Raw genomic sequence first — 72,089 nt, 5'->3', positions numbered from 1 at the left:
TAATTGATATTTTAGAGGTGTGTTATTGATGTAAGTTAGAATGAAATCCTTTTTGTTCTTAAAAACAAAGGAATGCTTCAAAGAACCGTGGTCACTTCAGGACACTTAATTTTCCACATGCTTTTGTAGGTTGTTCTTGAGAGAATTGATGGCAGGCAGCATCCTTGAGGGTGCATGGGAGTTTCCCGAACCCATTGATATGCCCTTTCGATCCCCGTATGAGCGTTATCAAAGTTTGGTCCATATTGCTGGCAGTAAGTCGGACTCATTTCCGAAGAGGGTTGGACTCCGCCAAGGCTCTCTTTTGTCTCCGACTCGGTTCATAACTTTTATGGATAGAATTTCAGGGTACAGTCGAGGTGTAGAGTGTGTATGTTTTGGTGGCCTCAGCATTGCATCTCTGCTCTTTGCAGATGTTGTGGTCCTGGTGGTTTCATCAAGCTGTGATCTGCAACTCTCACTGGAGCAGTTCACAGCCGAGTGTGTTATGGCTGGGATGAGAATTAGCATCTCCAAATCTGAAACCATGGTCCTGAGTCGGAAAAAGGTGGCATGGCCACTCCAGGTCGGGGATGAGATCCTGCCCCAAGTGGAGGAGTTCAAGCATGTTGGGGTTTTGTTCACGAGTGGGGGAAGAATGGAGCAGGAGATCGACAGACGGATCGGTGCAGCATCTGCAGTGATCCGGACTTTGTATCGGTCCGTTGTGGTAAAGAGGGAGCTAAGTCGAAAGGCGAACCTCTCAATTTACCAGTCGATCTACATTCCTACCCTCACCTATGGGCACGAGCTGTGGGTCGTGACCGAAAGAACAAGATCCCGGATACAAGGGGCTGAAATGAATTTCCTCTGCAAGGTGTTCGGGCTCTCCCTTAGAGATAGGCTGAGAAGCTCGGTCATCCGGGAGGAGCTCAGAGTAATGCTGTTGCTCCTCCACATTGAGAGGAGCCAGATGAGCTGGCTGGGCGATCTTATTTGGATGCCTCCCGGACAGTTCACAGGTGAGGTGTTCCAGGTACTTCTCACCGGGAGAAGACCCAGGACGTGCTGGAGAGAGAACATTTGTTGGCTGACAATGGAATGCCTCGGGATACCCTCGGAACAGCTGAATGTAGCGGCTGGGGAAGGGGAAGTCGGGGCATCCCTGCTAAATCTACTGGCCCGAAGCACTAGAAAAATTGATGGCTGAATGCATGTAGACAGTGAATAAAAATACTTTTGATCTAAACTGGATGATTACTTAGACAACAATTATTCAGAATTTCACACTTTCACAGTCCATCTATCATTTATCTGACCCACTTAACCTCACAAGGGTCGCAGGAGTGCAAGAGCCTATCCCAGCTATCTTGAAGGTCATCATTTCTACAGTGTTCAATTTGTGTCCTGAGAGCCACAATTCAATCACAGATGACTTATTCATAAAAAAGGTAAAACATCATTATTACTTTCTGCTGAACTATTACTTTTTGGTGCTTTGAATATTAAAACCCAATTCCAATAAATTTGGGATGTTGTGTTAAATAAATAAAAATGGAATACAATGATTTGTAAATCGTGTTCAACATATTAAATTGAATGTACTAAATAGACGAGATATTTAATTTTCAAACAGATAAAATTTGCTTTTAGCAAATAATCACTAACTTGGAATTTTATTGCTGCAACATGTTCCCAAAAATCTGGGACAGGTGGAAAAAAAGACTGAGAAAGTTGGATTAGGGTTAGCCCTAACCCAACTTAAAACTCTACTATGCAAAGCAAAAGCCATTTATCAACAACACCCAGGAACACTGGTGGCTTCTCTAGGCCTAAACTAATCTAAGATGGACTAATGCAAAGTTGACAAAGGTGCTGTTGTCCAATAAGGCCACATTTCAAATTGTTTTTGGAAATTGTGGTCATTGTGTGCTCCGGGCCAAAGAGAAAAAGAACCATCTGGACTGTTAGGAACACAAAGTTCAAAACCCAGCATCTATGATGGTATGGGGTTGTGTTAGTGCCAATTGCATGGGTAGCTTGCACTCATGTGAATGCATCATTAATGTGGAAAAATTCATACAGGTTTTGGAGAAATGTATGCTATCATCCAAGCAACACGTTTTTCATGAACGCCCCTGATTATTTCAGCAAGACAAAGATAAACCACATTCTGTCCATGTTACAACAGCATGGCTTCGTAGTTAGCAAGAGAATGCGGGTACTAGACTGCCCTGACTGGAGTCCAGACCGGTCTCCTATTAAAAATGTGTGACAATTATGAAGCAAAAAAATATAACAAAGGAGACCCCGGACTGTTGAACAAGTGAAGCTGTACATCAAGCAAGAATTCTACCTAAAAAGCTTCAAGAATTAGTGTCCTGAGTTCCGAAACAGTTATTAAATGTTATTAAAAGTTGTTAAAAACATGGCCCAGTCGCACCTTTTTTGGAACATGTTGCAGCCATAACATTTTAAGTTAATGTTTATTTGCTAAAAACAATAATGTTTATCAGTTTGAACATTAAATATATCGTCTTTGTCATGTATTCAATTAAATATAGGTTGAACATGATTTTCAAATCATTATATTGTTTTTATTTGTAATGCACAACAGCCCAACTTCATTGGTATTAGGTTTCTATAATCACTGTATAACAATCACCCATGCTTAATTTCTCAACCCATCATCCCAACAGACAGTAACCAACAATTTATATAGTGTTACTTCACCGTCTCACTGATATGAAACCATCGTGACTTTGCATAATATCTCGAAAAAGGTGTTACACAACCGATGGGATAATTACTGCCATCTGCCAGGTTTTTCAAACACTTGCTTTGTTGATAACCACTGAGGTCGAAGTCTTTTGCCATCCGCTGTCCCACTATGATCCAGCCTTATTTTCGAACTCATTTGTCCGAGATAATCCGACTGCAACGATGGCCCGCAAGCATGCGTAATTGTGTAGATTTTTTTCCAAAGCACAGAAGAATTGTCAGCCGCTTTGTAATGTCTGATGCGAACACAAGCTTACTGATTGTTGCTCAGTAGCCTTGCTTGCCTCTGGCTCATTGTCCACTTTCAGACACCTGTACTTCTTCCGACGGCCTGTCCCTCACAGATAAATATACAACTCAACCCATTATGGATCAGCAATGGTCTGTTATCTAACATCCTCAGATAAAGATGGAATAAAATCGCTCCCGACTAGCTATCTAGGACGAGACAGCATGCATCCATCCACCTTTAAAAAAAAGAGAAATGGACTCCTCTGGCTGTAGGACATCATTCAAATAGAGAACATTATTTGCTGTGGGATCAAATGGGGTGACTGGAGAGCAGTGCCGCGCAATAAACAAGGAACAGGAAGCATCTGCCAAGGCAGGTTTATGACTTGGTTTGAGTGAATATAGATAGATAGATAAAGTCTCCCTAATCCCATAATATTGCTTACTTGTCCAGGGAATCCTGGAGTTGTTGTCTTACACGGGACCAACGACAGGAAACTAATAAGATTTTGGTTTTCAGAGATGGGCAATAAAAAGGGTGAACAGACCACCAAATATCTGCAGAGATCAATGATTATCATTCACCATCATCTTCCAGAGAATAGCCAAGTGACTAGATGACAAGAGTAATCAAAAGTGTCTCGGAACAAGAGTGCTACTATTTAAGGTTTTGCATGTTTGGAAAAGATCGTAACATTGCACTGCCCACCAAGACATAAATAAACCTGCAAAAAATACTTTTACTGTTATTACTATACACCTATAATTATTAACAAACAAATCAAGACATTTAGTACACTTTAGGCCCCCAACACTGAAGATGAGAATCAAGGAAATCTCGATAGAACGACATTATGTAAATGATCAAATCACTCGACTATAAAACTGATACTCAAGGCTGAAAAATGATTAAAAACCAATTAGAAAAATGCACCAACTGCTCTATCTAATTATTGTATGTTAATCATAATTAGAAATACTTCTATATTGACTGCGCTGCGGATAGTCCTTTGTTTTGGTGTCTGACTCGAAGCATGAAGTGGTGTGGAATATACATGATATAAAGACGGATGCCTAGAAAGAATACCACAGGTGCATTATTCGCCTTGATGATGCTCGTGGAAAAGTACAGAGAAGGTCAGAAGGAGCTACATTGTGTCTTTCTAGACCTAGAGAAAGCCTATGACAGAGCTCCAAGAGAGGCACTGTGGTACTGCATGCACAAGTCTGGTGTGGCGGAGAAATATGTTATAATAGTACAGGACAAGTATGAGGGCAGCAGAACAGCGGTGAGGTGTGCCGTAGGTGTGTCAGAAGAATTTAAGGTGGATGTGGGACTGCATCAGGGATCCGCGCTGTGCCCCTTCCTGTTAGCGGTAGTAATGGATGGTCTGACAGATGAGGTTAGACTGGAATCTCCTTGGACTATGATGTTCACAGATGATATTGTCATCTGCAGTGAAAGCAGGGAGCAGGCGGAGGAACAATTACAAAGATGGAGGCATGCACTGGAAAGGAAAGGAATGAAGATTATCCGAAGTAAAACAGAATATATGTGCATGAATATGAGGGGCGGAGGAGGAAGAGTGAAGATCCAGGGAGAAGAGAGAGCGAAGGTGGACGACTTCAAATACTTGGTTTCAACAATACGGAGCAAAGGAGAGTGTGGTAAGGAAGTGAAGAAACGGGTCCAAGCGGGGTGGAACAGTTGGCAGAAGATGTCTGGTGTTCTATGTGACAGAAGAGTATCGGCTAGGATGAAGGCCAAAGTTTATGAAACAGTGGTGAGGCTGCCCATGATGTACGGATTAGAGGCAGTGGCTCTGAAGAAACAACAGGAGGCAGAACTTGAGGTAGCAGAAATGAAGATGCTGAGGTTCTCGCTCGGAGTGACCAGGTTGGATAGGATTAGAAATGAGCTCGTTAGAGGGACAGCCAAAGTTGGATGTATTGGAGACAAGGTTAGAGAGAGCAGACTTCGATGGTTTGGACATGTTCAGAGGCGAGAGAGTGAGTATATTGGTGGAAGGGTGCTGAGGATGGAGCTGTTAGGCAAAAGAGTGAGAGGAAGACAAAAGCAAAGGTTGACGGATGTAGTGAGGGAGGACATGAGGACAGTGGGTGTTAAGAGAGGAGGATGCACGAGATAGGCTTAAATGGAAAAAGATGACACGCTGTGGCGACCCCTAATGGGACAAGCCGAAAGGAAAAGAAGAAGAAGATAAGGAGGGATTATTATAAAATATATGTATAAAAATAAATGCACATGAGGGTACACCCAAAGTACCATACATGAATGGCATTTTACATGTGATGGATTTCTCAGGCTCAACTTCAATTACAATGGCGGGAAAAGTCAAACATCGGGTTAGTACAGTATTTGTTGTGATTGACCGGCGACCAGCCTGGGGGGGTGGGGGTGGGGGGGTTCAAGGATAGAGACTAGGTACTGTAACTGCTCAAACAGCTTTCCACAGCGGCATGGACAGTTGCTTGTATGCGCTTTTAGTTTATTAACTGATACAACAGTAACACAATAACATAGTACTTCCTGGCATTTTAATGTGATTTGTGATCACTTTGTGACTCCTGGCTTTGAGTTACTGAGGTGATCTTAAATAAAAGGAAGCAACAAGTATTTTGATCCATTTTTGACATTCATGTCCACATGCGGCTTGCTTTATTGGCTAATCAAACATGGGCTTCTTGTCACGTTGCGCTCGCTCTTACAGGTCAGAGCGTCCTTTTTTCGTTTTATCACCAGCTGGTGTATAAGGGAAGAGAGTCTACTATCTGTGCTTTTGTCATCAGTCAAAGACTTTATGGGATCGGCTAGTGTAGCGCTGCCTCTTTAAAGCAGTGACCTGGCAGCCTGCAATGTCTCCGGATCAACCTCATAATCTATATCGCTCAGTAGCTTCACTGGGACATTTTATGGCAAAATCCCATTTTCCCAGGGGCCCATAATCCCATGAAATTAACTGGGCTTGCATGAGAGAAGGAGTACAGAAGCGTTCGGAAGCTCAAACAAATTGTAGCAAACTGCGCGGATCCTCTAACATGTTGTTAAGCACCAATATGAACATTTATTTGAACTCAGGCGGTTGATTTATGTGGAGTATATTCCATTGAGGGATCACGGTGAAGAGTGGTTAACACGTGCCTCATAGCTCTGACAATCTGGGTTCAAGTCCGGGTTCACTTGTGTGGGGTTTCTCGTGCTTTAGGATGACTGGCTCACAGGACTGAGGATTCTGTTTGAATATCATCACCGTGGAGTTCATTTTCCCTCCTGGCTCCGGCTTTCTCCCACAAACCAAAAACATGCAAGTTACTTCCATTGAAGACTAAAAATTTCCATGAGGTATTAATGTGTGTCTGAATACTTATCAATCAGTGCCATGCAATTGGCTGGTGACCAGACCAGGGTGCACCCCGCCTCTCGCCGAATCCTGCTGGACAGTAGCAGTCCAAACAAACAAGCACAAAACACAAAAGTACTCGCCTGAAAATGTTTTATGCTTGAACGTCTATTTATGAAAAGACCGTGTCAGTGTTACGAGGATGAACGGCTCAATAAAAGCCAGCATACAATATGATGGACGGTGTAATGAACGAGCTAATGAGGGAGATCAAGACGGCTGCAGAGACGATAAATCAACACAACTGTGCTTACAAGGTACAAGCGCAATCAGTGGTCAGTGACTGGGGGGGAGGGGGTTCCGTGGGGTGGGGTGGGGGAGGCACTGAAAAGGGGCAGATGTGGCATTGGTTGACATTGTAATGCAGTCAATGTCAGTGAGCGCGCAGGAGATGTTTTACAGCTTCTGAAAGAGCATCGTAACATTTTATATGCGGGAAATGAAACCAAGAAAGAAGTTAGAGCATGTGCGGCGTTTTAATTAATAGGAAAATGGTCATCATTCCAAGTCGTAGCTCAGGGGGGGTGAAGCTCCCTGAGGTCTTTGCACACTTGTTTAACAATCGAGGATAGTCAGCGAGCACGTGTCAAAGTTCACTCTTCGCGGTGTTCGATCATAATATTCGCCATCCATTCATTTTGTAAAGCGCTTATCCTCATTGGGGTTATGGGTGAGCTGGAGCTTATCCCAGCTGATTTTAAGCAAGAAGCACTATACACACTTGACTGGTTGCCAGCCAATCACAGACCACGCATAATGGACAACCATTCAGCCCAACAAGAACAATTTAGTCTTCAATGAACCGAACTTGCTTGTTTTTAGAATGTGTAAGGAAGCAAGCCGGAGTTCCCTGCTAAAACCCAGACAAACCTAAAATTCAAACCTTGCACCTCAAAACTGTAATGCAGAAGTGCTAGTTTGGTTTCATCCACATTGTTGAAAGTATTGGTGACTGCACGTTTTTGGGTGAGGCCAAACGTCCTGATCCTCACGAGGGGAACACCTATTCCTACAATAATAATAAAACTGAAATAAATAGACAGATGTCTTGGAAAAATCCTCACAAATAATTGTGTCTGCATTGATTTGCAAAGCTTCTCTGTCATGATCAATGTTCTCAAAGACAATTTATGGATAAAACAACATGTCAAGTGCAACACAGCATCATCAGCATGAAGCGGGTTGTATAATATTGACAAGAACGTTGGTAGATTGCAGGCGGGCAGGAAGACGATGTGCAGACACAGCACTCCAACGACTTGACTGGACCAACCCGGCATGAATACTAATGTGAGCCGCTAATGGAGGAGACCTCCTGGAGCCTCGTTGAAAGGCCAAAGCTCTGGGGAGGGATTGACGGGAGGAGAGCATGAGCACATGCCCGCTGGGGCCTCGCCTCCTCCACAGAACCTCAGCAAAGACGTGCCCTTGCCCACACATATAAGGTTGCAAAATTCGGCGAATATTTAAAATGGTGGAACTAATGGGAATAAACCAGAAATTTACGAAATGAAAAGTTGGTACTCAATGGAAAACAACATTATAGTGAGGGAAAATATACTTTAGAATATTCATGATTATTCCAAATACCTTGGTTTAAGAATGCCCCAAGTTATTTTTAAGAACTGTCAATTATTATTATTAGTAGTAGTATTATCATTTGTGAGCTAAAATATGTGGTACAAGAAAGATTCGGTTATGCTGCCGCTCAAGTGAAGTGAAAAAGAAGTGAAGCAAGCGACCTTTCCTGAATGAAATGACAATATGTTGTAAAAACAAAAAAATGGTTACATATTGTTTTAGTAAGACAAATCACACTCTATTGTGTTGTAAATTATGAAAAGATACTGTAAAAACATATCTACTATCATGTAAAGAATCAAACATTTTGTGCATCAAGATAATTCACTGGGCATTGTGTTGTTCCTTTTAGGAGTGTCTGGGCAGGATAATACATAGTAAATACACAAAAACACAGTTGTTCAGTAATATCCAGTAATATTGGTCATTTTTCACAGAGGATAAAGAATATATGCCTGTATTGTTCTCTCTCAACATGTGTTCCTGCACCATTTATCTTCAAATATCTTTTGCGTAAAGGGTAGTCACTACAGCATAGTTGATCCCAGTGGTGTTAGCCCGCGACTGCCGTTGTGTGTTACCATTAAGATAGCAAGCGTGACGTTTGCTGCTACCATTTAGCGCCATGACTACACTTTTTGCTGGTAACTCAAGACAGAAAGAGACAGAGGGGGGAAAAAAATGAAAAAGCGACAACCCCATCTAAAAAAAACTTAACTTTCATGCAGGTACCACAGTACCGTAATGCCCTAACGTTCACAATGCCTGCTTATGACAAAATAAAATGTTGATATTCATGCTCCAAAGGTCCTTGATTCCCAGTTATTCCTCTCTGAAATTTGCAATTACTTCCAAAGTCCGGCATATTGAACTTTACAGACATTGTCTACCCCTTTGCAACCAGAGCCCCATCCAGATCAAGATGGATGCTCTCTCCTGGCAATATGTTGTAATCATCCTTCATCTCCGCTTCACGAATGAATAAATAACTGGCCACATTATGTGTGAACGAAATCTTCTCATCCGCAACATTTGCATCATAATAGAGGCCATCTTGAATGGGTGCTGCAGGCATCTTGTTCCTGTTTGGTTTAGGACACAAGCAGTATATTTACATAATCTGAATTAAATGTAAATCAAGCTGTTTCATCTCTGTCTCCTCGGATTTAAGGGGTTAAAGCCCATTCTTATATATATTTAAAAAAAAAAACCTGCACTCAGCAGCTCTTCATTGTTAGCCTGCGGCATCTTTTATTCAGCAGTCTGTGCGCTTTTTAAAATTTACCTCTGGTGCCCCCCTACACAAAAAAAAAAGCCTACAGTGTCGCTCAGTTTGTATTTATGACACAATTCGCCTGTCAATTGGGCTGTTTGGCCTTTATCCCCATTTAATTAAAAGTGCCGCTCCGCACAGACGTAGCGCTAAGGGTCAAACGCTTGCCGCATTATGGAATCAATCAGCCCGTCAGTACATCATCTGGCTGGTTTTGCATTGAAATATTTTTCTTTATCACAGATGCGTGTAGATCAGGCACGTGCAAACGTAGCCACCAATCCTTCTTCTGGTTAAACTAAGCCATGTTGCGTTGGTAATTACGAAAGACCAGAAAGAGCTAAAAACAGACTTTCCCAGTAGAGGAGAGTCTAGTCTTAGTTTTAGTGGGTAAGATCTGTCAAAATATTTTAAAACGGCTGGCAATATGGGAAACTCTGCTTTGAAAATGGCTACTACTAAATAAGTTAAAGGTTTACTCTAAAATATTTTTGTGATGTCAATAGAATTGGCCACAGGCTTGATGATATTATTCCAAGAAAAGACTTAGTTACCAAATATTAAGTCATATCTTCTTGAGTACATTTTTTCCATTTATTTTTGCTCATCTGAAAATGTGGGTTTCGCTTCAAATCCATTCTGCACGAGCTGTAAATATGCGTAATTAAAAGCTGATTATCTTGTCTCCAGCTTTTGATGTCATAACCCAGATGTTTTCAGTCTACAGGAAAACTAAAGGAATTGTCCCCACTGTTACAATGCGATGCTTTGTACTCGTCATCCCTTAAAGATGCACGTCGCTGCACAGAGGCACCATCGGCCCGTGCCTTTATATAGAAAAAGCCCCCGGCCTGCCCGAGCAAACATATTATTTGTGAACGCCATGACCTACATAGTAATGTTTACAACTCTCCCGTGTGATCAGCAGCTAATCAAGCATGGCCTACTTACGCACTGTCAAGAAGCGCCATGTTGCTAGGGAGACTTCACTCAAATTTGGAAATGAACATCATAACACATTACTTCGTTTTCATGATGTTGATTTCGAACAAACCGGGTACAATGGTTGTAGTTTGAAATGGGAAACAATGGCACTCAGTCACTGAGAACCGTTATTTTGTTTATTTAAAGTACGGGGGTGATAGCCCATGTGACTCTAATGAAGTGTATTTACACGTCATTCCACTCAAACGTTTCCTGCTGTGAATGCACGTTAACTGCTATAAACATATTGAATCATTCCATCCTTCAATCCACCTTACTTTGTTGCCAAAAACAGTACACTGAGAAGCATTCCACTGAAATATGTTTGAATGCAGCGCCACCGCTTGGACATTTTAAGATAGTACAAAAAAAAAAAACCTGACGGGTTGCCACTTAACCATTTGGATCATACAGAGGAGTCATGGGAGAAAGTTTTGTGGTCATAATTCCACTAACCATATTTGGAGGAAGACGAATGATGAGTTCCATCCCAAGAACACCATCCCTACTGTGAAGCATGGGGTTGGTAGGATCATGCTTTGGGGATGTTTTTCTGCATATGGGTCAAGATGACCACTGTATTAAGGAGAGGATTACCGTGGCCATGTATTGTGAGATTTTGGGGAACAACCTCTTTCCCTCAGTCAGAGCATTGAAGATGGGTCGTGGCTGGGTCTTTCATCATGAGAATGACTCGAAGCACACAGCCAGGAAAATCAAGGAGTGGCTCCGTAAGAAGCATATCAAGGTTCTGGCGTGGTCTAGCCAGTCTCCAGACCTAAATCCAACAAAAAATCTTTGGAGGGAGCTGAAACTCCGTGTTTCTCAGCAACAGCCCAGAAACCTGACTGATCTAGAGAAGGTCTTTGTGGAGGCGTGGGACAAAATCCCTCCTGCAGTGTGTGCAAACCTGGTGAACAACTACAGGAAACGTTTGACCTCTGTAATTGCAAACAAAGGCTACTCTACCAAATATTAACATTGTTTTTCTCAGGTGTTCAAATACTTATTTGCAGCTGTATCACACAAATAAATCGTTAAAAAAAATCATACATTTTGATTTCTGGATTTTTCTTTTTCGATTAATTCTCTCACAGTGAACATGCACCTCCGATGAAAATTTCAGACCCCTCCATGATTTCTAAGTGGGAAAACCTGCAATATAGCAGGGTGTTCAAATACTTATTTTCTTCAGTGTAGTTTCCTACAGTTGAAATCTGATATTTACATACAGTATATTTGTGATATATTGAAAGGCAAATAAATGGCCGTCCGTCAGGGAATATGACAGGAACAAGGTGAAACGGCACTAGTGATCATGATATCGTAGTATGCCATTCAGTGTTCACTTCGATAAGAATGCTCCAAAGGTTACTGCGATGATTAGTTGGTAAAATATTATAGTGGATGTAGAAAGTGAAAGCCTGTTAAAATAGCATTTATCAATCAGTTTTCAATAGTGCTTGATACATACACCTTGCAAAACACAATCACACATGATGTACAGACAAGCATTTGGAAATATGTCGACGATTTTTTCTTTAATGAACCTGACATTTTGACTGGAATGTTGGCAGACGCCATATTACTTAGAATAAAATGCAATACAAACACGTAAAGGTTGGGGCCGAGATTCAAACAAACAATCTCTCAAATGTAAGCCTCACAGACTAATTGCTAGTTCACCATGATGCCCTTATTATTATTTTTTTTTCTGAATTCTATACTACTGAAATTGAATTCTACTGTTCATGAAAAACAATTGGGAATAATTCCATCCAGATAATGTGGAATTCAATCTATCCAGTCAAAAATCTGGAAAAATTGGACAGCAATAACATCGAACAGTTAAACTATATTGAGAGGTATATATTTCTAATGATGGACCACCAGGTGGCAGTATACACCACAACAAAATAATTCATGGCTTGAAAGTGTCTGATCCTCAACATGTGATTGTGATGTGGGGGGAAAAATACAAAGAAAGCAACGTGTTTTGCTCTAATGCTAAAAAATATTTAACAAAAAATGAAGTGATATTACTATGAACAATGGAAAAAGCAGCAGAGACGAGAGCGAAATATTAAAAGATTTATTACAAGTTATCAATTGGAATTTCTTTGAGAACGTTCACAAGTCACGAATACACATGGGACACAGTACCACACCCTGGTTGAGCACTTCAACGAAAACAAAGCTCCTTATTGACTTTTATTTGACTGAAACATTGCTTAATTCTCGCAGAGAATCATTACGTCATGCAGAGCACAAAATGTACAAAATAAATATTAATAAGAACCAAATAATCATCTTGGATGACTACACAGTAGTAAGCCAGTAGAGTTTTCATATTAACATCATGGTGGGACTTTATTTTGTTTTTGGGTATCTGAATGAAGCTCAGATAATGAATGGATGGATGGATGAAAATTCCCAAAAGATATTTTAATGTTCAAAACAGCTCAGCAAGAACTCCCATTAAAGATGTTCAATACCTATAACATACAAATGTATCAGTGACGTTGCTCACATGATTTTAACCCTAACAAAATGAGCAACCTGAAGAGCATCAAGTTTGCTGCATGAAGCTATTTACACATTTAAAGAGCAAAAGCTAATGAACAGCTAATAATTATTGATACAAAAAGATGAATGGTATCAAACAAAAAGCCTGCCACCATGACAAAGCAATTTCCTTCATGCCTACAATCACCGATTCTGTAACAATCAACTACGGGCAGAAGGTTGTAGAAACATTGGACGTTTTGAACTGGGGCATCCACCATCTTACACATTTTGTTTTTCATTTCGGCAGGCAGAAGAAATCTGAACATTCAAACTGCACGATGCGACTACAGCGGATCCGATCCCACCACCACAAAGAATAAAAAGCAGTCCAATGGGAGCATCGGGTTCAGCCAATTACAATTGTGTCATGTGACAAAATATGCCACTGCTTAAAAAGCTAAACCCTTCGTTTCTCTAAATGTGCAAAATACAGGGAGCAACTCGTGTAAATAAAAATACGGATGACCGTTTAAATAGTGCCATTTTATGTCAATAAAACAAATGCGATAAATGAATGTGCCAACACACTTCCAACCTACTCAGAAAGGATGGGCATTAGACTCCATTTTCTACAATGTAGGAAATGAATCAATGACATTATTTGGAATGTTCTGAACTCCTTTTTCCACGCTGGTGTCAGATTGAACAAAATGGTGGACTTGTGCCATTGCTCGGGTGTAGCTCCAGTAGGTCATGTACAGCCCGCTCTGCCCTTTTATGCAGCCCACGGAGCATATAATTCATTTTCCCGTTTTTGTTTTTGCTCTACATTTTGTGAAGCAAATGTATCGCTTTCTCTTTATTATATATTTACACAATGAATAGCAAATAGTTCATTTTTGTAACTTTTTCTGCCTAATCTACAAATGGTCTCACCCTACCATTATTCTATTTTTTTTTTTCCGTCTCATAGATGCAGACTCACTGTACACTGAATTATTTGCTTTAAAAATCATTGTGCCAAGGAACTACATTGGAATGAGTTGAGGAGCTTCATTTCGATAAGTAAAACACTGCTTTGCTGCCATCTTGCGGGCTCTACCGGCATTTATAAATATTTGTAGGGGTTTGTTAATTGCTAGCAAATTTTTGCTCTTCACAGCATGGTTTGGTCATAATCCTTTTTGAATAACAGAGGTTCACAATAGTGTACTTGTTTCGTCCAAAAATCACCCGCACCTCTGCTGTATGGGTACTCCAACTTACCTGAGTTGACATAATTGATCAATGATCAGTTGCACACAATTGACAGGATACTCCATAAATTATTGGTATATGCCCATCGCTACTTCTGGAAGTGACTGTTAAATGAAAAAAAAAAAAAAACCTCTTAAGATAAATAAATAAATTATCATTATGTTACACCTAAAGTGCCTTCTCCTTTAGTCTCATAACAGTATTGCCTAAAGAAGATCAAATTGACCCAACATAAATAGAACAAATAACGAATATGTTCCAAAGTGAGGCAAGAGGACAATCTCTTCACTGGTATGAGAGAGAGAGAGAGAGAGAGAGAGAGAGAGAGAGAGAGAGAGAGAGAGAGAGAGAGAGAGAGAGAGAGAGAGTGAGAGAGAGAGAGAGAGAGAGAGAGAGAGAGAGAGAGAGAGAGAGAGAGAAAGAAAGACAAGACACAGACATTGAACAGCGCTCCTGTGACCAAATCCAGCTCAGGATGAGATGATCAGCTCTCTGAAGGCAGAGAGTGGGTGGCGCTGCTCAGCGTTTGGCTCTCGTCTGTGCTCTGGTTGGATGTGGCGGGCGCAGAGGACGAGGTGACCCCATTGGAGGTGCTGATGGAGCTGTGCTGGATGGCCTCGCTCTGAGGGCTCCCGGGGACGGACATCTCCTCGCAGCTCTCATCTTTGTCGGTGACTGCAGTGAGGGGGGAGAAGAGTCTTGGAGGAGCTTCAAAAAGCGCGAAGCGGGATGCCAAAGGGCGATTTGCGGGCGCCGTGTGCTAAAGCCTTTCCGTTAATCCCTGTTAGGCTGCGTCTCCACACACCTTCCTTTAATTAAAGCTCCCAATTTCAATTTAAATGTACATCATGAGCCCCCCACCTCCTTCCCATTTGTTTTTCGTTACCTTGCCAACGACTGCAGCGACAGATGATTACAGCACCTGATTTTAATGATGCTCACACTAGAGAGTATGCAAGACTTGGAGTCAAAATGCCACCAGCTGTTAAGCACTTGCCTTGAATTAATTGGATCCTGATAGGGAGGAGGGAAAATGAACACTCTGCTCTCCAATTTGCGCCAGTATAACACAGGCTACACGCAACTATTTTGAACATCTTAACCAATGTTTAAAGAAAGGTTCTACAGATGTGTGTGGGGGGTGGGGCGGGCGTGCCATTTGTCTGATTACTGCGCTTTTACTGTGTGATGCACGTACTAAAGATGTGTAACACAGCACACTGCACATAACCATATCTTGTGATAATACCAAGACTGACCTGTGAGAGTGCCACTGGGCAGCCAGATTGCAGGAAAATACAAATAAAGAAGAAAATAGTACTTGAAAAGAAATACAAGGAGCTAGGCTGACATCTTAGGCCCGGTACACAGTAAAGTCAAGCGAGCTGTTGTCCCAATTTGGCCCATTGCCAAACAAGGACGTCAAATGCCAGAAGATTATACTAATCCTAAAGTCTGTTAAGAGTGGCTTCGTCCCATATGTAGGACTTGAAACAGGTCAGGGCCGTTAAATAGAGTCCCAAACATTTGGATGTAAAATTTACTCAAACTTCACACCAAAGGATAATCACGCCTGATAATCTTTTATCAACCTCCCAGAATCCAGGCTTTCCTGACTTGGATCACAGGAGGGGGAAGCAAATTGATTGGGTTAAGCCAAATTGCCAGGACAGTACGCATGTACCCGATTTAATGCATTGGTGCATGTCCACTGTGAGAGAGAATCTATCAAAAAAAAAAAAAAAAAAAGCATCTGTAAATCACAATCTATGATTTTTTTTTTAATTCTGTACTTTATTTGTATGGTACTGCTGCAAATAAGTATTTGGACATTTGCCAATTAGCAAAAACTCTGGCCCTGAAAGACCTGTTGGTCCGCCTCTGAAAAGTCAACCTACACTCCACTTATTCTAAATTAGAAGCACCTGCTTCCGATTGTTGGCTACATAAAAACACCTGTCCACCCCATGAAGGTGGAAAGGGCTCCATGGCATTTGCCAAGGTGCTTGGGGAAAAAAGATCAACTGTTGGAGCAATTATTAGAAAATGGAATACACAAAGAGGTTCTGGTTTAAAATCAGGCATGGCAAGGAAGGTTTCCCTGATTAAATCAGCACACTTCTAGGCCTGTCTTAAGTATGGCCATGAGCATTTGGATGATCCAGAGGAGTCATGAGAGAAAGTTATGTGGTAAACTGAGACCAAAATAGAAGTTTTTGGTCTTAATTCCACTCGCCGAGTTTGGAGGAGGAAGAATGAGTAATACCATACCAAACACCAAAAACACCATCCCTTGTGTGAAGCATGGGGTGGAAGCATAATGCTTTGGGGGTGTTTTTCTGTACATGGGACAGAACAACTGCACTGTATTTAGGAAAGTACAACCGGGGACATGTATCGTGAGATTTTGGGGAACAATCTCCTTCCCTCAGTTAGAGGATTGAAGATGGGTTGTGGCCGGGTCTTCCAACATGACAATGGCCGACAATAACTGAGGAGTGGCTCCATAAGAGGGATATTAAGGTTCTGGAGTAGGCGAGCCAGTCTCCACACCTGAACCCAATGAAAAATCTTTGAAGGGAGCTGAAACTCCGTGTTCCTCTGTGACAGCCCAGATACCCGTCTGATCTGGAGAAGATCTATGTGGAGGAATGGGGCAAAATCCCTGCTGCAGTGTGTGCAAACCCGGTGAAAAACTACATGAAATGTCAGTAATTCCAAACAAAGACTACGGTACCAAATAACATTGATTTTGATACGTATTCAAATACTTGTTTGCAGCAGTAACATACTTATAAATTAAAAAAAAAAAAAATCTTAAATTGTGATTTCTGGATTATCTTTTGTCTCACACAGTGAACATGCACCTAAGATTAAAAATTCAGACCCCGTCATGATTGCAAATTGGAAAAACTTGCAAAATCACAGGGTGTTCAAATACTAATTTTTCTCACTACGTTCTGACTTGAACTCATTCATTTAGATGTTTCACTATACAGAACGTCACGTTAAACCCAAGTTCAGGTAACCATAATCTGTCAAAAAGTCATGGTGTCACTCAAATAAGATTCTCCCTGCTTTCTTGTTCATTTGAAAGGGCGACTTTGCAGCAAGCAGATGGCCGGCTCAACGTGCCAAAGTCAAGTTGGCTAACTTGGGGGGGAAGACACTTTTGAGTAATTTCCTTCAATATTCCACAGGTACACCCAGGCAACACTGTGAAGGAGGAGCCTTGTTTGGGTCAGGAGGGCAGATAAAGTTTGTGGGTTAGGCTAAGACAGCCGTGGATCCAGTCACGGATCAGGCAGACTGAAATGATGCACTTTGTCTGGACTCCAACTGAGATTTCAAACCTGGAGATCACGCCCCGTCAATTTCACTAAGCTGTATAATAAAAAGCGATTGGGCCTCTTCTAATAACAATTTGGATGAATAAAGCCATAAAATCTCAAACTCTTTTGAAACCTTTATTGGACATTTGGAATTTAAGTAGGTGATGAGCCTAATGTCACCATGAAATTATATTTGAATAATTTTGATAAATATGCTGGTAACAAGGCCGAATAATTCACCTCTTTTCATATTGACACATACAAAAGGAGTATGAGGTAAGAAAATATTAAAACGTTGTGAGATATTCATATTTCAAGAATAAAAATATATTACAACAATAAAGTGAAGATAATTAAGTCATATTTCTCTTAAAAAAAAAAGTCAGTCGTGATGAAGTAGTAAGTTACTTCAACATCTGTTCGTGAAACTTGTACTTGTCTAACTGAATCCTCTTTTTAACAGTTACACATTCATACATTAATTTGCGTTCAAGAATATAAAACTGTTGTTCTTCCTGTACCCTGAGATGGATTCAGCTGTTGTAGCAAGGATTTGTCTTACAGTAGACCTGTCTATTAGTGTGTCAACTTTTGCAAACTTTAGAGAAACTAAGGACGGTGTCCTCATGTATCAATGGCTTTTCCTGATGCTGGTTATGGTTACACAGTGCTCATTTGAGGAGTTGGTGGCGAGGGAACTGGAATGGAGAATAATAGTGCATTACTCACGGTGATAGCCAGACTTCTTCTGCATGGCAGTTACAGGACAATCTTTATGAGCCAGGAGGAGCTGTTTCAGCTGGGCCACTTCGCTTCTCAGCAGGGTGACTTCACTCTGATTTGGGAGACAGGAGAAACATTGTGACACTGGCAATGGCACCAGAGTTTGAACAATGACAATAGTCTCATGTCAACATTGCCTTAAAAAAAAACAAACAAACAAAAAAAAAAAAAACAGCAGCGGTACCCTGACTTGTATGTGTCCTGATTTACGACTTTCTCAAGTTATGAGTCCCTGGTTGGTTTTACTATGGCAGAAATATTTAACTTGAGTGACCTTTTTGTTTTCCTAACCATGATGTCTACTCTGGCCTCCATGAACGTGGCCCTGTGCAGTTTTGCAAACAACAATCAATTCTTTAAAAAAAAAAAAATCTTCCCTCAAACTCCTTTTTGCGGCTCCCAGTTGGAATTTACATATAAAACAATCAGATCAAAGGTTGTGCCATTAACCAAACCACAAAATTTGTCCCATGAAAGTCAGACAGCTTAAAGCACATAATATGAAACACTGTGGATGGAAAATTGATTTGAGAAAAGAGTCATTTGAGCTATGAGTATACTCAAATTTGAACTAAACTCTTACGATACCACTCTATTTCCATTATTGTTAGTTTATTATGTTAGTTGGTGTTGTCTTCAATCATTAGGTGTACAACAAGTTTATCGTCCAATCATCCAAGTCTGCAATTTCCACATCCAACACATTTCCACAAATGGAGTAAAACCCCAGTTGTGGACTCAAAGGTGACTCGTGTAAGTGTCGGCACAACTTTGTCGATGGTGCAGAGATTTACATTTGCGCGTCGTTACAGTTCCCAGAGGAGCTTCAGCCAAGGAACTCTGCATGTTGTAAAAATAAAAAATAAAAAATAAAATAGACCCACATTAGGCTGAAGGTGACTTTAACTGGATTTAGAGCGACCGGGGCAAATGGAAATACTGGTGGCAGATTTAAACTCCTCCTTTTCCCCTTTAAGAGCCGGAAAGTGGCTCAATCTATTAGTCTAAAAGGAACCAATATATTTGATTCCATCGGTTTAGCTGAGCTGGGGTTGGCAGGATTAAAGTATTATAAAACATATTTAAACAAGTGGAGGGACCATATCTATTACATTTTGACTGCTTCGGTAGCCCATTAGGCACATACCATAGACAATGCAACGAGACTCAATACATTAACTGTATTGAAAACCGCTTGGTTTACCAGTTTTTTTTTTCTTTTTTTTTTAAGTTAACCAAAATATTAGAAACCGCTCTCTGTATGATGCAATGAAATTCTCCATCAGTGCAAAAGGTTGGGCCTCGACGAGTGAGTGACATGGGTGTCAGCTGTGTGTTGCACCAAGTGTATGAATGTGCTTATGCTTTTATTTTGTGACTGTTTGTTTAATAAAGCTTTTGCCAGGACACTAGTGGCTATGTCTAATTTAAATTATAGCTAACATCAATACCCTGTGATGGTGATCATAGACGTGGTGTTGTGGTATGTAACGATTGTTATGCTTTTCAGTAGACACAATGCAGTTTGTCTACTTTAAGTGTGAAATGATGGTCGCCACCATCATGCCAACTTTTATCTACATGGAAAGGTACATGAGTCTGTAGTAACATTTGTCCATGTAGAAAAATGATCAGGGCAAAGCTTCGTGTCAGAGATTTTGGTTTAACATTTTTTTGTTATCAAATTATCCGATTAATGTGTCCATGCCCTAGTAAAAACCTCCAAATAGTTTCCAACAATAAAGGAAGACAGGGATGTTGATGCCAGGCAAGTGTTTGAAACATACTCCTCTTTGGTTACTTAAAGAAGGAAAGAGCTCATTTCACCAAATGACAAAAACCTTTACTAGCTTCTACTTTAATGCAAAACTGCATCACACTACAGAGAGTAAAACCCCGCATAAACTCAGATTCTGAGTTAAGAGAATTCGGGCAAATGGTTTTTGCATGATGCTGGGAGTTCTGACAGCCGATGGGTCTGACACCTCGTTAAAAAGCTAGTTAAGTATGATGTTAAAATAATTGTGCCCCATTAGAGGCAGTTTTGGTGATCAAATGGGCCGTGTCTGTATCCAAGTGCGCTGCTGATTGTCTTTGTGCAAAATGTTCTTTTGTTCTCTTTCCATGTGTCATTTCTTTCTTTTTACTCGGGGCATAACCCTATTCATGCATTTTAAACATGCCTCCTCTTATCTTCTTCATTTCAAACCATATTTCTACTGTTGATTCACCAAAACATCTATAACCTCGACCTTGATGTCCTTCCCTTCATCCAGCCTCTACATAAAAAAAAATAAATTAAAAAAAACAAGATCATTCAACAGAAACATCACCTCTTATTCAATTGTCTGGAACACTGATGTGCTGCACCCTTGACCCAATCGCATCAAAGATACATGAACTGCTTCAAACTTGTCAGCATAGCATTCTTAATTGCTTCCAGCAAAATGAAGGTTCAAGCAGACACCTTTCCCTCTGAGAGTTTTGAGGCCATTCGCTAAACTGCTTAGACAGAAGAGACGACATGCTTGCGTGCACCTGACATATGGAGGAAACCTCTTTATTGACAGCAATGTATCGATGTAAAGGCCTCACGCATAAACGAACTGCTTCTGTCACGCGGAATCTCTTTGTAATGGGCTTTAATGACTTCATCACGACAGAAGGGACAATTCTGCACATGTTGACAGAAGTGCGCATACACATGATTATCATTTGCTGAATACCTGAAGTTGTCCATTCATGGAGTTGAGGTCGTCAGCCTTCTTCTCCAAGGACTGCACCCATACTTTCCTCTTCTGTCTGCAACGGGAGGCTGCCGCTCTGTTACGCTCCAGGAACTTGCGTCGCTTCTCATCCGGGTCTTCACTTGTTGTTCTGCGCCGCCGACCTCCCGTGCTTGGAGGGTTTGGTGTGGGGGTCACTGGGGAAGCCTGCAAGAAATTCATAAAAAAACGTGGACCACTACTGTTTCTAAATGAACCTTAATAAAGACACACTCAGTCCATCCATCAATTTTCAATATGGCTTATGGTGTTTGGGGGCATGTGTAGTTGTAGTTGGAGCCAATTGTAGCTAACTTTGGACCAGTTAATCAGAGGGCACATATAGAGACAGTGGGAATTGAACACACTCTGCCTGCACCAAAGTCAGATGAGTAAAACACTACAGCAGTGACTTATAACACATGCAGTCATTTCAGAAAGAAAATTAAAAAAAAGTTTTAGATTTAGATCTTCTCTAACAGACTACAACTCAGTTTGACAATTTGTGTGTTGAATGAAGCTTAGACTGGGAGTTCTTGGTTTAAGACGGTGTCGACCTAAGACGTTTAACTTTACAGCACCAGGGTCTTGTCCAACATTATGGCCCCAGCAACATAGTGTTTCTGCTTAGCTCACGGATCTGGATTATCTGTGTTTGTGCGCTGGGAGTTTATTTGGCCTTTTCGCCCACATTTTAACGCGTAATTCTGTATTCTGTCAGAATAAAAGATCGTCTCCAAAAAGGTCTTCAAACTGACAGTGGAGAAGATCACCAGTCAAAAAAAGACAAAATCGCGAAAGTGTGGGGGCATTTCAGACTGAGCAGCATGTTTCTCAAGGATATACTGTATCAAGCATATCGCAACATTTCCACTGAAGACACACAGAATACAGCGGCTGGCATAACAGACAAGGTGTAATTTAGGTTGCGCTCGGGAGAGGGGTGAGTCTTCTGTTAATTATGAAGCCCGTCAAATTTGTGGCCAGTATATTTCAACTGAGACAATTAATGTACTGTATGCCGTGACTGTAACCTGACTTTATTCAGGACGCTTGTCATATTAGTTAAAGGACAATTTTCTTTAGTCAAGACCAATAGTTAAGCACAGTGAGATGTATGGGCGGTGTACTATAATCTCATCTGTAAGTGGCTACATTTTGAACTCATGTACTGTATTTGTCAAATGTAGAACAAATGTTCACCTAGTAACACACTCGCGCACCTTGACCACTAACACTGCATGGACTTATTCACTCACATCGATGGGCTCATGAAAGCAAGTGAAACAATTGTTGAGGTGCAAGTAGTCACAGCCTTGCATGTGAGAATACTTACAGGTGTCTCTGTGGTGGAGGTGGCCGGCTGCTGAAGGGAATGTGCAGAAGGTTCTTCACTTGGGGGTGGCACATTAGCATCCACAGCGAGCGATGTGGATGGGGAAGGAGTGGCGATTAGGGCGGGAGAAGCAGGAGCAGCAGTGTGCGTTATGGCACTGCTCTGGACTTCATAGCCATCACCATTGGTTAGAGGAAGAAGCTCCTGGATTCTGGCTGGTTTCTGAAAAAGAAAGACACCACAAGTCAGCCAAGTTCTTATCTTTATTGCACAAAAACATATTGTAAAGTTCTCAACTTTCAAATGTTTGTGAATGATTAAAGGCTGGCCGTTTACAAGATACATAAAGGCACAAGAGCCCCTGACCTGAACTTTATCAAATAACTGGGTTGAAAGAACAGATATTGTGAGCTTAAGCCCTTTCTTGGGTTCTGGTTACTTTAGATGAACATACATAAATTCCAACATAACAGTTTCAGGAAGTTTTCACAGAAGAATGAAAGCTCTTATAGTTTCAACCCTTTGGTCACATGTCCAAATACATTTGTGTACATAGCCTGCATTTGGAATAATCAACTAAAACCACTGTTACAACGGTTATTCAAATAACTTGATTACAAAAAAGGTCAAAGCAAAATCTCTCCCTCTCAGCTTTGCAGGGATAAGAGTCTGTAAGACAAAAAATCTTAAACTTGGGATCCTTTCACACTAAACAAGGAAGAAGTCCAATTTGTAGGACAACCCTATGTCTCCAGTCACACAGACGGGCTTACAGGTTATCCAGTTATCAGTGAGCCAACTCTCATTTGCTGATGGACACATCACTCACCAGACCAGACCCTGCCCTTCAAAGCTATACTCACATTAAGTCACAGATACTACAGTAGACCGTGATGATAGCTACTTCATCTGCCCGAAATAAAGACAGGGCCTTCATGACACGCAGCACATCTTCAACTACACAGCGGCTCCCACTATGCTGACCGTAATTGACCTGTGGAAACGCCCGAAGGAAGTAGCTGCCTTCCTGGAACTAGAAGTTGACTGAACAATGCGATTGCCTGGCTACAACAACAACGATGGTGAGTTCAACTGGATGAAAAATCATACCATCACCTCACATGCAAATGTCAGTGTTTAATAATGCCTAACCACATTTTATCTGGTTACTCAATCAATCAACGTAACATGTAGAATACTTGATTCTAAAAGTATTCATTAGTTGCAGGATTGACTTAATCCAATCATGAATCGACTTTCTGAAGCACGACAAGTGTACAATACAACAGTCAGCATGAGCACAATCCCTAGCAAAGATAACTCAACATACTAGTGTCGAGCATCCTCAAGCAAAGGCATTAAGCAACAGCCAACAAGGTGAAAGAGAATGAGCCCTTCGAAAACACTAACAAAGTGAGATGCGATACATTTACATGAGAAAACAGAGTAACACATTATTCTAACAAGTACCTTTGCCAGACCAATCTATCTACCAAATGAGTTTATGGTGCAATACCCTTCCAGAAGCTCTTCTGGCAGAAACAAGATATTATTCTCTTGGAATGGCCCCGAGAAAGAGGGGGAAGGCAGTCAGATTCATATTTCATTTCTGCCATGGAAAACCCATCAGTGTAATAACCCTCTCTCTCATGGGTGTTATTCAACCATCTGCTACTATATTACTTATCTTTATTTTGCAACTAATTAACAGTATAATCTTCTAAATTCAGCAAGTTAATTATCATTATTGTGGTCTTTGCAGCATCATCAGTCCTTGTAAAGCGCCGTCTCTGCGCAGCCCTCCCGCTCGTCCCCCCCTTCAGGTTGAGCAGGGGTCTGTTTCCTTGACGTGGGCTCATTAGGTGTTTGCTGATGAGCTGAGTGCAGTGGGAGGCACCAAGAGAGAGGCGAGGTGGGGGATGCAGGTCAGGCAGGATTCTGCTGAACAAAAAGGTTCCATGCAGGGTGAGGCCAACTTAATGTGTCTTGCTGAGCGTGTGCCAGGATGCCCCCAGCTGGCTTCCGCTAGTTGCTCCCCCTCCCTGGTGAAGTGGTGTACGCCATTTCCATGTTTGTCATCTCCACACCCCACAGTATTCCCAACAACAGCCCCTTCTCATTACCCCCTTCTCATCCTTTTAAAACCCAGTCAGGATCAATGTCTCTGTGCCCAAAAAAACACCTCCTTTCCACCGTTTATCTGTTAATATTGAGCAGCAACACATGCTGAGAACGCTTACAGGTCGTGTGATATGTGCGTCATCACATTAGCACACATCTCACTCACGACGGTATGATTTTTCTGTTCTTTTTTTTTATATACTGCGGGAATTTCCAGTAAAATATTTGTAGTATTTGTATTTGAGATTATCAAAATTCACATTTTTGTCATTAAAATAGTATATCCAAGGTAAAACCACAAAGAATAAAAACATAAAGAAAACATAGACAACCAACATTGTTTCATAATCAATAAGGTCTGAGGATCTTACAAGGACACACAAAATCAACTAAAATTCCAACCAGTGTTGAACACAGTAGATGACTCAAATTACAGTCTGGATCTGATCCAAACCTTGCATACAGTTTAATAGTAATCAGACCGCTGCCAAACAAAGAGCATTTTCATTTTTCTCTTATGTGGAGAAATTACACAAGAAAATTGTATTAGCGTGACTAAAAAGTAAAAATATTCTTTTTATTGTACCATTGAGGGTAATTAATTTTTGCGCCATTCAAAAAGATACTAGTAATTGCTCAAGTAACTAGTGTTTAAAATTCTACCCCTGGCAACTAAAATGATCTTTAAAATTAACTATACCGTAACACAATGCCTCATGGTCTTTTGAAAATTTCTCGTCTTTTCCATTTCCAAAATATACTCTCAACTCAACGTTTGGTCCGATTATAAATAATTTGTGGATTAACTGCACATCCATATATTTGGGGGTGAAAAAAAACTGACAGGAGAATTAAGAATTTTAATTATTTTTTTATACTAGTCTGTGGATAGTTCAAATTTAATATGATTGGAAGAATATCTATAAAAAGAATTTAACAGGAGCTTTCACGATACAATCAAAGCACTACCTTCTTTGAGAAAAGTAATACGATCTCTTAACCTCACTAAGACAATACCGTTTTATATGGAATGCTATTATTTGAGTAAGTAGCACAAATATTTGATGTAAAAACAGGAAGATGATAAATACCAGTTTTGCCTCTGACTGGGCAGGCTGTGGCGAGGGGGGTCCGGGGATGCCGGGGACATTAGGCACTACTGTGACAGGTCTGACAAGCTGACAGCAGAGAGAGAGAGAGAGAGAGAGAGAGAGAGAGAGCAGCACAAAATTAGTCTTGCACAGTAAAAGGCGGTCTCATGCTCCCTCACAAAACACCCAGAAACACACAGACACAGCAGAGTTCCGTCATATCTCAGCCTCATTATGTCAGATAGCCAGTTATTTTTTGGAGGCGGTGCCACATGGAGATGGTGTGTGTGTGCTCACTAATGAACCTCTGCCTGGCTGTGTAAGAGCAAATGGGCAAGGAAGCTGAAGAGGGGAGGAGAACCAAGTTTGAGGTCCAAAAGCAGGACGTCTCTTAAAACCCCTAATGAGATGTTGGTAGGTCAAGTGGAGGAGAGGGGGATGAATTGTGTAAAAAGTTGTTCCGTCTTATTGTTTTATATTTCATCTTCCAAAGGTGTACTGACGTCATGTTGCCCTTAAAACAGTCTGGGACTCTTGTTTTGGTCAATTTTTAAGCTTTGTGATCTTTTTCTTTTGGCTTGTCTCGTTAGGGGTCGCCACAGCGTGTCATCTTTTTCCATCTAAGCCTATCTCGTGCATCCTCCTCTCTAACACTCACTGTCCTCATGTCCTCCCTCACAACATCCATCAACGCTTTCTTGGGTTGTACTACAGTGTGTGACTTTGGCTTATTTACATTTTATAAAACAAGAATATATATAATTTTTTACATTATCTTATTATATTGTTTTTATATAATACAATATGGTACTGTTTTTCTTATTCAAAATGTAAGTTTTTCAGGTTGTGGGGGCCAGAAAGCATTAATGGAATGTCAATATATTTTAATGGGGAAAACTGATTTGATAAGGAAATAGAGTTGCGAGCTTGGTTTCGAGCATATTAGACTTGTAAGTCAAAATAGCACGGTCTTCTCGCACAAGATTCATAAACACATTAGTGCTAATCCAAGTGCTCTGCCAGAAATCAAGAACGGTGATTTGACTTGAACAAGGACAAATGACAAAGTGTGTTGGATGAGTTCCTGCTGTGCTTCAGCCAATTCCTGCGTATTTGTCGCAGCCATACAAAGTCCATTACTTTCCTCGCTCGCTCTGCAGATCCAAATTGACTGCCAAATCTGCTGTGCCAAAGTCGTAAATAGTCCTCGCTGCCCAAGAGAACGGGAGACAAGCAAGGACAAAATGTGGCATTAATCAATCACTAAGTGCTATCTGAACATCAATTGAGGAGCACTTGTGTTCCTTTGGCATGTGGAATTTACCTCACTGACCAATCACAACTAAGAGGAAGGTCTAATGTTTTTATTTTGAAGGTATAAGGAGCATGCAAGCAAGGCCTGTCGGGAGGCCAGGTGAACGTATTTTGTCACCATCAGCAAGCTAATCAGAGAAACACTGCTACTGCGATAGGCCGAATAATGTAATTTCTGGCCTACAAGCCGCAACTTTTTTCCACATGCTTTCAACCCTGCAGTTTATGCAGTGATGCGGCTAATTTGTGCATTTCTTCTAATGGCCGCAATGGTGCACTCGAGCGGAAAAGGTAAGAATGAGACCGGTGGAATATATGTGCCGAGGAACTTACTTTTATATATATATATATTTTTTTCATGTGCTGGCGTTAGCGCTGTACTAGCGTGTTCCTGCCGTGTCTCAGTGATATTTACCGGTAAGTTTTATTTAATTTTTATTTATATTATTATTTTTTTTGGCCCTGTTAGCGTTAGTGCTATATTTAACGCGGCGCTAGTGTTCTGGTCACAAGCTATGCTTTTTCATCCTCAAGAACAATATGGATTAAGTATTGTTTAGCATTGTTGTTGGACAACATTTGAGGCTTTATGTATTATTTATATGGCCTGAACTGATGCAACGGAGTGGCACGGCTTGCAAACCCGGAAATGTATTTTCACTGCAGGGCTAGCTTCTATGCATTTTGACAACATAAACTGTAACGTGAAGACGCCGTGTAATGAGATTCTCATTTTGAATCGTGTCAAAACCAGTGGCCAACCAATCAGCTTCTCAAGAAAACCACCCGACTGAATTATGGCACATCATGCATGGTAAGGCAACTGTTTTCCTTCCCGATCAACCACACATGCATGCAAGGTAGAGCCCTCCCTCGGTATGTTTACAAATGCATGAATTGTAATTAATTTAATCTTTTTGTAAAAGTACTGCTTCTTTTGTTTTTGTTTCATGAAATGTTAAGTGTTTCACCTTTTGTTTTTGTGTTTTCTGAAATGTGAAAGTGTTTTGTTTTTGTGTTCGCTGAAATGTTAAAGTGTTTCACAATTTGCTATATAGTTTTTCACTTCAAGTCACTGTAGTGAACCCCCTTTTAGCCCTCCCACATGCATTAAACACATTTACAGTTATTAAATTGAATTTAATAATTTACTTTTTAAACAGATTTTAATGTATTTGAAAATTTAAAAAAATATATAAAATGCATATAAAATACTGGGCGGCATGGTGGAGTGATTGTTTGGATTGCCTCACAATTCTGTGAACCGGGGTTCAAATCCCAGCCAAGTCTATGAAGTTTGCATGTTCTCCCCCTGCCTGCATGGGTTTTCTCCAAGCCCTCTGATTTCCTCCCACATCCCAAAAACATGCATTCATTGGAGACTATGAATTGGCCTTAGGTGTGATTGTGAGTGCAATTGTTGTTTGTCTACGTGTGCTCTGTGACTGGCTGGCAACCAGTTCAGGGTGTAACCCGTCGCCTGGCCGTTGACAGCTGGGATAGACTCCAGCACTCCTGTGACCCTTGTGAGGATAAGCAGCTCGGATAATGGATGGATGGATATAAAATACTACCTTTCAATATAATGTCTGTGTACATGCGTGTGCCTTTAAGGGGTGGGGCCTGGTGAGTTATTGTGTGTTTCTGGGCATGAGCTATGTCCTACAGCAACTTCTGCGACTGCTCGTTGTCTTTTCTTTTACTGTTCTCCAGGCTTAAGTGGCCGAACATGCACCAATGACTGTGGTCTCCTTTCCCACAGGGGAGGGCGTTACAATAAATGTGTATGTAAAAAGCCGTATTAAAAAAAAAAATGGAACAGGAGAGGAACATGAACACTTAATACGGAAAGACCGACCATTTTGAACTTGTCATGAAGAAAATAGTACAGTAGAATGTGCGTTTTTATCAGCAACATTAGTCATACTTATTATATTCATATTTTGGTGAGGGAATTCAGAAATGAATTAGCTTTCAGAAATATGAGTATCATTTCCAGTTCCTTAACACTGAGTCATGACTTGGGAAATCTAATTAGCGCAGCACTCACTGGGATTGTGGTGGGAATATGTACACTAGAACTTGTAAGGGATGCTGGAATGGAGACTGGCATGGTCTGGCCATTAGGCAGTTGTAAGAGCACAGGGAAGGTGCCAGACACTGGCCTAGAGCAGGAAACAAAAAAAAAAATATCAAAGTTAGGGGAAAAAAAGTGCAAACGTTAAATTATAGAAAACACACATACGTGACAGTGATGGCAAGATAAAATCATTCTCTCACATTCAAATAAAAACTAATGAGAGAATGAAGAAACACCCATCAACCTCAAACAATATGATTTCATGTTTCTACAGTGATATTGAATGACATCAAGTCTTGATCATGTTAAGCAACTAAAACTTCACATTTTGCTTACTATCTGACAAACAAATCACATGTACAAACAGCACATCACAAACAGCTGTTTATTTCCCTACACAGACTATTTCATTTTGTGTGTGTGTGATGATCAGTTACGGATATATACCATACAAAAATACAGTGGTGCCTTGAGATACGAGTTTAATTCAGCCTGTGACCATGGTTGTAATTCAAAACACATCTCAAATCACCTTTTCCCATTGAAAGGAATGGGAATGCCATTCATCTGTTCGAGCACCACACCTTTCAGATGTGCCTCCATTGTATAGGCAGGACTATATAACGCAGTTCTCCAGACACAAATGAAAAATAATAGACTTCTACTACTACTAATAGTACTGTAAGTTACTCAGTGACTTGCTGTAGTAAAAGTCCTTTTTCATAGAGGATAAAACATTGTGCCTGTGAGTATTGCTATATTATGTGTCTACTCTACGTGTGTTGTTCCTCTATCTGTGTTAAAATATGTTGTTTAAAGGGTTGTAAAACAATAATTAGCAATGCTTACAGTTAGCCTGGCAATAGGTTTTCCATTATATTCCAGCAATAATCTCACCAGGGGTGTTCCAACAGCAATATTGTTTGTTTTAAACCTCGTAATTCTTTTTCTATTTTGCTTGACAGTAAAATGAGTACAGTATCGTTAAATAGCTAGAAGCTTCTTTTTTTTATTAATTCAAATTCACTATACGCCGAATTGCTTTTTGTCAAGTGAGTTCAATTGCGTTTACTGCCACCTTGCAGTGCATGTATCTCGAGTTTGGGCTCGCATGCCAAAACAAAAAATGAGTCCAAATGATGCCTCGTATCTCAAAAATCTCCTAAGTTGAGGTCACTTGTATCTCAAGACACCACTACACGCATTTGCTCCACACGAGTATTGCTTAAATTATTTAAGTAAATAATAGCGCACTTTTCATCTTGAAAGGAACGACAACAATTACTATACCCAAAAAGAAGAATCTGAAAACTGCACTTAAATTAAAAACAGAACAAGCACATGCCCCACTAAGACAAAACTTAAAATGAAATGATTTCAAAATTGGATCTATGATTTTTTTTTCTTTTCTAAAATGGACATTCCGAGTTACTTACACTATAGGCCTACTAGTGGATGGGACCTGGGTAATAACAGAGCTAGATGTTGGCGATGGGAGTGCTTGCTGTATAACAAGATTAGCCTCAGAGGTTGCTAGGAGTACATTGGGAACTTGGAGGGATGCAGGATGGACTATAGTGGATGTTGGCAGTGAGGCTGGCTGCAAAGATAAGTCCTGGAAACATCACACAACATCTCAGCTGCATCAACAGCAGATGTGTCTTTTTTTGTCTCAATGTTTACAAAGAAAGAGATGAAGAGAAGACAAAATATTAGTTTTCTCAAAATTCTAATAACAATTTCCCATTTGTATCAGAATAGGATGAACATTATCTTTAACCTCATGTTGTGACGACAGTATAGTGGAAACTCCAAAGTTAAACAGCGTTTTGTAATTAATTTGTTGTGGCCGCAAAGCATATAATCATCATAAATCCTTTATTAAATGAATAGGCCATGTTTTAAAAAAAACATCTAAACACTCTGAGCTGTCATAGAAGTGTAAAAAAAGCTAACCATGGTATAATGTATAAGTGATGGTCCTTTAAAGGCTCCTGAGGGACATCTAAAGAAGAGAGAACAGGACGGTATTTATTTACAGTGATATTGTCACCTAGTGGCGTTTTATAGGTGTTGTTGGAAAGAATAAAGCGTCTGGTGCAGGCAGGTTGATAACACATATTGTGGTTTGTGCTTGATTCATGGAATGTATTATTTACTTCATCTCAGTGTTCCCTCACTTGCAGTTCATCATTTGCACCCCCACTACAGCCAAGATTTTTAATACTACTCATTAACATTCAACTTATGAACATTTAGGACATACAAATATGTTCTGTATTAATAGTTTACTTTTTTTAAAATACCCGAACTACCATTGTACGGCCACGAGCTGGGAAGAACTGCATTCTACTGGGTGACATGTAGCGTAACTAAGGACAAAAAGAAGAGGCTACGAAGGGCCCCAATAAGCTACAATAAAAGTTGTTGGTTCTGGATTGCAAAGAGAATATATGCCTGTGACTATTGTTGTACTCTCTGTCTGTATTTGTCACTGCTAAGTTTGTGTGAAAGTTAAGGATTATAAATTCTACATTATTTATCCTTACAGTATATCCTATGGCATTTCCCATTATATGTTAGCATTAAGATAGCAGACTTTCATGGGAAGACTACAGTTTAGAAAAAAAGCATGTTGGTATTTAAATAATCAATGTTTAATCATTTTTATTGTGTTAGTGTTACTGTAAACTGGGGGTGACCAATAATCAGCTTGAAGCATACCGTCTGTCTCTTGTTTGAAGAATTTTGTGATCCAAAGAAGGGACAATGGAAGTTTAGAATACTTTAAAAAAGGGTGTTTTAATGTTTAAGCATGTTTTCATGAGTTTATAAGGGTTAAATCTGTATTTTGGTCTTAAAATGCATATACAGGTAACTATACCCCACCAAAAACAGGATCTCACATTATTGCAAATTTTTGCCTAAGCGCAATACATGTGGGTTCACTATATATTCAAACGTACGGAAAATTGGCCATTTGTTTACAAGCACCTCTGGTAATCCTTGATAGTTTCCTTTTTCTGCTTAGTGATATGCTTAAATATGATGATCTGAGATAAGAGGGAAGGGAACTTCTGCCGGTCAGGCTTCACTTCACGCAGACTACATCCCAGTCGGGATGATGGACTGCCGGTCTTTGTCTTACTTTGTGGGACAGAAGCCGGCGCGAGGCGCGTCTCAATTACGATCGATTGCGAAGGGATGGTCAAACAGGCGAAGTGACAATCAATGTGTCATGCAATTCACATTAGTAATCACCACTATCAATTTGTTTAAAAATGAAAAAAATCATAATACCTCTTTGACATTCCACAACCTGGCCCTTAACTGCTACCCTCAGCGCCACAGAGCAACACAAACCAAAACTAGCAAGCACTGCAACAGCTTCTTCCCCCTCGCAATCAATCCTAACCCTTCTTAAACACCTAACTTAAAATTCAAATGCAACATGCTGCCAGTTCTTTGCTCTTGAGTTTGTCACATTCTGCCAGAGCAATTATTCATATTACATAGCATATATTACTTGTTCACTAACTATAATAGTCTCAGCGCGCTGCACCACCTGCACATCTGCTGTTCATCAAAACTAGCCTGTCGCACCTGTGTAGCATCCGCGCCAATTTCACAATTAACTGAGGAATATCTGCAATATTTGCACAATCAACGTTGTCCCAGATAACTGTACGACTACACAATCTCTGTTGTCGTCATGTATGTCGTACTAGAGCGGCTCCAACTACCGCATATAAATTCCTTGTATGTTTTTTTACATACTTGGTGAATAAAGTGGATTCGGATCAACCTACCCCAGTTAGAAAACAAACATCTTGTTGAGATTACCTTCGCATTGAACGTAGCATTTCGGTCACATGGGCCAGTCAGGATTAATCAGTCTATTTCTTTTGACGTCACTACATGGTTTACGTGGCCAATGTGTGTCCTGTGATTGGCTGGTGATCAAGCAATGCAGGAATTGGATGGATCGCTGAACATTTATTTGTATTTTGTACAGCAAAAAAAGGACGAGCTTTTCATAGAACGGTATGTTTCATATCGTAGTTGCAATTTTCAGTGTATAAATGAACACCATCGTCTTCAGAGCAGTTTGAATCTTTAAGATGTAGTGCAGTTCTACACCACTGCACTAAACAGACACCATAATACACATACTGTGTATTACCGAAAACGGGTGGTTGAATCGGACAACTTTTGGGAAATTTGACTTTGGAGGTTCCACCGTAACCTTATGAATTATATGGATATTAGTAGGAGAGGATTCAAATAGATCAGAAACACATTTATCCTGTGACTTAGATTAGCAAAAAACAAAATCCGTGTTTTACCTTGTCGTCGCTCGTCGTAGATTCCGGGTGAGGCAGAGGGCTACCTCGATGGGCCTCTAGGGCGGTGGGTTCTTCACTTTTGTTGCGTATGATAGGGGTGGCCAGCGGTGACAAATCCAGTGGTAACTATAAACAAGTTAAGTAAAGGAATTTGTTAGGATGAACAAATAAAAGAAAGACATCATCAGAGAAGTTGTGGGGTTTACAACCTTTTTAATATCATCGTCAGTCCCTTTTTTGAAGTCGTGATCGAAGGGGCTTGTGAGTTCATTAAAGAGTCCGACTTCTTCACAGTTTTTTAGAAAGCGTGTAGGTGTGGGTGTTTGATCTGTAATGAAAGTAAAGATTTAACAACAATGGGTGAACAAGCACATGCATTTTTGTACTTTGTTAGGTTTTTACCAGCAATAATGACACTGTCAGTCCTGGCTGGACCAAATTTGAGGGTCATCTCATGTTTGTGCTTGTGAACAGCCAAGTGGTCTTCATTTGTAAATCTCTGGGAGGAAAAAAATAAGCAGGACATGAGATTCTGACTTTTCGAACTACTGTATTAGATAATGTTTTAGGTAAGGCATTGAGACAAATATATGTTCTTTTCATTGATGTTTCTAAAACTGAACCATGCTGGGACGTAAGGGATATTTCTTTCATAGAGACGTTTTTCTTTGTGATCCCTATTACAGCGAACCCCTATTTATCACAGAGTATACATTACGGAACCATCCTAAAGAGGAAAATCTGATATGGAGACTGCATGAAAACATTTCACATTAATCTGAATCAAATTTTAAACATGAAAGTATTTGAAAATAAATTTCAAGCAGAATATTTATGCAAAATGTTGCACATATTGGAGTGTTCCGTGTTTAAGCATATTCCTTAAGAGGCAGAGGCTCGAGGGATGGGATGGGATGTGAAATCAGTGAGTGTCTGAGTTTCAGTTGTGACTAAACAGCAGCGCTGCATGAGTGTTTGTTTTATTGTTCTAGCTTTCAATAAACAGATGAAAAGTGTATTGGAAATATAGCGAGAGGATTACAGAGAGTATAAACAGCAGGGTGTGAACTATGAATAGCCAATATAGCAGGGGAACATTGTACATGATATTTTATGCTGACAAGTATAACATTCAGAAAATATTCAGGTAAATGAGTCCTTCTGGGTTCACAATTTCTTTATCTTTACAGAGAATTATTCAAAAAGATGACCAGTGTTCACAGATGACAGCGTAGTACTTCAGTTCAGCTTTTTTGTTATTGTTGCTGGTTCTTTAAAATTTGTTTTGTCTTGAGTATTTTGTGACACTTTGAAATGCTCAACAAAGGTTGTTAAAGACAAAAAACAGCAAATGGACTGGAAGCTAATCATAACTTTAAGGATTGATAAATACACATTAATTGTAATCAAAACTGAGCTTTATTTTTGTGGAGGCAGCTGTTTGAGAGCTTGTCAGACACTGAAACCATACTTTCTTGTAACACTATTTTAAATAAACTTGTCTCATTAAAGGACGTTACCTGTCCACAGCCAGGAGCAGTGCATAGGAAAGGTTTGTCATCACTCATATTAAGGTTTTCCTGTTCAGTCTGTCTGAAATGGGACAGAAAATCAAGGGCTTTACATAGTCATGTTGTGGTTTTATCAAGTCGGCTATTTTTCTTTTTTTAATCAGCTGCTTGAGTTTAAATTGTAGACAATAGCAAAGGACGCTGGGGAAACCAAACAGATCAGATGTGGACAATGAAAGTCAGAGATGGGCGGTTACTAGTTGTTGACAGCTATGGCTCATCATAACATTAGCTTCTCCGTCTTACTATCGTCTACAGAACGACAAAATAAAAACACCGGTCACCTTTCGCTCCACTTTAGGTTTTAAATTAAAACCAAAAAATAAGGTACCACAGCAATCGAATTGCCTTGCAGATTAGTCGAGCATATATCACATTCGGTTCCATGTAATAGCCTTAGCCCTCCGTGAACATACATTCGTCACCATATTTAGATTTAAATTCCGTTTTAACAAAGAGGCGTATTTTATTTCAGCACAAAAAACATATGCTTCAGCCAATAACCGAGGCACAATGTCAGACGATAGCATTACAAATATTCTTCCAGTTTAAATTGCCTACTTACCTCAACCAGCCACTACCCTCCTTGATTTTTCCAAAATCCCACGTCTGAACACAAGTATCGCGAGAGGTGCTCAGATGCTTCCGTAAAGGTCACAGAATGACATCATACTACAATTACTTCACATTGTCATATTTTTTAAACTGTTATTTTTACATTATCAACAACCGTTTTTGTCCAAGACAAGCACGGACTACTTTAAAAGTGGCTTGAGAAAAGTTACCTCTTTATGTAGCTTCCTTATTTAAAATATTTTTTTTAATCCACCATGTGACAACCATTTTCTAAAAACAGTAATTTAGCATACGCAGAGTTCAGATAAAAGGCATTTAGACAAAATGTTTCCTTTGTATCTGTTGAAAAGAAATTGAAATAGTACAACTACTCACCATTCACTAAGAGATTGGTTTAAAATGTTCTAATTTATTCAATGCCATTTACAAAAGCCACTCACCTGCTGCCCAACAGCAGAACTAATAAAACTTCAGCTCAATGACTTATGGAGGTGGACCCAAAAAGCTTCCATGAGATCTCTCAGAAAGCAAAGCTTTTAGCAGCTAATCACAGAAGAGATGACATTTAGGGGAAAAAAAAAAAAGCTGCTTTGGTTTCAAAACTATTCCAGACATTACATTGTCAAATACATGTATTTTAATCGTGTAATTTCTTACATTAGTACAATACATGTTTTTTTTCTTCAAATTTTGACAGTGTCAGAACGACTTGAAAATGTACATTTCATTGACACCAACAGTGAACAAATTTGAGAAGCCACAAAGTGTAGTCACATTTGTAATGAAAGTTGGACAGCAGAGTTTTACATAGCAAACAGGATCAGGAAAGCAACCATCAAACAGAACAGTCCCATGGCTTCAGAGAGGGCAAATCCCAGGATGGCATAGGAGAACAGTTGCTGCTTCAAGGATGGGTTCCTGCAAAAGAGGAAAAAGTGTTAGGGATCTATAGTTAAAAAAAAAAAATTAAATAAATGGCACACCTAGCGTAGCCAATAATCAGACTCCCAAACACGGTCCCGATTCCAGCACCGGATCCAGCTACACCGACTGTGGCGGCTCCGGCGCCGATAAACTTGGCTGCAGTATCGATGTCCCGGCTCACCGCGCTTGTCTGGAAGCCCCTCAATGTGACCTGAGTGAGGGGGCTCTGTGGCATCCCAGCAACAGTGCTCTGGAACAAAAACATCTTCAAAAAATCAGTATAATCCAAAATACGTCATTTGAAAAATGTCCCCCCATTTTCTTTTGTACTATAGCAAGTATAAAGGCTACTGCAATTATTCATGCAGTCCCCATCATCCCTTATACTTTAAAAATCAGTTACTGTTAGTTGGCAGAAGTTATTTCAGCATCCAATAAAGCCCCTTTAATAGCAGTTGAGCATTTATGAATTCACCCATTTACAGATTTTTGGGCAAACATTCTGTTACTGGCTAAAAACCTCACAGATTCATTGTTTTGGTACTCATGGAAACATGTCGAATAAAACTATTGCTTTGCTGCAATTTTGTGGCACCTTGGGACCAAAGAACCCATTGAAATGAGAGGCACTTTATTGAACCACACCATATTCTAATCGAAATAAATGCTTTGACACCATCTGATGATTTCAACAAGCTATTACCGTAATTTCTGGCCTATAAGTCACGTCTTTTTTCCCACACGCCTTCAAGCCTGCGGCTTATGTGGTGATGCGGCTAATTTGTGCATTTTTCTTCACAGCCGCAAGGGGGCACTCGAGCGGAAAAGGTAGTGAGATCAGTGGAATATATGGGCCGAGGAAGTGACTATTACCAGTATGTCCTTTTTTAAAACCGGAACCAGTCCTGTTAGCGCCGCGCTAGTGTTAGCGCCATGCAAGCATGCTTCTGTCACACCTCAGTGATTTAGTTTATTTTATTTTTTTAACTGGCTCTGTTAGTGCTGTGCTACAGTGTTGTTACTGTGTAGCTGCCGTGGCTTTAAAAAAAAGAAAAAAAAAACTAGCCCTGTTCGTGCTACCGTGTTGTTGCTATGCTAAGCTAAGGTATTAAAACTGAAAACTCTGTGTACCATCTTCATAAATTTCTCAGTTTCTCAACGTGGGCACTTGCGGCTTTTGCATGTATCGGATGGGATTTCTTTTACAAATGTCCTGGGTGAGGTTTATAATCTGATGCGCTCTGTAGGCCAGAAATTAAAGTACGCGTTTTTAAGTGGGTCTCGAATACTGATGACAGGGCTCAGTGGTGTACTGTATACTTGATGAATTTGCCTCGTTTGAATTTTGTTTTTCCCCATACACATGCCTGGAGTCAAAAGGAAAGAAACATTGCTTGTTACAAGTGATGACATTTTAAATGAGAAGTAGTGAAAAGTTGTTTTTGTTTTTTAAAACATGCACACAGCAACAAAGCTATGTCATTTAAAAAAAAATAAATACTAATTCCTGATTAAGAGCAACAAGCGCATATACTGTACATCCTTACCTCTGATTTAACATCAGGCCTGGACAGCACAGAGGCAGACAGGGGTCTGTAAAGAACCCGGGAACCAGCACGGACCTGCAACGGGACAGACAGACAGGCCATATATTTACTACATTTATGTATTACCACATAAACAACAGAGGGAGTATCAGGTAGATTGTACTTACAATGATAATCAGTGAAGCATAATTATGCTAATGACCAATATGTACAAATTGAAAAAAAAAAAAACAAAACTGAAATGAGCCGCCAACAGGTCTCATTTAACCAAGTTATCAGTCAACGGTGTTTAATAAAGTGAGCAAGAACCAATGTAAAAAGTTATTTGGTAGGAGGCTAAAGTTCTTTGGTCACATTGGCTAAATGACCTTAGCTGGTAGCCCCCGATGCTCATGGTAGCTGCAGAAAGACAAATTCTGGATTGGAATGCATCTAAAAGTGTACAGTCAACAAAAAATGAGCACAAAATGAAGTAACTGTATAGAAACGAATGTCAAAGTCCGTGTTAGCATTAGCAATGTAGCAAGGCTGCGTATACCCTTGCCATTCAAGCTGCAGTCAAGTTCATTCATAGGCCCGCCGTGGTTTAACGGTGATATTCAAGACGCTAGATTTCAACTTAAATCATTAAAATAGAAAGACGGCGATACACTCACCAGAGCCGGCGAGGAAATGAACTTTGCACAGGCGTACATTTTCTACTAAAGGTAGTTTTGCTAGCGATTCGGTCGCGTTTGGTTGAAGCCCGGGTCTCTCTGAAGGAAGAGCGGACAGAACTAAGGTCAAACGGGTATGAAAAGGCCCCACACAGAAAATAAAGCAATTCAAATGCACAATGCGATGTAGTCCATAAGCTACTGTAATTTGCATGCAGTTATTGCACGTCTGACAAGAGGATGAGAAGAGATATCAGATGCGTTCCGAGTACGGACAGCCATTTCACACTTACCGACTGCAGAGGTCGAACCACAGTGACTAAGTGCGCATGCGTAGCGGGATATATGGCGAGACCCGGATGATGACAGCGGAAGCACCTTTGAATCAACTTTACTTGGAAGAACAAATCACAATGTAATTCATTTCCTAAACCTCATACGATGTTTTGTCTACAGTAATTCGTTAATGTAACCATGAGGAGAAATAAAGCCTAGAAATTTAATATATAAGTTATAGATTGTCTAAAAAGTCAATTTTGTTTTTATTTATTTTTATTTACAAAATCGGGACCTGTTCAATATTTTTGCTGTCCATGTTTATACATCCGAATTACAAAAAAAATAACTGTAGTATTTTAAGACCCAGAATGTAGTCTGAGGGGAAAAATACGTAATAAATATATGTAAAAATATTTCATATAAATATAGCAGCATGCTGACTAAGATGGTAAAGCGTTGGCCTCACAGTTCTGAGGACCCTGGTTCGATACCGCCCCCCGTGTGGAGTTTGCATGTTCTCCCTGTGCCTGCGTGGGTGTGGGTTTCCTCCCACATCCCAAAAACATGCAACATTAATTGGACACTCTAAATTGCCCCTAGGTGTGATTGTGAGTGTGACTGTTTGTCTCTATGTGCCTGGCGATTGGGTGACAACCAGTTCAGGGTGTACCCTGTTTCCTGCCCCTTGACAGGGATAGGCTCCAGCACTCTCCGCGACTCAAAGAATCTACAGAAACAACAAAAATGGACACATGTGCTTTTGCGTCTGAACTTTTCATAGATAGATACTGTAGATAGATTATCTTAGCTGCTTAGCCTCACAAGGGTTTGGGAGCGCTGGAGCCTATCCCAGCTGTCAACGGGCAGGAAGCAGGGTACACCCTAAATTGGTTGCCAGTCAATTGCAGGGCACATGGAGACAGTCAACAGTTGCACTCACAATCACACCTTGGGGCACCTTGGGGCGTGTCCATATTCATTACGATTTTTATCAGGATATAAAAAAATCTGAATTTGCGTGGATCATCTTGAAAGGTCACATTCAGTATACCTGTACATCTTTCATCCTCTCTATTTGAGTTCTGTTGCGTAAGGGCAGTTGACTATAGTTGAGCTCCAAATATTGTATCATGTTCAACGTAATTTTTTTCCTTCAAAACAAAGGATCTCATCAGAGACCACTACGATCACTTGTTGTGGTGCCAATTTAGCACAGAAGCCTGAGGGAAAGGTTTCTTGGGGCCGTATGTTTGCAGCTTCCTTACAGGCTGGTGGAGGAGCTGCAGGCTACCAACACCACCAGGCAAATTTGTAATCATGATGAATGACTTGGCAGCAGCTGCTCTGTGATGGAAAGGTAATGAGTGCAGGAAGTCACTCTTAGTTGCATGCTGACTTTAAAGATTCAATATTTGGGCTAATTGGACCTCCATAGAGTGTATCTCTTACATTGACTTTGTATTAAATTGTCTATTTCGTTGGAGAAAAGAACACCTTGGTTTGTCCAGAAAAGGTCCCTCTGCCAGCTATTTGTGTTTGAGCGAGTATTGTATCCGCTTTGTCCATATTTGGTTAACCTCTGATTGGTTGCTTCCATTGAGAAGACTCACTTTTTCTAGTACAGTATTTGGGATATAATATTGCATGTGTGGTTGTGAGACCACAGGTGTTTGTTATGTTGACAGTGCTAGCTCAGGAGCGCAGAGGTAAGTGGAGATATTGGGTGGTGATGTAGATAGGCTGGAGAATTTCAAAAGTCTTGATTTCAGGCTTCTCTGCAGAAGAACTTTGAAGGGTCAGGAATGCGTGGATGATTTGAATTCATATTTCACGTTCAGGCTCCAGCATTCCTGAGACCCTTGTGAGGATAAGTGGCTCAGAGAATGGATAGATGGACATTTACTGAGGCAGCATAGAGCCAATATTACATTTCAAATCATAGAAAATGTTCATTTGGTAAAATGTAAGGGAAGTATCTCTGCAAGTATGATCTCTCTTCATTTACTGAAACTATGATGCCACACCTCATTTATGAACTGGACTCTGTAACAACTATTATTCTATTGGCTCTGTGCATAACCACAATAGAAAATGAATGAAAGGATTGGTGCATATTAATCATCAAAAGCTAACAATCAGATCCCTCAATTTAACATAATGACATCACAGATTCTTGAACACACTATAACCGCTAAATGGTGAACAGTTGTTGTACATAAGTTACTTTTTGAGAGGAACGCAGTATTTTTGTACTCATTTCCAATTTTCCAAGGACACACGTCTTGAAAGCATGGCCTGCAAAAACAAGGTCATTCTAGTGAACACCCAGTAGAGGCCGCAACAGAGTCAAATGAGCACTGCCTTTTAATCTACTGTACTGGAAAATAATAGCAATTGGACGCAATCCAACACAAAAAAAGATTGCTTGAATATTTATCAAGATATACAGTTAAAAAATCGTCCTAATTAATTAATTCTAATACCAATTGTTTTGTATTTGTCAATCTATCTATCTGCACCTCTGTCCATGAGCAGGCCAAAGGGACCTGAGCCCACCGACGATCTGTGAGATAGACATTTCTTAAAAATAAGAAAAAAGGGAAAAAAAGTGTTTTTAATTGGTATTTTATTATAGTAGCTAATTAGTTCATGCTAAGATACACTTATATTGAGTGCTTTATCACAAACAAAGAAATAATGGTGTGGTTATTTTTGATAGTTTGGAACCTAATCTGCAATAGCCTATCATGACCTGTCTGGGAAAGAAAAAAAAAAAAAAGATTGGGCCCTTGTAAAGAAGGCGGTTGTACCCCGGCTCCCCTGTAGATGTAAAATAAACAATGATTAGCATACTTATAACATTTAAATGTGGACTATGAGCTGTGCTGGTTATTGTCACCGCCTGCAACCTTGCCCTAACTTTAGGGGCATCCATGACAATGTGTAAAAACTGCTGCTCTGATTCAAGGCCCATGTGATTCAGCTTTCCTCTCAAAGAGATCTCTCAAAATCTGCAATCTGATTGGAAGAATGTGTTGATGATAAAGGGCACGCTTATGTATGGGTTTGACATATGCGTCTGCTCTCTTTGCGTGTCTTGGCAATGCATGTCTCTTTGTTGAGGCCTTTAACTGCATACCCCATGGTGCCTTTTCGGTTTGAGAGATGCTGCTGGTGTTACATCTCATAAGTTGAACAGAAGTGTTGAAACTATTGCTTTAAATTGTGTGGACTCGTGTTGGAGCTTGTCCTACCGTACTTGCTGTTGCTTAGTTTTAAAGGTCCCAATATTTTATCAAATCAACTTTTTCTAGTACAGTATTTGGGATATAATACTGCATGTGTGGTTACAGATGTTTTTCTGCTTTGATGCCTGAAATCAGGTCATTCGGATTTCTTAAACTTATCTTGGTCACAAGTAAATATCTCCCCGACCTGGTGAGCTGGCTCTCAAAGTGACAAACACGTGCCGCTCTCACAAGTAGTGAGGATGGAGTTTTCCACATGGAGGCAACTAATGAGAGGAAAGGTGGCAATCTTGGCCAAATATGGACAAAGCGGATACAAGACTAGGTCAAACAGAAGTAGCTGTCAGACGGCTCTTCAATGACAGAATAAAGGTGTTTTGCGTCACGAATAAAGTAGGCTATCGGATTATCAAAAATATGTACTGTCTGGAGGTAATAATAATTGCGCCTCCATTATTAATATTACGTGCCTCCCTTAAAACTGAGATCTATCTATCTATCTATCTATCTATCTATCTATCTATCTATCTATCTATCTATCTATCTATCTATCTATCTATCTATCTATCTATCTATCTATCTATCTATCTATCTATCTATCTTCTATCTATCTATCTATCTATCTATCTATCTATCTATCTATCTATCTATCTTCTATCTATCTATCTATGTAATTATTTTTGTTTTCCACAAGGTTATCTTTAAAGCGGTGCTGGTAATCTTTTACGCCTGAGAATACAAATCTCCATTGTTGTGTGCCAGTAGGTCCCAGTCAGAGGGAGCACCTAACAGGTCAGAGCTAACCATATGATAAAACATGAACTTTACAATGAATTAATTGCAGGCCAGCGCATCTCAAAGCGGCCATTAACTACGCCGGGTCAATGTCACACTGTCTAATTAACCGGGCACTGGCTGTGTGGACCTACACAGCCGTGGAAGTTGGAGAGAGGTGCCCTCCCCCCAACACACACACACACACACACCACACACACACACACACACACACACACAACACACACACACACACACACACACACACACGCCACCACCCTTTAGACACCTTCTACTTCCTCCCATTCAGAAGCGAGCACGCACCCACTGTCTGACTTCTTGCACAGAACAGTCGGAGACATTGCATTTGCATGCCCGCCCCATCAAGCTGGATGCACTCAGACTGGTAATAAAAGGCATTGACCCCCTTAACCTTTATGAATTACAATTTGTGCCTGCAGCACGTCCTGTCAAGAGGCCTCAAAAAAGCAGGCACCTCGCTTGGGCGGGGTGTGTGCGTGTTGTTTTGCAGTTGTTAAGGAGAGGGGAAAAGGTTTTTACAGCTCCTCGTCGGAGCTCCTGACAAGCAGGGAGGCGGCGGCCTGACAGCGGAAGCGCCGCCGGGAGGGACTGCAGCCTGATGGCTCAATGCTAATCTCCATTCTTGGATGCTGCATAGAAATCCATACATGGGCTCTTTTCTTTAGTCGAGGCCCAGTGTATCACTGCTTGTAAGGCTGCACTTTATCTGTGTTCAACCTCTTCTCTATGCTTCATATACCAAAGCATCCTCTTCTACTTCCCAAGTTCAACTCCATGCAGCTAGAACAGTTCCAACCAGATCGACTGTGATGAAAGCATATGGCTGCTATTTACCCAGCAGCTTGTCTGGATGATAGAAAACAGCAAGCTACATCTGTTAGAGATATCAAAAAGAAGAAAAAAATTACAGTACTTTAATTGATAGAGTTGCACTTTGCTCAGTGACATTTTCGTACGGGGATGGACTACATGATTATTGTTATTGCCAGGAATTCATTGCTCAGGGTTTTGTTGCTCCAGTAAATTGCTTAAATACGTGGGATCGGGATTTGGGTTTTGTCATGTTCAAATTGGGAGTTTTATGAATATTCAAGCATTTAAAACTGTTTCTTTGCCTTTTATTTTGAACAGAACAGTACAGATTCGGTATGAATCTGTCAATCGCTCCAGAAATGTAAATTGAAATGTTTTGGTGCTATTGATGATCAGTATCATTCACACAGTTTTAAATGATTCACAATAATATATGAAGTTAATATAGTAAAGTCATCTTTTTATCCAATGATGCTAATGTCTTACATCTACAAAGTAGGTTTACTAAAGATGATACACCATATGCATTTGTATGACTTTTAATCAAATGATGTTTTATTAAAAGAAACGGCAGCAGTATAGCTGCTTTCAAGCGCATGCTTTGTAGCCTTTCTCCCAAACATGAACAGAGCTTCTCCTCCTTTCCTCTGTTCAACATCAGGAAATGCAGACAGTGACTGTGTGAACACAAGCGTGGCTGACAGGGGCATCTGTGCGATGATTGGTTTACGGCGCTGCGCTTTCTGTGGTGTCTTCAAGGTCACTGAGATTTACAATCAAACGCCTTATGACACTTCAGTAAAAGCTGATGACAGAATAAGAAAACAACACGGCCCTTCAGAGAATCTTCTTGACCTCGTGGCGTGCACCATTACTGGGATGTACACTTGTCTGTTTTTATGGTGCACTGAGCAAAGATATACATGCCAGTTTTAGAGCACAGCAGGTTGTTAAGGCGGCATATGGGGATCGTATTTGATTGACATATATATATATATATATATATATATATATATATATATATATATATATATATGATGCACCCTGGATAGTAGATTAGGAGACCGCTGTGCTTCAATCTCCAGTCAAAATCTACTTTGAGTCTCCTACAAAGCGAGAAATTAAATATTAAGACCAATGTGCAATACTGGTATGCTGCCCCCTGTTGAAATATTATTGTCCAACTACTCACCGCTGTTGATGGTGATTTAGTGTTCCATTGTGCTCGTGCTGTCTTCAGTGTGATACCCAGTGGCTGTTTAATTATGTGCATGACTCTTGTGTCCATTTTTAAACGTGATGTCCATCTTTATGAGTCCAAACAATGCAAGGATGTTGGAAAATCCATCCATCAATGGTTCGAGTCACTTATTCTCACAAGGGTCGGAGGAATGCCGATACATCCAACCAATTTTATGATATAATATAAATGGAAGTTATGTTTAATAGCAAATACTGCATTAACCCAGGTGTGAAGCATAAGATGATATGCGGGGTGTGTTTACACAGTGCTCAAATTGAAAGCTGTTGATTTTTCTTGTGAGGCATATGGCTGCAGTTTATTGCGCTCATTTAACTTTTTTTTCACTCATATAGTGCCTGGATCTACCTTGAGATGTTTCATGTTTCATCTCCCACACCTCTCACAGATTTGGGGTGTCAAATATAAAGCTGACCCAACAATTCTTAGTGGGAGACCCCTTCCTGCGTTTAATAGCCTGACCTACATCCGAGTTCAGAGAGCTAATAAATGCAGTCTGGTGGAGGTCCTGGAGCTGCACAATGTCACTCACAGATGTCCGACTCGGCAAGATCTGGAATGCTCAATTAGTTGCTTTTATTGGCCCCATTAATATACATTAAGTCTTGTTCCAATGGTGGTCGCAGAGGAACGGGCTGCTGCTGGTGACTTATCATGCAGGTAACACTTGAACTTTTTTTTGCCCAGTCATAAAAAATACTCAAAATAAGAATCAAACAAGGAGATTAAAAGATCAAATAATTTGGGGGGAAGTTCCATTTTGGCCAATGACAAAGCTGAACACATGAATGCAGAATTTTAGTATTGAAGACTAAGATTTATTTTATTTTATTGTCTTTGTAGTTATACCGATACAGCAATATGGTACGTTTTTTCCCCGATAATATTTTAATGGAGTGGTGCTTTGACTTACGAGTTAGTCTTTCCGTGAACTCGTTCGTAACTCAAAACACTTATATTGCACATTATTTTTCAACAGTGAAAATAAATGTGAACGTCATTATTCAGTTCCAGCCTCCCTCGAGACCCCAAAATTGTGTGTGTATTATGTATATAGACTATATTAATAAGAAAAGTATCACACTATAATACTTTAATTTATCAAAGCATATAGTTATATACTACTTACAATGTAAATGTTTTTGCTGCATTTTTTCACTGGTGTGTGCAGCTTTGCCACCTGGGGGCCTCTATATTAAAGACATGGAGACGTCTCCGTAAGGAGTATTAATATTTCTTATTTTTCAAAGATGCTAAATAATATATGCCCAACAAGACTGTTATTTGATCCGTCTACATGTGTTGGTGCACGGTGTGTGTTCAAAATTGTTAGAGTGACACAACGCTATCTGGCGTTTTGCATTAAGCTAATCAGTTTTATTTAAAGCAAAGCTATTTTTTTGCTTTAAATACAGAATGAATAATTTCCTTTGTTTCATGTTTAGTTTGACTAATTTCAAGTGAGCATGGCAAGAAACAGTTTGAAGCCTTTTTTTGTTTGTTTGTTGACTATGCCTTGCCAATGTGCAAAATTGCTGCTTGTTGTAAAGTGAGTTGAGTTCACTGCTCTCATACACTGAGTGCTATCTAAAAATTTAAATGATGAATTGCAATATATCATGGGAACACTGTATGTTTATTGCTGCCAAATATGAAAACAAATATGCCAAACAGCAATGAGATTATGAAGAATTGTACCATGCATTATAATGATATCCAACATAGGAGCGCTATTAAATATTCAACTCCATCATAATTAAAAGCTGCATCTGAAAAAAAAAAAAAAAAAAGAACAGGAAGAACTGGTAGTTTTAGCGGTCAGTATGATGCAGTAAAGTTCTCCACCACTGCAAACCACAACCACAATAATAAGCAACAGGCTCAATCAAAATCGAGGATTCTTATACTAGTCTTATCTTGCCACTGCAACAAGACAACAGAAGCCCACACACAATCTGGTACTACTCCTCCCGCACAATAAAACGATCTGGCACCCCGGCTAGCTGAATCAATCATGGCACTTTATTATCCTGTCACTAGTGTGCTTCCTGCAAGTGTGTTTACCCCGTCCATGGCCTGGCCCAGCGTGGCTGTTCAGTGTACATTAAGACGTACATAATTGAGATTGTGGACGTCCGAAAGTGCAGGGCTCAACCTGTTGTCGTTAATCTGTCATATTGTGGGGATGCACAGCAGCGGTCACCCATACGAGGCTCCACCTTGAAGCGCTTTGTTGTTCAAGGCAGAGGGCCTCACTTATTTTAAGTTTATTGCTTTGCCACCAATATAGAAGCCAAAGAAAATGTGATCAATCACCTAAGCCTCTCGACTTCAATTCCGTTGCCGTCCTTCTAATCCGTGTTAGGTGCTATATGATCGTAAATGATTCTCTTGTATAACTCATCGCCTCTTAGTGGACGTGAACGATTGCAGGAATACAAGATCAAGCGTTATCATGAAAAATAAGTCATAAAAGCAAAATGTCTGAATTTGTCTTTGTAATATGTTAAATTATACAATCAATGTGGGATAACTGCTCACAGAAAATGTGTCATTTCTTTTGAAAATGAGCGCAGAAATTTCCCTCCCTCACCTTACAGAAAATGACTTCTTTGGAAAATAATTTCCAAAGTAACTAGGTCTAAATGAAAGCTTCGGTTCTGTTGGAAAGGATCTTTGATGGAATCACACAACTCTTTAGAAATAATAGCTAAACCTTGCTTTGGCGGCTTGCTATTAATTCCCTAGTAAATGGGAGCTGTCTGTTGTCAATGTGGTGGTGAGGGATCACCAAAGAAAAGCAGGGAGCAATCAAAATACATTTCTATCATCATAATTCTAATTGTCAGCATCACCTTTTCCGAAATTAGAATTCCGGGGTTTTATTAAGTGGCTCAATTTGCTGTGGTTTCATATTCCTATAATATCATGACAGTGTCATTCATGCATGCTTGTTAATCCTCCTGCACCACATTATGAATCAACATAAAAGCAGAAGTAGACTGGCACGAAACTACATTTAATTGATGGCTATAAAAAAAAAGTAATCTGGTATTTTCACACACAACAAACAGTGCAAATAACCAAAGTGAAGTTTTTATCTTATCATGACAGCCTTTTATCAAGCTGTGATTTCACTCACGCTGTGAAAAAATGAGGATGTGAAGATCTGGGTCTGGGTCTTCAGAATCAGGGTTCTTTTATAGCATGCTGTTATACCAGCCCAGAGACTCATAAGTTATGAAATGTCAGGATTCTATGCATTCTAATTGAGTGTGGAACAGTTAATGGCTGTGGAAATTCAGCCGCTTGATGTCTTATTCCCCCGTGCGTTGTTACACAGCCTAGCCCATGAGCCTCGATTAAATGACAAAATGGGCCCATTCTTGAAAACAACAATAAAAACAGCAGCCTGTACGTCGATAATACCAGATCTCACCTTCAGTCAACAATGGCTGCATCCTGCAAAATGACCCCTAAAAAAGGGCTAAACAAAGACAGAATGGGTAAGTATCCAAGAGTAATATACTGGTCATAGGAAGTTGTATATTAGGTTAGCTCAAACAATGTGTTGCTTCCAGATATAAAATATATACAATGTTGCCTTAAGATATGTGTCAGCAGTTTTTCCATACAAGCAGCGGTTTGACAGATAGCAAACAATGCTTCAAAAAAGAGACCCGGGACATTTATTCCCACTTCTAGTTGACGTTTACTGTCAAACTAAACATAAAACAATGAGGCGTACACGTTGGATACTTAAAACAACCTTTGTTATAGGAAAATACGGTTACCATAATGCTACCAAATCAAAATCCCTGTATTCTTTAACCCCAAAAGCGATGGATATTGAACACATATACTCAGAAGCATATTTTTTTTTTCCTCTGTGAAGAACCACTCATATTCCTGCAGTTTACTGACGAATCGCAACAGTCTTGACGTACATGCATCCGCCGATTGTCTGAACTACTTATCATCACGAGGGTCAAGAGTGTGTGTGCTTTTTTTTTACCCCCAATCATCCTTCCATTTGGGCAAGGTGCACACACTAGAGGGAGCAGCAAAATGCCCATTGAATTGAAGCAAAAATTTTGTTTACATTTTATTTAAGTTCAGGAAGGGCATCCGGCGTAAAAAATGTGCCAAACATAAATATGGGTTCATCTGAGATGACACGCTGTGGCGACCCCGAAAGGGACAAGCCGAAAGAAACTTTATTTCTATAAGTTTGGTAAAGAACGTTATAAAGTCCTATTCTTATTTGTTGTTGTTGTTGTTGGGGAGGGGGGGGTGAGCAGATTCTTAGCAGCGTTCATTTCAATCAGGAAAGATGCTTTGAGTACCGTGCGCAGTCACAAAATGAATTAAACCTTTTCTCAAGGCACCAGTGTATTCTCAAACCGACACACACACACACAGCAGGTAGTGCACTTTGCCCACAGCACATTTTTTCTTCACTTAGAATGAGGCCTACTTTTTGTCCCAAACTAGAACATGTCCCTAAATAATAAACCGGTCCCACCTCCTCTCTAACTATGTACTTTTGTCTTACTGAATCTTTTAAAAACCTGGAATCAATAAAGCTAAAAAAAAAAAAAAAAAAAATCTCTGACTACACATTAAATTGCATCAATTATTTTAAATTCTGTCACATGCTTAGGACTTAAATATTGTACCAGCGGTGATAAAAGTGGATTTTTTTTCCCCCACACCTTTGCTTATTGTTTTTACAACTCTTTGACCCTTTTAATACACCACTGATTCCAAGCAAAAACAAAATAAATAAAATCACTTTCGCTTCGCAATACTTCAATTTATAGCACATTGTGAGTGAATCTCAAAGTACAGAGCAGTTGGAAATGAGCATTGACAAAGGTTTTGGCTCCTACATCATTCTGGTAGCCAGAAGACGAAGAGAATATTCATTTTACGGTTTTCTCACAATCTCATTAAAAGATAGAAGCTACATTACCACACATGCAGTATAAATGTAATGTACAAGAGCGGGAAGGAGACAGATGGTAGAATGAAGCTCTCGCGTGGCATCACTGCAGTGTGCGGCCAATGAAGAAGCCCACCAAACACTGTCCAGGGCCAGATTAGCTCTATTAATACAAGTTCATGTGCGTTCATCATATGCCCATTCACATGTGCTTTGAGTTCATATCTGATTGTGCTGCACATGGCGACACCACATTTGTCATTTATAGTCACTGCGAAAAACAATGGGGGATGAATCCAACATGTCAACAAATTACCATCCTATTTATTTATCCAGGCCTTGCTGTCACTCACAGGAATAATCAGTATAAGTGATTCAAATTCGGAGAAAATGAAGGATGCTTTCCCTCCAATTTTCAATTTGGAAGTGGCAACTATGGCCATGATGAATGTCTGAATAGTCCATCTTCTTCTCCTCATTTCTCCTAACCTTTCCTGACAGCTTAGATATTGCCTACCTGGTAATTTGCTCGGCAATAATTGGCATTGTGAGATTTCGACGCTTTTTAACAAGGATTCTTAACACCCTCTGTAGGTAAAAAAATGTAATAACACAAGTGGCCTAGCGTGACTGGTCATCTGCAGCTGCCGCCTCGGTTTCTCAGTCCAAATTGGCTCCACTAATGAAAAACCAGAACGATGCATATAGATTCGGCCAACATTTTCAGCAAATAAAACTTTAATTAAAATATATGAAGCTTTTTTATTGATTAACAGCGTTGGTGATTAAAGTGAACGTCTGACACTTTTTTCCCCCCACTCAGAGATCATTTATTGTCGTGTGGGCGTATTTATTGATAAGCGCTTTGGATGAATACAGATGCATCTCTCACTGATGGAGAGATCATATTGTGCCAAACACCGGGCTTACGCAAGAACAACTGTTGCAGTTCTTTGCACTAGGAGCCCGCATTTTTCCAATACCATGCGTCCACATGCAGACGCACATGCTGTAAAGCTACAATCGACATCATCACCGCAACTGAACATCTCTATGAATTTTATGACACATTACGAACGCTCCCTCATCTCTGTCCAGCACTAAAACCTTAATCATTGGGCTAATTGCAAAGGCTATATTCACTCTCTATATCTCTGTCCTTGGATGATTACATTTTTGTGTTCAATAGCAGGCTTATCCTTTAATTAAAAGGATTATTAACCTTTAAAACATAACCACACGAGAGTACATGTGATGAAGCTACTGTATTCCTTAACCCAAAAAGCTATGGATGAGGAAAAACATCTACATTTTAACCCTTGAAAAGAGAGTTTTAGCTGGTCAGATGGCTTTGAGCTGTTATACTATATGTTCACCTTTTCCCAAAAGAACTGTCAAAAAATGCAATTTACTTGTGTATGGCTATTGAACAACGCTTTTGGCAAGCAGAAATGCCATGGAAAGAAACTAATGAACTGATACTGTAAAGCCTTTTATAGAAATCCTCACATTTTATCCAAAACCCAGGATACAAAATCCACTTATTTGCAGTTGTACAATACACACTGACTTGCAATCGATGAAAATCTGTGATTATAGAATAATAGCAACTGTTCCAAACGCATTCTTTTATACCGATTGTAAATGCACTAAAATGAACAAAAACAAAATACAAGTACAAAATGTTTAGAAACTACTGTACAGTGTGCACGCCGTGTCCGTGTCTGTGCATGTACCTTTTCTTGATTTCAAATGATAAGACACTTTGTGGAATAGAATTTATAAAAAGGTCAGCTCAAATTAAACTGTCATGATCCAGTCTGTTATGATTTTTTCAGTCGGCTCTTCATTCCTTTTCTATCTTGGTTTACTTAAGACGACGCAGGGAGGGTTTGAACAAGCAGGTATGCAATCTTAAATCCCAGTTTAAAGCTCTGTGGCCACACCAGGAATCTGCCACAGAATTTCTTTGTGGTCAATTGCCGCTGGATGTTTTTTGTGTGCTCTGTTACTCCCCATAAATTCTGGTGTTTTGTTTCTGTTCCTCCTTGCTCTACTCTGTCCTTGTTTAGTTGCTGTTTTTAAACTTTTTAGAGGTGCAGATTAAGTTAGCACTGTTACTGCTCGTGAGCATCGCTTTATATTACCAGTTTTCTTATTTACTACTTTGTATGAACATACTACACTTACTCATCAGTAGCACCTTGTGTTTGTATTTTAAGACTTACTCCTTCTATGGACAGTCACTAACTGTTACAACTTTTGAATGATAATGAATCAATGTCGATACTAAAAACAAACAAAAGAAAAGTCTAAAATAAACTTTTTTTTTTTAAAATTAGCTCATCATCTAGATCAGTGATTCCCAAACAGTGTGCCGGGGTACAATAGTGTGCCGTGAACGCTCTTCAGGTGTGCCGTGGGAAGTTATCCAATTTTATGTAATTGCTAAAAAAAACATGAATTTTCAAGAAATAATCTATCTTTAATCCTCTATTTATGCCAGTGAGGCACAATGACAGACAGAACAAAAAAATGCTCTCCTATTAGATGGCAGGAAGTACATACAGTAATTAATCTATCTATTTTTAGTGACATTTACGTTTGTTGGTGTGCCGTGGGATTTTTCAATTGTAAAATATGTGCCTTGGCTCTATAAAGGTTGGAAATCACTGATCTAGATCCACAACGTCCTTTTGCTGTTGTAATTTAAGCCAACAGAATGGTGACAAACGATACTCAGTGTACTGCCAGCAAACAAGTTGAGAACAAGGTGAATGGGCCGAAGTATCAGTGAAAAAGGAAACTAATTACAATACAGAGAAATATTTGCTATGACTTTGCCTTCAAAGTCTTTCACCTTCAGTGCAAATGAGTTCAGAGGTTAAAATCAACCTAAGCAAGGCGTTATAGAAAATTACTGGGAATCTAATAACAAAATTTAGGGTGCCGTTGAAGACGGACGTACAATAAATGGCGCCTCATTGAGCTACATGAACACTTGCTTGAGTGTAAAGTCCAAGCTTGGATTAGTACCTGAATCTACAAATCTCACTGATGCTATCAGTGTCACAGTAATGCAGCATTTTGCTCTGGTGGCAAAAGTACTTACCCTCTACGTAAACGGAAATTTTGCAGTTTTAAAATTGCTAGCAAAATTTCAATCGAGCGTCACTTCAGCAATACCTCACCCCTCTGGAGTCGCAGACCAAAGACACCTCCATCACTGACATGATTAAGATACCCCACCTCTGAAAAGCATCTTTAACCCTGCCTTGTTTTGTCTTATGAGATTTCAAATTCCTTAATTTTTGTTGCGAAATAGAGGTGGATACTGTATTCTCATTGTTTCAGCAGATACCCTTAAGGCCGAGGAAATTACCGGTAGTTATTACGAGGGCGTGGGTGTCCCCATAAACACAACCAATGATTTACATCTTGTACAGAAGGCCACATCTTCAGTCTCTGGTTGGTTGTTTTTCCTTATGCATGGTGGTTACTTAAAAAATAAAATTAGACGTTGAGGAAATTTTATCACAGCTCATTTTACTAATCTATCACTCTCAGGTTTATAGAGCTCGTGCACGTGACGTCACCATTTTAACGGCGCCATATTGCAGGTCAAAAAGAGCCGCTCCACATTGTGGGGGACATTGAACCGGCGCGGAATATACACAATGCCTGAGACTTGTTGTGCTGTTGGTTGTTACAATAGACGAAAAGGATATTCGAAGAGATCATTCTATGGAATACCAGCTGAAAAGACGAGAAAAGGTCGATGGATTTCGGAAATTAAACGTGATGGATGGTGCACAACCAAATACACACGACTGTGTAGCGATCACTTCATTTCAGGTAGGAATTATTCTTCTCAATCTCAGATTCCCAAGAAGTATTTGTAATGCCAAGTTGGCTCATTTGAGAACAATGAGTTAAAAAAAAAAAAAAAAAAAGACAGAGCGTCGTCTCCAACATACACGGAAACGTGTTGCGGCCACATGTTAAACTTCGGTAAACCTCTCCCTGACAGACGTTTTATTTTCTTTTTAAAAAAAATATGCATTGTTCTCAACTGAGTGCAATGCGTATTTAAAAAAAGAAAATAAACCGTCGGCCACAGTGATGTTTACGTAGGTTAACGTGTGGCTGCAACAGTAATGGGGCTGAAGCCTATTCCAGCGGTTTATTTTCTTTTTTTGAATACGCATTGGACTCATTTGAGAACAATGCATATTAAAAAAAAAAAAAAAACGTCTGTCACGGACAGGTTTACCAAAGTTTAACATGTGGCCGCAACACGCTTCAATGTGTGGAGGAGCCGACTCAGTCTTTTTTTTTTTCCCCAATAATAGGTAATGAATGCGAGTTTGTGTAAAGCCAGGTATCATTTATTTAAATATTGGTATTTGTATTGAAAAAATCTGAGTGGCTCCATCACCATGTGGGATTTATTCTTGATTGAGAACAGATCCAGCCACGAAGTATTTGTATGCATCCAGACTTTTGTACGCTTTCAAACTCTTCCACGTAAATCTCGATGACTTACTCACCATATACATTTGTAGATCCAGTTGTCCAAGACAAGCGGAAGCGGGTTAACGATCCAATTTCTTATTAGCAAAAACACTGACTTCGGCATTTAATATGGGTCCTCTATGCCAAGTGTCTGTCATTTTTCCACGTACCTTCATTTATTATCACCTTCTAAGTGTTTAACGGTATCGGACAAAACTCTGGGCGCTGTGCTATAAGACATATTTTAGTTCCGTCTTCAACTGACTTACCATTGAAGAATGCTTTGTTAGACCGTCAATATGGCCAGTCACGTGACTTCGGTGACGTAGGTGCATGAGCTCGATACTGTTTTGACCAATACAACAAAGGAGTGAGTGGGAAGTGGGAAAGTGGGAAAAGTCCAAACTAAGTAGAGTGCAGATACAGTACTTGTGTAAAATAATAATAATTTGGTAAAAGTGGAAGCACCCATTCAACTCCTGTAAAAGATGATATCCAAAAACATATATGTTGGTTATTGCTTTCTGTCAATTACAATAGATGCATTATTCATGTTGATCACTAAGTTAAAAAAATCTCTGCCTGTGAAATATTTTCCCTTTCTTCTAAACCTTTGTAACACGGCTTGTACTCTGGGATAACAAAAACATGAAAATCATGTTACATTTAGTTGAAAAACAGGCTAGTGTTGACTCAAATTTGAAGGTATCAAAACAAATAGTTTCCTATAGCCTTGCTCATTTTGAACACTGAGGAGAAAAAAAAACAAAAACAAAACTCATTGTGACAACTGAAAAATATAGTACACCTGATTTATATGTGCCTTTTTCAAATTAGAGAATATTTTAATGCTGGAAACTTGTAGGGGACTTGTATTTGGGCTGGCAGCATACAACACATTCGTCATGAATCCTTCTTGCAATCAACAACATGAAACATCCATCCATCCATCCATTTTCTTTGCTCCCGCTTATCCTCACAAGGGTTGCGGGGAGTGCTGGAGCCTATCCCAGTTGTCAACGGGCAGGACACGGGGTACACCCTGAACTGGTTGCCAACCCATCGCAGGGCACATTGAGACAAACAGCTGGACTCACAGTCACACCTTGGGGCAATTTAGAGTGTCCAAATAATGTTGCATGTTTTTGGGATGTGGGAGGAAACCGGAGTGCCTGGAGGAAACCCACGCAGGCACAGGAAGAACATGCAAAATCCACACAGGCGGGTCCGGGATTGAGCCCGAGACCTCGGAACTGTGAGACCAATGCTTTCCAGCTGAGCCACTGTGCCGCCTCAAATTAAACTACATAGGTAAAAATATCAAAAGAAAATAAAAGTCAATATTTAATTGTCTAATTGAGTACAAAAATTTTGGAGCTGTACTGAATTAGAATTTTCAGGCGGGTCCAGGATGGAACCAGGGACCTCAGACAACATGAAACAGTTCTCTTAAATAAGGTTGGGGATGGGGAATGTCTTGATTACAGATGTTTGTTTTCAAATCGGCGGTAAAGTTCTTTAGAAAAATAAATGTTCAAGTGAAGTACAGTTATATGAAAAATGTACGTAAGTATAGAAACAAAATACACAGTATGTGTCCCACCACCGGCATTTTGTGCCATCAATACCTGCCCTCATTACTACATGCAAACGTAAACTGCGTGCTGCTCAGCGGAGTCATGAGCTGTTTGCCCATTTCAATGCTATGCTGCAAGTCTTCATTTGAATGTCCTAATTAGTTAATTAGTTGGTGGTTAAGGACAATTTGAGCATCTCATCAATCTCTCGATCTCTAAAAATAAACACCCAGGGATGGCGGTGGCGACTCATTAGAATACTGATGAGTGTGGGAAGAAGAGGCCTACACTCATGACATTCCATATTTCCGCACAGCAGCCGCCTCGTAAAGAAAAGACTCATGGCTGTGAGTGTTGTGCAGATGACAGACCGAACAAAGCATAGTGAGTTTACAGAGAGGGATGCAGTTCATGTTTTTCCATCCATCCATCCATTTTCTTTGCCGCTTATCCTCACGAGGGTTGTGGGAGTGCTGGAGCCTATCCCAGCTGTCAACGAGCAGGAGGTATGGTATACCCTGAACTGGTTGCTAGCCAAGCGTCGGGCACATCGAGACAAACAACCGCACTTACAATCACACTTAGGGGCAATTTAGAGCAGGGGTGCTCAATGCGTCGATCGCAATCGACTGGAGGCAGTTTTGGTCGATCGCAACGGCATGCTGCGGGGAAAAAAAAAAGACATCAGCCGTTTTTCTGACCTTTAACTCACCGCGCATGTGCAAACAATGACAGTACAGGAACACATGCTAGTTGACAAGTTCCCCCCTATTTTAAGCCCTCGCTAAAGAAATCTTATGAAACATGAGTATGGATGAGGGAGCAAAGAAGAAGACAAAAACATTTCACACAGAGAGTGTAAAAGAGGCATAGCTGACTCGTTGTTCCGATCTTTTAAAAATAAGGCGGATATATTACTTTCAATAAAATCTCTGTAGCTGTAGAGTACAGTTACATGGCCCTATGAACCCATGGCTGATGTGTGGACGGACATCAGAAATTGTGAGCGTTTCTCACTGGAGTTAGACGAATCCACTGACGTGAGTGAGACAGCCCAGATGTGCATTTTCATTCGTATGGTGTTAAGTGATCATCAACATGAATTCAGATAGTTACAAAAAATGTTTATGGTTCACTATGTTGTGTTGTGCAATATTGGCCCATGCGGTTATGCAAGGCAGACAAACATACATTTACACATAAAGAATCCTCAACATACTTTAAAAATAAATGTGTTTTGCATTTTTGTAGTGGGTGGATCTTTGTTACTTGGTCATTCTATTTGATTATTGGTCGTTCTAAAAAAAAAAAAAAAAAAAAAAAAAAAAAAAAGAAGACGTCAGCCACCCCCATCCCCGATTGATCGCGAAAGCCTAGCTGCTTGAAAAGTAGATCTTGTGGGAAAAAAGTCTGGGTAGCCCTGATTTAGAGTGTCCAATTAATGTTGCATGTTTTTGTTGTGTGTTCCCAGTTTTATCAAGGTTCATAATTTGCACCCCCCGCTCTATTGTATTTTTTAGAGAGATCTTTTCTTGTTTTTTCAAGTTCAATTCAATGTCTGTCATTCACAAATTTACACATTTGCATTTTTTGTAACCCATCTGCCGTTATTAACTGAAAAAGTCATCCATTCATGATTTGTGCTGAGGCAAAATCTTCTCTGCTATGTAAGTATTGCTTTGGTGCCAGCTACTATGTCGGATGAGTTAAAGTGCACCATGTCCTGCTTTGGCACCATTTGTAGCATCTTGGTACCAAGGTACTATGTGGACATGAGTTGAGGAGCTTCATGGAGTGCTTGGCCAACATTTTGTGGCATCTGCAGACAATGATGAATATTTTTACTGTGAGCGTCAATTACTCGTGAATGTTCTCAACTAACGGCAGACCTTGGTCACTATCCCCCACAAATATTGGGGTTCACTGTAAAGTGTGCCTTGTGATTAGAGTTTATTTCTTTGTGGTTACACTAGTACCTCAAAACACTTGCATCTTAAATCCTCTTCCCCTTACCGAAATTAATGGAATTGACATTAGTAAATTTAATCTATTATACCCCGCCCCCTCCTCCCCAAAACACAAATTCATATCTTTGGGACAAATTGTACTTGGGCCTGCCTCTTAAAAGCACATAGTTGTATATTAGATGTTACAACATATCGAACAGTGTTTTCATGCTTTCAAGGTGTTAAGTGTTTTTATTAAGTTGTTTGTTGAAAGGTGTCCCCCATGATAAATAAGGATTTGTTGTGAATAGAATTACAGACTTGAAACAGAGACCAGAAAGAAATGAAGCCATGCATTTTTTTCTTTTCAGACATTTTTGTAAGAATCCACCCCTAACACGTCGTGTACACTTTTAGCAATTACCTCGGGCAATGTCGCAACAGTGGAACAGAAGACCATTAAGAAAAGAGTAGAAGGAGAACAGAGAAAAGGGAGAACTAACAGGTTAAAAATAGTTAGCGTACGGCAGCATATGATTGAGCTTGCCGGGCTCTGAAAATTCCCTCTAATTATTCAACGGGATCCCTCTGTCATCGCTCCCTATATGTGTTGCGTTGCATGGAAGTGCAAGTAACTCCAACTAATATACATAATACTGCTACTTAATTGGCACAGATTGGGGATAGTGGGCTAAGGAACCTCCACAGAGACTAACGGGGGCACATATTATTGGCTCCATCAGAACAGCAGTCCCACAGGTGATAGAAGTCAGCAAATATTTCATGAGCTATTCTGTCAAAGAGTCTCACCTCTGGACTCATGCGCACAATCCTGAGAAAGAAAGAAAAAAAAAAGTACACTTCCCAAAGAGTGCCGCCGCCAGTTACAGCATATTAATAGCAGGTGGAGCCGTGACTGATGCTAATGCTGTGGAAATTATGCAGTGCACCGTTGCTGTCATAACAGTGCGTTGGGCTTAATCAGGAAGGTTAACTAAACGAGTCATTTAAGTTATAAGTGGGTCACCGGTGTACTTTGAGTTGGATTCAGATTTAGCCCGGTGTCGATTTAAAGAAGTGGGAGAGATTTGGCTCTGGGCAAAAAGGATGTGTGAATTTAACTGGGAGGAATGTAAAGCTTTAAGTTTTGATGTGTATGTTAAGTCAGGCAAAGTACGGCGAATATAAAATAGTCTACACAACTCCATTCAAATGCTAGAATTCTCTTTTTGTGACCAAGACAAATTATTTTGCCATTAATGTGACCTGAAACCTGTACAACTCAATTGAAATATTTTATCCTTTTCGAGAGGGGATGTAAAAATCTACACATTTTTCCTCATTTCTGGGAGATTTTTTTTTTTCAAAGTCGAATGAAGCAGATGGTCTAAAAATGTTTTTCTTCAGCCAAAATTGGAGACTCAGCCAACCTTCTGGCTTCTGCTTGAAATATTTAAAAAAAATGCCAAGAAAAAACAATGAGAACAGCTAAGATTTATTAGGAGTTAGTCAACCTCACTTTTCAGTGTGATGAATTAGAGTAGTACACAACTGTAAACTACTCCCAAAATGTAAAGAAAAACATTGTGAAATTAAAAATTATCTATGACTTTCCCAATCAATACCATCTAAACTAACAATGGATCTCAATTGGTTGTGTTTGTCTACCAAATGATTAGTGAAGAGTTGTGTTTTTATGACTGATCACCAGGAGGAGCGTAAATGATCATAACAAAAGGAATTCTAATGTATTATATCTATGTAAATAATTTCATTTTACTTTAATCGAGAAAAATGTAATTATATGATACAAGATATCTTGAAAAGGAAACCCTTTAACAAACGATAGAATGTGTTTCGCTTAGCGTGAAAAAGTAATGAGCAAATCGTTTTTTTATTTAAAAACAATCAATACAATTGATAGCGTAAAGATATCAACTACCAACAGCTAATAGACAACTTTGTGTTCATGAGAGACATGATAGCAACCACAACAACGCCGGAAGTACACAGATGTTTACATCAAGTGTCTTTTCTTACTACAATTCTGAGTATTCTATCTGGACAACACCACTTTGAGCTCTCCAAACAAGAACGTGAGCCACCACAAATATTTGAATCATGACTTGTATCCTTTTTTTAATTCAGTCAGTCAGCTGGAAGCAAAACCATTCGAACACCGAATTGCAAAAGTAAAGGAAAAGACATAACACTATACCAGGACAAACTAACCACTAAAAAAATCCATTCTTGACACCTTTACCTCTATCTGTAGAGTTAAGTGTCCCTAGCCCATAAAAGTGCCGCTATGTACAGCCTCAATCAAAATGGTTGACATAAGCCCATTTGGACGAAAGTTTTAGTGTAACACGCTGTAGATCATGACACATATGGATTTAATGAGCCCCGGAGCCCCATACATATCTCATGTCATTCATGTGGGGTAAACAGCTCAGCTCTCAATATAATAGCACGGGTGGGGATTTGTGTACCGGACCCCCATTTCTAATCTTAGATCTATTAAAGCTCCCCGGAATGAATCATCAGAGCTGTTGATGTCAGCGCTGTATTGTTAGCCGCGTCCCGGAGTCTACGGCGATTTGTGATAGGCAGTAGTAGAGAAAAAGTCAGAGTTACTAGATTGGACATTGTAACAGCTCTGTTGCAAAAGGAAGATCCATGTTGTATTCATGCTTCTGTAAGATTGTGGGACATAAAGAGTTGAGTTTAAACTGTGATGAATACTATAATTGGGTCCAGGCATTTCTACTCGAGGGCTTGCATGATGTGTGTAAAGGAAGAAACCAGGAAAAGGCAGGGCATCTCCCCAGCAGCCCCGTGTTTGCTAACTTTTTGGAGACATACATAAAGGGGCATTATGCTGAAGTGAGTTGAGGAGCTTCATTTAGAAAAAGGTGGTGATTTGCTGCCATCTTGCGTTACATGGTGGCAATGAACTATTGTGATGTGAGTTGAGGAGTTTCAGTTTGACAAGAGTAGTGCTTTGCTGCTATACTGCAGCATCTTGGAGCTAAGTAACCATGTTGAAGTGTGTTGAGGAGATTCATGAACACAAACATCATTTCTGCTGCTTACTGGTGGTGTCTCGGTGCCAAGGAACTGTGTGGAAGTGAGTTGAGGACATTCATGTAGACAAGCAGTAATTTCTGCTGCCACCTGGTGGCATCCTGGGTCCGAGGAATAGTGCTGAAGTGAGTTGAGGACCTTCATTTAGACTGAAGTAGTGCGTTGCTGGCATATTATGGTATCATGGTGCCAAGGAAGTTGATTGAATTGAGGAGCTTCATTTCGACAGTGTGGCAATGCAATCTTGGTGCCGAAGAACTGTGTTGAAGTGAGTTGAGGAGCTTCGTCCAGACCAAAGTACTAATTTGCTACCATACTGCAGTATCTTGGAGCCAAGGAATTGTGTTGAAGTGAGTTGAAGATGTACATGGAGACAAAAGCAAAATTTGGTTGCATTTTGTGCAAGGAACCACATGGAAGTGAACTGAGTAGCTTCATTTAAACAAAAGCAAAGTAACACTTTACTGCAATCGTGGAGGCAAACAACTACTGCATGTTAAATGGAGTTGTGGAGCTTGATTTAGACTATTTGGACTTATTTAGATCATTTTAGTTGTTGTTATTGCACGTGAAAGTGTTACGATGTCAGAACGTCTCTGCAAAACACCACAGTCCAGCCCTGTTTTGTATGTGAGAATCAGAAAAAATGATTGAATGGGAACGTTTCCTCTCCAAGCAGGAGTGATGGCTTCCTCCATCGTGCTGAGAGACGGTTTGCCTGGTCCACAGAGAGGGATCATGAGCACAATATTGACTTTAAATTACAGCAATACTGCTGCTCATGCTGTCTCAGGACCATGCAGCGGATCAAACGCAAAGATAAGGCCAGGATTAGGAGAAATCCACTGACGAGTAGCGAGGCGCTCCTCGGCTGCTGTGGTGCACGCACGCTCGGGTGGCAACTCCCAAATCTCACGCTAAGCTCCCTCCGCCTCGATACATGTAACACAGATCCCTTACACATGCCTCATTTGGATAAGAAATGCAAAATTGATCACAACCAGAATGATCTGAGAGTGAGGTCAAAGGTAGGGGATCGCCTGTGTACAGTTCGTCGAGTCAGATGTATTCTGAGAGCTTCAGGACGGCACCATTTCCTCCCTGAAGGTGAGGAATGTTACATATGCTTACAGGATGCAGCTATGTCTGTGCAACGCCTTCTAACTCTGGCTTCTATTTTCCTTTTCCTGGAAGTTAAACACAAACAACAACATGGATGATGCGCTGGAACCCATCGCCGATCCTCAGGGAGGGGCACGGGATATGACTGGAGTGATAAATGATGGTGCCTTGTGCCTGATGTGGCTTAGGAAGTGCAGCACAATCTGCATGTGCTCCATCCTCTCACCATCATTAGGTGTAATTGGGACTCAAGGCGAGGCACGTTCCTCTTTCCTCTGTGGAATGAAGCTGCTATTCCTGGTAGGACAGACTACAGGTCACCGCTACGCTACTTACACAACATCCTAATGTCACACCACCGGCCTACACGAGTGCTCAACATGTACGCCACTGTGTCAAATCACAATCTTGTCATAGAGACAATTCTGGTGTTAAAGTAGCCTTTCTGATGCTGACCTTCATGAGCATGCTCGCTGGCTTTCTTATTGGCATCTGTCTGGAGAGGCGGCACAGGTTCCATCACATCAGGAGGGGAATAAAACGAGAAGAAGAAACCTATGTGGATTTAAAACTGTTGTGTGACAAGGTTGAAAAAATAAAGTATTTCTTTTATCACCAGAGAAGAAGCCAAAATAGTAAAAAAAATAAAAGTTGTACTAAACTAGTAAAGTAGTAATACACGCGGGTGAGTAAATGAGCTTGCAAGTCGCCCGTTTTGTCAACCACATCCAAAGGAAAATAATAAAACAAAAAAAGAGATTTAAATAGAGCAGACTTCGCCTCATCTTTTGTTCTGTGACCTCCGTCTGTGTACCCTTTCCCCTCCATATCTAAGCCCTCACACCATCTTTAGCATTTAGAATTAATTGCACAGTTATCCTCAAATTAATTCCTAACTGTTTTACAACACACAGAGAGAAAAGGGCAAGCCAATTATTATTCTGTTTTCACCTTACAGAGGGGGATATTATGCAAATCATCCTCACTACATGTGAGGGAAAAAGGGCTTTATTTTCCTTAGCAGATGCTGCCTAGACAGTCGTGCATTTTGTGGGGGTGGGCGTGGTGCGGTGGGGGCAACAGGAAGTAGGGATGCTGTGAAAATCCGATCACTCCATCTGGATCCCTACGGCCTCCTTATCCAAGCAATAATAAAAACCAGCTGATTATTTCCAAATTTATAGCTATTTTTTGTACAGTGATGCCTTGAGATATGATATGCATTCGTAGCTTAAGACGCTTCCATCTCTAATCAGCTTTCAGTGTTTGACCACCCAAATAAACATTTTGTTTATGTACTACGGCACTTAAAACTAAGGCATAAGAACATAAAACAGAATTTGAAGAATCAATTTGTGTATCATGATGTAATGCGGCAATCCAAACTTGTTTTACGGCACCTTCTGGTGTGCCCGGTTTTGCCACCTACAGTCAGTATACTACACTCATGCAGACAAAGAAGAATATTACTACTCATACGACTTCTGTAAATGATTCGGTATGATGCTGTTGTATAAGTCATATTTCTGAAGGACAAAGAAGATATGCTTGTTAGTGTAGTTGAATTATCTGTGTATTACCTGCATATTTTTGTTCAGATATCTCTTACTTCTAAAACAGTGACTAACGTTGCTAACTATAAGCATTTCAAACCCCTCACGCAAAAGCTGTATTGTTGTTTTTAAATAGGTGTAACTATTTTTGTTTAATGCTTAGTTTGACTGTAAACTTCAATTGGGAACTCCAACCAACAGCTTGAAGTTTCTTTTTTGAAGAATTGTTGACTGTTTGCCAAACTTGAGTTTACTACCACCGTACAGCTCTCGTATCACAAGTTGGTCCACACAAGCAAAAAAAAAAAAAAAAAAAAAGGCTAAATGACAGCTCCCATTTAAAAAAAAAAAACTCGTAATTTGAGCTACTCGTATCTCAAGGCACCACTGTATTTCATTCTGGACAACCAAGATTAAAAAGGAATGTTCCAAGCAGAGTCTGGAAGTACTTTACAACTTCTGCGCTTACGAGCTTGAGGTGTTTCATGATGGAAGGCAAAGTCCCTTGGCTACGCAGACCTACAAAATATTTTATTTGCTACTTTCCCAGGAAAGAAAATACATATTAACCCCAAGCAGCCTGCCTGCGAGCCAGCCCTCAAGACGTACTCACATCCACGATGGGAGAGAACTCAGAGGGAGGACTTCGGCGGCTGCGGCGCACTCCTGACCACAGCGAGTCTTGATTAATCTGAGACTTCGAGACCCACAGAGGAAAAAAACTGCAACCTCGACTGCATATAGTTTTTGACTTGGCTGTAAACATATTTGTTTGCAATGAGCCCATCTCCTTCCAAGGTGGAGCAAACAAAAGCGCTAATGAGCTGTAATGATGAGTTAGGGTCAAAGCACTTATCATCTTTACAAATCAGTTGAAGATGCGCTCATGGAAATAAGCTCCCATGAGTATCCATCATCGGCTCAAAAAACTGAACGCTGTGGCGCAGCTCCAGGTGCTCGAGCAAATTGGGCTCTCCATGCAGAATGGATCAAACGCCGGCTCAATATTCATTATTCTCCCTTCTGACTGTGATCGGCTTGCCGTGGTGCCGCGTGTGGGCGTGAGGGTAATTGTGTACTTCATTGTGTGCGTGTTTGGACCGAACTTAATCATGATGTCAGGCTGTTAATAAAAGGTTATAAAAGGAACAAAGATCCAGGTTTTACATATGTTGGGCAGGGGAGGTGCGGGGACCAGTCGTCTCGGAGGTAAACACGGGCTGTCAATGACAAATGATGCCTACGCTGAGATCAGATAGTTAACAAGAGATCCCCTTATTAACCAGGTCTGCTGAGATAATTGGCACTTGAGCCTCACGTTTTGAATCTGGCTTGAGCAGTGTCATTTATCACGAGCTCGAGCACGCTGTCAGGGTTCCATAATAAGCCTCCGTAACTGATGAATCAAGATTAAGCAAATAGATGGCGAGCGAGGGAGAGGGAGACGAATGCCGGCAACATTGCAGGAGGGGGGCCCAGCTTGGTATTCATAACGTTAAAGCGGTGTTATTTCTTACCAGGACGGACTCATGCAGCACTCAAAGTTGCGGTTGTAAAACAGCTTCGGGTCGACAGCAATGTGATAAAGAGTCTTGAGGTAAATTGCCACGCTTTGCTCTAATCTGCATATATAGCTGCAAGCTGTTCAGCCTCAACATGCTATGTTCAGCATTTGTTGGCGTGCTTGAACGTTTTTGACACACTTTATCAACATTCTTAAAGCACGTAATATGTACTCATAGATTTTATTTGAAATATTTCATTCTGCCTTCCAAGTGTTAGTGCTTGTTTCTTATATCAACTGGCTTATCAATGAACTTGTCAAGACTTGAACATTTTGTTGTTTCAAAATACAACATTTTATTCTCATTTTGTTTCATTTTTATGTTGCAGATTTTGACCGATTGCTGGTGTGTCTTGAACATTTCCAGAACGATAAAGAAGGCTTTTTGTGTATTTCGTAAATAGATCCCAGAAACTGGCCAAATACCTTGATTTGATTAATTTCACAGAGCAATTTGAATTACGCAACCAATGCCTCAATGACTGCTAGTCACTTCTAACACACTGTAAACCACAACCTAAACAAAGGGTGACGAGTCAAAGGATAATAATGTGCTTTGAAAAGTGCGTGTCCAGCCGCTTCCCTTGTACCTTGCTGCTAGCGATAATTACAGATGATGGTCCGGTGATCAGCTGCAGGTATGGGAGCCACCTCGGGCCTCGCCCAGCCTTGCACCTGCAGCACCCCCCTCCTCTGTCAGCCCGTTTTGGCAGCGGCTCCTCTCCCAAAGTCTCCAGCTGTCCAGTGGGGTGTGCCAAGTCACAGCAGGAGTGCCCCCGTCCAACCATCTACAGCCCATCTTTTTCGACCACTGTGCAGTGTGTGTGTGTGTGTATGTGTATGTGTGCCTGGTCGGTGGGGATCGTGTGTACTTGCATTACTCACAAGCAGACGGAGCACGTTGCCAGCGCCCAGCACGTCCGCGCACACGCCCCTGCTCTGCCAGTTAGACCTCACGGCTGGCAGAGATGATGGAGAGGATCTGGCATCCTTGAGGAAGAGGAGGAAAAGGAAGAGGAGGGTGGATCCTGAGGAATCTGCAAAATAAGGGCCAGAAATTTACATGCGTCCTACAGGACAAAACTTGGTAAGCTCATCCTTGTTGAGTTTCTCAGGGGGTTTATAAAGAAAAAAAAAAAAAAAAAGGAAGGAAAATTCACCTGAAAGTCTTAACTTCATGTTTTTGCACACAATCTAATTTCACCCTGTTATTGTCACCTCTTTACAATTATCCAGGTAAATCCCAGATTCTAAAAAAAAAAAAAATGCATGTTAGGTTTATAGAAGACTGTAAAAAGAGTTTGATTGTGACGGTGAACGGGTGTTTGTAAGTGTCTTGCGGTTGGTTGGGCGACCAGTCCAAGGTGTGCTCAACCTCAACTGGGATTGGGATTGGTGAGCCACCCGTGATCTTATGAGAATCAAGCGGTACAGAAAATAGACTGATAAAGCTCTTTAGAGATTTATACATTTTTAGAAGTTCATCCAATATTACAAATCCACAACAAATTTAAACCCAAGGAAAACTATACATGTCTTCTCATCTATTTGTTTAATATTACACATGAAGATTATCTGAGCATAATTTTGAAAACGCTAAAAGACAATCGCAAGAGCAGCACGATAATGACAAGCATTTGGCCAAATCATCCCAACAAGGGCTTGTTAACTAGCAGCCAGCAGTACCGACGCATACCCACAGGGGGCTCTAGTGTACTACATATTTTTTGTCCGACGAGGAGTGTTAATTTTTGCTCCAAATGGTCGTGGCGAAGGGAGACCTTTTGAACTATGCTGCTGTGCCATTGATACACATTAACCGATACACAAGATATGCATGCTGTAGGAGCACAAGTGAAATGCAAAAACAAATATTAATAATTCAAATGGATGCGAAAGGTAATCACGATATGCTGCAGCAAAGAGTCAGGGTGCTGAAAAAGAAACTTGATGTGTACAAAGTGTACAGTATACTGTAGAGTAAACCCCCATTTATGGCGGGGGATACATTCCTGACCCACAAGTCATGGGTGAAAATCAGTGATACAGAGAACATGAAAACTTTTAATATAGTTTTACACCTTCCACACCTTTTATTCATGTCTACACTCCAAACACAATTTTATTAAAACATATTTTCTAAGCATTCCTTATAGCACCTGTTCTCACTTGCTCCCTCGGACAAGAGAATTAAACACTGCATATTTCAACAACAAAATGTTCAACCAACTCATTTCATTTTGTCTAATAAAACTTTGTTAGCTAAATACGATGTATAATGACAAACGCCGGGGACTGCTTTACGAGGATTAGCAGAACTATTATAGCAGTTATAAACTTGCAAACGACTGCTCTTTTAACACACAAGATACAAAAAGAGCATACAATACTCATATTGGGAATATTAAAACAGCACAATGAGGCACTGGATTACAACAAAAAGGCATCTCCTTCTTTCTTTTATAATGCTGCATGTCTTGCAGGCCAGCTCAGTGCTGCTCGGCATGTGGTGGCACGATGTGGTATTACATGAAAAACACAACTCTAAATATACATTTATCTGAGCGGTGCCTTACGAGTTTACTTTGTTCTACGACTACCCTCACAAATTAAAACACTTTCACGGTGAAATCCATGGAAATGCCATTAATTTGTTGCAGTCCCACAAGAAAAATGTCACTATAATATATTGTACATTGCAAAGACATACAGTAATAATCAAATAGAATAAACCGTTTGTGCATGATAATTTCATGCATTCATTGTGTGGCTCGTCCGTGCATGTGTGTCCTTGTAGTTTTTCTGGAGAGAGGTTAGAAAGAAAGAATATATGCCAGTGAGTACTATATCGTCTTTGTACATGTGCTGCTGCCCCGTTTGTATTCAAATATCAATTGCTTAAGATTGTAACCACTGGAACACAAATCCTAGTTTTGTCAGCACATCCACATCTTGCAACGTGTATTAGCAAGCTAAAGGACTTTTGTCAGTTATGTAGTTTGGTTAAATAAAATTAATGTAATTCTCTTTGTTTTATGTTGAAACCTCACCTGACAATGGCAATAAACAAAGCAAACACATGGCCTGTTTTTTGCCACTTGTTGAAAAGTGTGCTACCCACCATTTTAGCACTTGTAACCCGAACATTTGCTCGCAACTAGAGATTAAAAAAAAAAAAAATAACCAGCCCAGTGACAGCTAGCGTCTCAAAAAAGTCACAAGTCGTGTCACTCGCAAGTCAAGGTACCACTGTGTACTGTAAAAACCAAAGAAAGCAATCATTTGAAAATCCTCAATATAGCGGGGCCGCGAATGATGAATCGATAAAGCGGGGGCATTCACGGTGCACACCTTATCTGGTTATTTCTGACTCCGATGGAGAATGTGTGTGTGAAATTCCAAGGTGGTGAACAGTACTTGATGAGCCAGCTCTGGAGACCTCTGAATTTTAATGATGTTGGAGATGATATTGTGTGTCCTTCAGCTTGTTATACTGACACAAGCACTCCATAAATCATCATACCTAGCTATCGTAAAATCAATAGCAAAGTGCTACCTCAGCGCTAAGCCGTAATAAGTTTTTCAGACATCTAACAGCTTAAACTTTGCCCGTAACACCGTTCGACCTATATGTTAAAATCACAGCACACTTAATTTGTTTTGTAATAGAGGCTTTCTAATTCTTAATGAACCCCCTATTAGGGAGGCTTTTGTTGCCATGTCGGTGATCAGTTGGTGGAACAGCCCCTGCAATTATGTTTGTCCCGGAGCAAAAAAAAAAAAAAAAAAGGGAAACCAGAGAAAGGAAAGCTTGAACAATTGTCAATAAATGTTAATCCAGTCAGGGGTTGTCTGCGCCTTTGAACAGGACTCAGACTGTGCTTTTTTTTCCCACAAGCACTTGTTTCAACCATCCCATCCCTTAAGGATACTGCCCATGATCCCGACAGCAGACTTCCACTTTCTAACAAGAGCCCAGGTGTTAAGTAATATTGTCCACATCAAACACATCAGTAGCTGGCTTTGTGTAAATCATCAGCCATAAACGTGGTGCTTGAGATTGTCGCTCTTTAGGAGAAATATCTTCATCAACGCATTACATTTGTTTAATTAAGTGAATGGACCCCAAGCTCGTCATTATCAATGTTTTCACCCAGAATAACACTTAAGTCGCCATATTTATCTTGTGAAAGTAATGTATTGTACATCATGACAAAAACCTTTGTAAACAACTTTAATTTGTTATACTTGCACTGTAATATCTTTTTTTTTTGCACGAGTGTAGTTACTACAATTCAATGTCCTTCAACCATGGGACAAATTGAAAATGCATTTTTCAGGTATTATTACCTTATAGTTGATGTACGACTAGCAGCATTATTTGATTAGATTTCTGTTATTGTGCCTTGTATTGGATACCAGAATTTCCTATGGGTTTAATTACTCTACCTTGCCCAAGTAACCAATATATAAGTAGACAATAAAACTCAGAGTGCAACTATCTGACAAAACTACGCTCTGAACCGATTTATTTTTAATATTTATTCATCTATTTGTTATTAGCCAAACTGCTCCTTAGTCCACTGACTATGGCTCTGGGGAGTCAACTGATCGACTCATTCCACCTGCAACCTTATCCTGATTCTCACCCCAGTTCGTTGCCTTCCTCCTTGGCCCATGCGTCACCACTGTTCAAAATTTGGTCTAGATTGGGTCTGTATTTTTTTTAAACATCCATCCATCCATTTTCTTTGTCGCTTATCCTCACGAGGATCGCGGGGAGTGCTGAAGCCTATCCCAGCTGTCAACGGGCAGGAGGTGGGGTACACCCTGAACTGGTTGCCAACTAATCACAGGGCACATAGAGACCAACAGTCGCCCTCACAATCACACCTAGGGGGAATCTAGAGCGTCCAATTAATGTTACACGTTTTTGGGGGTGTGGGAGGAAACCGGAGTGCCCGGAGAAAACCCACACAGGCACGGGGAGAACATGCAAATTCCACATAGGCGGGGCTGGGATTGAACATGGGTCCTCAGAACTGTGAGGCCAACGCTTTACCAGCTGAGCCACTGTGCTGCCCTTTTTTGAACATAATTCTGCAAATTATGTTTTTCCCACTATTCACTTACCCTGTGATTAAAAAAATGCTAAAATGTTTAAACTAGCGGTGGCATAAGAGCTTTAAATTACATGCCCAAGGTGTCAGTTTATTTTTGTCTTTTAGCCCCCCCAAAAAATCACATTCTGCTGTATTGAAACCCCAAAGAAGATACAAATAGAACAAAACTAAATGACAAGCCCCACGTCCTACCTTGTTCTTTCATTTTTTTTTAAAGAATGATCGCCATAACTGGGGCAGCAATTCTGAAACACAGAACACATGTAAAATCCTTTGCACAAGAGAGAAGCCACTGCCACAATTTCTGAAGCGTAAACACCTTATGAAAGTCAAATGGATGGTGTGGCATAATCTGACACGGAGATTCGCAGCTTCAAAAACATCCCTAACAAACCACCATGCCACACAACAGAGACAATACATTTTTTTTCTCTCTCTTTTCTTTTGTAACTCCCTGCGAGTGATCAACCCATCAACCACTCAACAAATAGAAGAAAATTTGCTTTTGACAGCATAGGTTTATCAAAAGAAATGTTATGAGCAGAAACATATATTTCATGAATGGAGCAGGCTCCGGTGTTACATGCCAGAGGTCAAATGCTGACATGTCGTAACCTTGAAATTTCAGGTTCCAAAGCACTGGAGCTTCGTGGCCCCACCGTCAGCTTGTAATTATTATTTTTTAGTTTTGTGGGGGTGGGGGTGGGTAGGTAAACACCCACAACACCATGGATTCTGGGGGTAGTGATGTTGGCTGTGATTTACACGCATTAAGAGGTGGTGACCAATTGTCTGAGGTCTTGCTGGCTGACCCAGAAACATCTGTGTTTAGGCTCTGCTGCTTATCACACACAGAAGGCCAGACTGCTGAGAGGATGCCATAACTCTCGAGCATATTCAGTATGACAAGGAGTGTCATTATCATCGAGAGAAAAATCTGCAAAATGATACAATGAATACAATTGAGGATTACATTAGGAATGTAGACATCTAATCATCTATATTGAATACTAATTTTACCCTTCACTTATTCAGCCATTCTCTGAGCTGCTTATCCTCACAAGGGTCACAGGAGTGCTGAAGGGAATCCCTACTATTTTCTGATAGGAGGCAGGGTACAAGCTGAACTGGTTGCCAGCCAACCGCAGGGCACATAGAGAAAAAAAACAAAACAATTCACACTCACAATCACACCTATGGGCAATTTCCAGTTTACAATTAACCTACCACACATGTTTTTGGGATGTGGGAGGAAATCGGAGTGCCCGGAGAAGCACACAGGCACATGGATGTGTTTCGGTGAAGTTTACATTTTGCAACATCAAGAGTGTGTATGTGCACGCCCCACCCTCCCTGCTGATGGAAACAGTCATGAACCTATAAAAAGATGTTGACATGGTGACTTTGCAGAGAAGTGCCTGTTTGAATACAAGTGTAAAAGTTGAGCTGCTGTCTCGCTTGCCTGTCACAGGCCTCCCTTGTGGCTCTGATCAGGCTGTTAGGGACTGAAGGGGCCAAACGGGCAGGGAGCGAGGGGGGAGGGAATGCTTGCACTGAGCTGACCAGAGCTGGAAACCGTCAGCGTTGCGAGGGGGTGTTAGAGTGACCTCCCACCTCTGACAGAGATCTGAAAAGTGCAATACGACCCACAGTCTGAGCAATCGTCTCTTGCTGTCACCATCATGGCGTCTACGTTGTGCGACGATGCTTTTGGTGTAATCGTTGTACCTGAAGGAGAAAAAAACTCCCTTAAAACGAAGCCCAACATTGCAAAAGGAATGT

General features: G+C 40.3%; 2 protein-coding genes across 5 annotated transcripts; both read right to left on the bottom strand.

Moving 5' to 3' along the window:
* Positions 1-12,329: 12,329 nt before the first annotated feature.
* On the bottom strand, positions 12,330-35,386 carry atf2 (activating transcription factor 2). 3 transcript variants are annotated; one of them, XM_061841756.1, is made up of 12 exons: positions 35,321-35,386; positions 34,705-34,777; positions 33,587-33,683; positions 33,394-33,512; positions 33,185-33,310; positions 30,275-30,453; positions 28,809-28,923; positions 25,445-25,531; positions 22,233-22,454; positions 20,858-21,064; positions 18,078-18,183; positions 12,330-14,691 (listed from the first exon to the last, which is right to left on the bottom strand). In XM_061841756.1, exons 2-12 carry the CDS (start codon positions 34,750-34,752, stop codon positions 14,501-14,503), a joined length of 1,497 nt encoding a protein of 498 aa, XP_061697740.1. In that variant the 5' UTR covers positions 34,753-34,777; positions 35,321-35,386; the 3' UTR covers positions 12,330-14,500. The 3 variants fall into 3 exon arrangements, with proteins under 3 accessions (XP_061697740.1, XP_061697742.1, XP_061697741.1); XM_061841758.1 differs by having other exon boundaries at positions 34,705-34,773; positions 35,321-35,343; XM_061841757.1 differs by lacking the exon at positions 35,321-35,386 and adding an exon at positions 35,040-35,280.
* Positions 35,387-35,950: 564 nt separating this feature from the next.
* atp5mc3a (ATP synthase membrane subunit c locus 3a) lies at positions 35,951-38,854 on the bottom strand. 2 transcript variants are annotated; one of them, XM_061841759.1, is made up of 5 exons: positions 38,752-38,854; positions 38,459-38,557; positions 37,803-37,877; positions 36,315-36,520; positions 35,951-36,249 (listed from the first exon to the last, which is right to left on the bottom strand). In XM_061841759.1, the coding sequence occupies exons 2-5, from the start codon at positions 38,495-38,497 to the stop codon at positions 36,135-36,137; spliced, it is 435 nt and encodes a 144-aa protein (XP_061697743.1). In that variant the 5' UTR covers positions 38,498-38,557; positions 38,752-38,854; the 3' UTR covers positions 35,951-36,134. The 2 variants fall into 2 exon arrangements, with proteins under 2 accessions (XP_061697743.1, XP_061697744.1); XM_061841760.1 differs by having other exon boundaries at positions 36,315-36,505; positions 38,752-38,847.
* Positions 38,855-72,089: the final 33,235 nt, after the last annotated feature.

Source organism: Syngnathoides biaculeatus, chromosome 14 (assembly GCF_019802595.1).
Source record: "Syngnathoides biaculeatus isolate LvHL_M chromosome 14, ASM1980259v1, whole genome shotgun sequence".
Classification (NCBI taxonomy): domain Eukaryota; kingdom Metazoa; phylum Chordata; class Actinopteri; order Syngnathiformes; family Syngnathidae; genus Syngnathoides; species Syngnathoides biaculeatus.
The sequence above is the reverse complement of the archived record's forward strand: the minus strand, read 5'-3'. Positions and strand labels throughout refer to the sequence as shown.

Coding starts and splice junctions, on each gene's coding strand:
- atf2 (XM_061841756.1), bottom strand. CDS start 34,752: ATGAGTGATGACAAACCTTTCCTATGCACTGCTCCTGGCTGTGGACAG. Junction 22,455..25,444: donor CCCAGTCAGAGGCAAAACTG/GTATTTATCATC, acceptor TTTCTTTTTCAG/AAACCAGCCAGAATCCAGGA. Junction 21,065..22,232: donor CCTCCACCACAGAGACACCT/GTAAGTATTCTC, acceptor AATTTCTTGCAG/GCTTCCCCAGTGACCCCCAC.
- atp5mc3a (XM_061841759.1), bottom strand. CDS start 38,497: ATGTACGCCTGTGCAAAGTTCATTTCCTCGCCGGCTCTG. Junction 37,878..38,458: donor TCATTTCCTCGCCGGCTCTG/GTGAGTGTATCG, acceptor GTCCCGTTGCAG/GTCCGTGCTGGTTCCCGGGT. Junction 36,250..36,314: donor CTGATTATTGGCTACGCTAG/GTGTGCCATTTA, acceptor CCTCTTTTGCAG/GAACCCATCCTTGAAGCAGC.